The following is a 71,097-nucleotide window of genomic DNA, read 5'->3' on the forward strand; positions in this document are numbered from 1 at the left end:
TACCGAGTTCAGTTGGCCCTCTGTATCTGTGAGTTCCACATCTGTGGGTTCAACAAACTTAATTGAAAATATTTGAAAAGATAAAAACAATACAAATAAAAAGTAATACAAGTGAAAAACAATACAGTATAACAACTATTTACATAGCACTTGCACTGCATTAGGTATTGTAAGTAATCTAGAGATGATTTAAAGTACACAGGAAGGGCCAGCCCGTGGCTCACTCGGGAGAGGGTGGTGCTGACAACACCAAGTCAAGGGTTAAGATCCCCTTACCGGTCATCTTTAAAAAAAAAAAAAAAAAAGGTACACAGGAAGATGTGTGTAGATTATATGCAAAGATTACACTTTTATGTAAGGCACTTGAGCATCTGGATTTTGGTGTCTTCGGGGGAGGGAGGGACCTGGGACCACTCCCCCATGGACACCAAGAGATGACTGCATTGAACTCTTATCTGCCACGCACTGCAAAATGAATTGTGTATATTCTCACTTAATCCAATGAGATAGACACCACTGTCTTCCCCATTTTGCAGACAAAGAAACTGAGGATTAGGGAGTAAACTTTCCCCAGCATCACACAGCTGATAAGCTAGGCCTGTCTGCCTCAAAAGCCTTATTTCACATTTCAGTTGTGTTTGAGTAGTATGTGATCCAGACAATTGGAAGGTCAGTCTTGGGAATCCAGATGCCATTTTAGCAAAAGGTTGTGAGCATAAGCTTGGCTTGTTAGCAAGCAGCTAGATCCCTAAAGGTGGGCATTTAGATAGCTGCTCATAAGAACAGGGCCAGTACTGGCCTTGGGGCTTTCTTATAGCAAAGGGCCAGAGAGGAAGTGTGGAAAAGGCCAAACATTTGTTTTAACACCCCACAAACTGGCTCCACCTACATCAAGCCTGATTCACTTCAAGCTCTCTGAAATGAATATTAGCATACCTATTTTATAAAAAGATGAAATAGGCTTAAAGACGTCATGTGACTTGTTAGAAGTCACTCAATATAAACTGAGATTCAAACACTAATTTTTTCCCACAGTTATCTGTTAAAGAGCCATTTCTGGGGTGGCCTCTTACCCAAATCAGGATCTTAACTGAGCCCAAAAGAGGAGCCTCAGATTGAAATGGTTAAACAAAGGGAGGGGGTAGTGGGGAGAACCCAAGTATGGGATTGTGGAAGGCAAGTCGTCAGAGATGTAAATGCCAGGGCAGGTGGGGCTGGAAGGAGTCACCTTCACAGCCTGCAGTTCTTGCTTGCCTGGCCATGCTGGATCCCAACCTTGGCATCTCCCCCTACCCGGCCCCCCACCACGACAACCATACTCAGTGGTATTTCCTCTGGTCAGCTAGGGCCCAACTCCTGCTCTGTTTGGGGCAAAGCGGAAGTTGCCAATCTTGCCCAGGTCTACTCCATTCAGACCTCTTCTCGGGGCTCCCTGGGCAGACTAATGCAGGGGGCCCCTAGAAAAGGCTTGGTTTTTTGATCGGGAGCGCGCTGCTCTGATTGCCTGCAGATAGCGTGCGCTTAGTACCGAAGTTCACGCTAAGATGCACGGAATGGAAGGTGCTCGAAGATGCTTGGGAAGGAAGATCGAGTAGAGGTTATTTTCGAAGGTTGTTGGGATGGATGATGCCCAGCAAGGGAACCGGAATGGAGAATACTTAGGAAGTGGGCTGGAGTGCAATTAGAGCGGCAAGACAGCTGGAAGTGGAGGTTACTGGTGTGGAGGCTGAGCCGGGAAGTGGCGGGGGTGGTGAGGGGTATGCACGCTAGGGGAGCGCAGCGTGGAAGGTGGGGAGAGCGCAGCAGGGCGCCCGCCTCCTGAGCGAGGCTGAGCAGCAGCAGCGCTGCGCAGAGCGGTCCCCGCGCCAGGGCTCTGCTCAGGCAGGGCTGCGCGGCTGCGTGCGCGGGCTCCTCCGAAGCCAGGTCACGGTGCCGAGCACTCGTGGGAAGGAGCGGTGCGAGCCAGCGGGGTAAGGAGGAGCCCCTCCCATCGGGCTCCCTCTCTCCCAAACTGCAGATCGCTCTTCTTCACATCCCTGTCTTCCTCGCCCCTCGGTGGCGGTGGCTCCGCTGCTCTCTCTCGAGGGCCCACTCCGCGCAGCCTGCCTCCCAGGAAAGCCCGGGCTCCTCGGCTTTCCTCTTCCCAGCTGCGTGCTCGGGGCCCTATGGCTCCTACTGACAGAGGTGACCCCAAGGCTTGGGGTTGAGAGTGAACATTCCATGTCACACTGGAGCATTAGGGACACAGTACCCACTTCCCCCTTGACCCGAAATTTTCCGTCATCTGTGGCCCAGGTGGGGCGCATTTGGGGGCCCAACTGACACTCACTTATTGACAGCAGACACACCAGATAATCAGGGCACAATGTATCTGTCTGGATGCTGGGGCTTTTCCGCCAGCCAATCTGGGCAGGCGCTCGTTGTGCCTTTTTCCTTTCTTGGAAAGATGGAATGGGGAGCAGCCAGGAGACCTAGGTTAGAATTCCTGCTCCTGCCACTTCCTGAGTGAGCCTGGACAAGTCACTTTTCGGCTCCTTAGCAAGCAGGGCCATTCTGAGGCGCCTCGCATCCAGAAAGCGCACGAGAAATGTTTCCCTCTTCTGACTTCATAGAGAAGAGTGTGCCACTAAGGAGACCAGCTCCCGGAGGTGGGGGAGGGGTACAGCTCCTCGTTCCGGTTCTAGACTGACCTTAGAGGACTCAGGAAGGGAGTGGGGGACCTGATGTGGTGACACAGTCTCCCTCTCCACCTTCGCCGAGGGCCTCTTTCCTCCATCCTTCCCAACCCCAGACAAATAGGCAGAGCCAACAGCAGTATTCTGCAGTGCCACATGGGAGATTTTATTTGTAGACTCGAGGATTTCCCTGCCCATTCCTCGGGTTCAGCTAATTGCGCGATCTCAAGCTCTCCTCACACCACCTGTGACAAGAGACCTCAGTGTTAAGCGCGAAGACCGCCCCCAGGAGGCGCTGTCGTTTGGAGAGGGGGCGCAGGGACAAGGGTGTGGTGGTGTGTCTGTGGCAGGTTGGACATGGTGGTTTTGCTGAAGGGAAAGCCTCCCTTTAAGCTGGACCCCTGGGGCCAATCACCTCCTTACTTTCATGGGATTTCACATCTCCCATGGAGGGGCTGGAGTATTTTCTTCTTCTTTTGCTAAGGAAATTTTTGTTCAGAGTAAATCTTATGTGAAGCCATGAATAAATCAAAACTAAATGGAGAATTGGTTTCATTTAAGAGGGAATGGGATGCAGCAAAGCCCTTCTTGATTACCTTCCTCCTCCCATATTGGGTAAACCCACTTACTTAGACCTCTGGCTGTGAGATTCAGAGCCATAGCAGTTGCCACCCCTTCTGAGGTTCCCAGGTAGTGAGATGACCCACCTCAGAACTGACACTTCCAGTCCCCCTTCTTCCGCAGAGTCCCTAGTTGCATCCTCAAAGGCCTCAGCCTAGCCACTACCCTGTTCTGTGGCCTTGGCCTTGTTCTGGGCATGAAGACGGAGTCTCCCAGCACTGCCAGCTACAGCCCTCAAGACACTGGACCCTGAGCCCTCTTGCTCCAGGCCTGCATCTCATGCTGGCTGGGCAGAGACATTGTCCACCCACCTCCTATGGATGGTACTTAGGCATCTTGTAAGGACGCAGAGCAGAAGCGGGTGCAGCGACGCTTGACCCAGCGCAGGGCAGAGGTTCTGCACATCACCCGGGGTGCAGGGAGGTGGATTCGTGTTGGCAGCCCCTCAAACCACATACACTGGGCACCTACATCCAGCTGCTTTATGTTCCCCTTGGAAATTCTGTGCTGATGGTTCTTCAGGAGGATGACTTGGGGGTCCCCAGAGGATGGTTGCCTCCTCTGGGCTCCATTGTTCAGGCCATGACCCCTTGATGTCGTTGGAACCTCAGGCTCTGCCTCCTCTTCTTTCCATGGCACTGCTGCAGGTGACCCCTTTGCCTTGTAATGCATCCCTGACTCCACCTTGGGCTTCCACTCACTGGGCTCTGTCTCCCTGTATTTTCCTATGTACTCTAATTTCTTGGTTTCCAGTTTCTTCTTGGGGTACCTAGCCTCCTGGAATTCTTCATTATATTGTTTCACTTTATTGCATACATTGCTGTCCCTGGCAGGGAGAGGAAAGGCAATTAGCAGAGCAGGACTAAAGCCCTGGTCCTCTAGCCTAGCCCTGAGACAGTTGCTATACAGCCAGCCCAGGAGAGCCTGTTAAGAAAGGTAGAGAGGACCTGAAAACAAACTTCTCTACTACCCAGAGGCCTTGTGCCTCATGGCAGGGGATGTGATAAGTATTGGCGGAGGGATGTGAGAGGTTGGGAAGGTGAAATGTATGGCTAGTGGTTAGGACACCGAGGATGTATATTGTCTGCATCTGCCACTAGGTTAGGGTTCTGTCTCTCTGGACTTCAGTTGAGAGGTTGAACAGTCCAGTGTTTTTTTCCAATGGTGTTCCAAGAAACCTAGGGCTCTGAGGAGATGTCTCAAATGCCTCCCACCTTCCCTTCAACACAATTAGGCTTGGGGACAGATATTTGAAGAGAGGTTCCACTGCTTTAAAAAAGATGGAAAACTGTGGGACTAGATGATCCTGATTCTTCTGGCTCTGTATTTCCTTTTTTTTTTTTTTTTTTTTTTAAGTTTTATTTTGTCGATATACATTGTGGCTGATTATTGCTCCCCATCACCAAAACCTCCCTCCCTTCTCCATCCCCCCTCCCCCCCAACAATGTCCTTTCTGTTTGCTTGTCGTATCAACTTCAAGTAGTTGTGGTTGTTATATCTTCTTCCCCCCCACCCCCCTGGTTTGTGTGTGTGTGTGAGTGTGTGTGTGTGTGTGTGTGTGTGTGTGTGTGTGTGAATTTATATATTAATTTTTAGCTCCCACCAATAAGTGAGAACATGTGGTATTTCTCTTTCTGTGCCTGACTTGTTTCACTTAATATATATAGCTCTGTATTTCCTGATTGCCTGCATCTAGAAGGCCAAATCAGAAAGAAGAGCCCAGAGAGGTGGAGTTAACAAAGCTATTACATGCTGGAAGGAGACTTTCCCAAAGGGTGTCTGAAATAGATTGAGCCACCTGCAAAGCCCCCAGTGGCAGCACCATCCTAGCTGAGTGTGTGTGGAGAGAGATGAGCCCTCAGGTTCAAGATCATGGCGATACTGATGATGGTAATGGCCACCTCTGATTGAGTGGCCACTCTATGTCAGGCCCAGCATCCTCACAAGAGTTCTGCAAAGGAGGAGGCAGTGAAGCAGCAGAGTGGCTTGTAGAGCACAGGCTTTGGAGTCAGACAAATGGGGGTTCAGATTTTGCTTCTGCCTCTTACTATCTACGTCATTTGGCCAAGAAATTTAACCTCTCAGGTTAGTTTCCTTACCTGTGAAACTGGGATAATTCTACCTACCTTATAGGATTGTTGTGAAGAATAAACTAAATGGGAAAGTACTCATAAAGTGCTTAGCACAGTAGCCAGCATTTAGCAGGCATCTTATCAGTGTTAGATTTCTTAATATTCAGATGTGACTTACGAACCTCAGCAAGCTTAACTAATCCTTAGACTTCAGAGACCAGTCTGCAGGTGAATCTCTGGGCTGTGTTGACTTGAGAGGGCAAGAAGGAGGAGTGACCTGTCTCACTCAGTGCCTCAGGTTGTGATTAGGCCCATAATTGTATGATTATGACCATTGTTTTCACCACAGCTCTGATATCAGATAGGAATGGCTTCAAATCCTAGCTCTGCCACTTACCAGTCCAGTTAACTGAGACAATTTTCCTCACCTCTTGAGCCTCAGCCCCCCATCAGTAAAATTGGGATAACTAATACCTTTCTCACAGAGCCTTTGTGAAAATTAGACCTGGTCTCTAAATTCCTGAGCACAATCCCTGTTCCCAGTAAAGACAGCTGTTGGGTCCGTCGTGAGGGCCACGGGCAGGCCGAGCTCACCCAGAGGAGATGTGGAAGATATTTGGAACACTGAGCAATGAATTCCGATATCTTTTGGCCAGGTAGTACAGTTTTTGGATCCGGCGGTTTGAGCTCTTGAGTAGCTTCAAGAGCGACAAGTTTTTTAACACCTGCCAAGGAGAAGAAACCAGAAAAATAAAAGCTTCAGCCTTCCTGAGATAGCCTCCTACTCCCCTGGCTACCTCTGGTTCAGCTCAGCTCAGGGCTGGGCTGCTGCCTCCTTCTGGGTCAGTCAGCCTGGCAATTAGCAGAAGCACGGCCTGGGTACTCAGGTTCCTGGGCCAAAATGGGCCATCTCACCATTCTAAGTCGGTTCCACTCAATTACTTTTCTGACAGGCTGCTTTATGTTGTCCTGCAGTTCCTCATCTTGCATCTGAGGGACAGAGAGAGAGAGCTAACACAGGAGGAATCCCCCTGAACGCCTCCCATCTTGCCCCTCTGTTTAGCTGAGCGTGGTTTCACCAAACCTAAACTGGGAGTTTTGTTGCCTTAGTTTGGGGAGATTACTCTCCTGGCCTCCCTTCACCCCTCACCTTCCTCCCCCCTCTCCCCACCTCCGGCTGGAAGGCCCCTGTCCTTGGTGTGGCTGGACTCTTTGTAAGGCCCATTCTAGGGGCTTATCCCCAGGGTCCAGTTCAAAGTCTGACCTTGGAAACTTCACTATTCTTGGGCCTCTTCTTTGCTGATGGACTCATGCTGGGCTGTGAGGGCTCAAAGACAGCGAGAGCAAAAATGGTACCAAGTACCACCTGCGCCCTGCCCCTCTCAGTTCAGCCAGCAATCAGGCTTGGGATCAGATGGTACTGCTGGAGCTCTCAGGGAGGGTAGCTGTGACATCATTGAAATGTGTCACAGCAGCAGGGCTGGGTTTCCAAGGAGTATGTGTGTGGCAGGGGTGGAGGGTGAGAAGGAAACTCCTATCTGTGGAGAAACAGACAGTAGGTGACAGGCAGCAGTGTATATTGTCACAACCTCCCTGTGAGGTAAGACGATTATCCTCTCTTTTTTAATGATGAAGCCAAGGTTAAAAGAGATTAAGTAATTTACTCAAGGTCTCACAGCTGGATATGGTAGAGCTAGAAACCTAAGGTGTGACGGTCAACCCATGAAACCAGGGGTTCCCAAACAGTGCTCATCTATCCACTCATGCCTCATGTATTGACTGGGCACCTGCTACATGCCAAGTGCTTTTTCTAAGCACTGGAGTAAAAGAAAACTCTTACTCTCAAGGAGATTACTTTCTAGTGGAGGGGAAACAAAACATTGTGTACTTGTGAATGTTTAATAATTGGCTGTCTGAAACAAAGTGTATATGTGTTTATTTTAATTTTCCTTATAGAAATCTACAAATAATAATAAAATTTTACAATATTCTTTATTTTAAATTTCATTAGCCATTTACTTCTTAGAGTGTTCTGCTTTTCTTGAATTTTGCCTAACTCTTCTATCCATAACCAACCTATGGAACCATAATGGATAAACAAGTGTGGTATTTCCATTTATGCTAAAGAGTAAGAAAAAGTGAAACAACAAAGATGTTGGAATTTCACTCATTCATCAATCACCTGATTGACTTATTTGAACTGGATCATAATTTTTGAATACTGGAAGTATATTTTCTCCGTTTTTGTTTTTGTTTTTTTTTTACTATTTACAATGAAACAGCTATAGACATGACACCTGTTTACATTTAATCTGCATTATTAACATTTTCTCCACTGCTTTCTTAAAGCTAGTCCAGGGGTCAGCAAATTTCTTCTGTAAAGGGCCAGATAGTAAATATGTTAGGCTTTCCAGGCCATATAGTTGTAACTACTGAACTCTCCTGGTATAGAGTGAAAGCAACCAGAGATCAGATGTAAATGAATGGTCATGGCTGTGCTGCAGTAAAACTTCATTTACAAAAATAGTTGGTGAGCTAAATTGGTCCATGGCCAACTGCAGGTCTAGACAGTTAACAAAACAATAAATTAAAACCCAGAGCCCATTTCAAGCTACCAACTGATGTCATCAAACATGAAGTTGGGCAAAAACACACAGCTGCATGCCATTATATATTATATATTTGTGTTATACTGATAAACAAATGTAAAGAATCTCAAGAATGTAGATAATAGTGAAAGGTAGGAAAAAATTAGAAAGTGATGAATTTGAGCATTTTTTACCTTTGTTTTTAATATTATTTAATTATAAGTTTATATAATTTAATTTTTAATGATAGCTATGCTTAACAATCAGCCTACAGAGTTCTTAAAATGTAAAGATAGACTTTTGTGAGTCCTTATGAGTCAGCTCCAGTACACCACTGTTATGTCAGATTGAAATAAGTGCTTTCCATCATGGGGAGCAGGGGGCATAGACAGAGGGTTTGCTATATTGAAAACTGTGCTCTGGGAAGGATTCACCAACAAGATGAGATTTGAGTAGACACCCGAAGGAAGTGAGGGAAGGGGAAAATGCTTGTGGCAGAAGATGAGGGCAGAGAGGGAATTGTGGTGGGTTGGGGACAGATCATGGGAGGCTTTGAAGGAAGCTGGTTGCTCTGAATCCCTGGTTCCTAACTGGCTGCATCAGAATAGTCTGAAGAGCTTGTGGAAACAGCTTCTCGGGCACACCCCACTCAGTGGGCCAGTCTGATACCCAACCAAGAGTGGGACCCACTCCACACTATACCACTGCCAGGGGCGAGAGGTGTATATGTACAGGGAGTGCTTAGCTCTGCCTTTGAGGCAGGACAGACCAAGCCTAGACTGTGGAACAGCTTCTTGTGTGTAAACATCCTTTATTATTAGAGTGAAGGTGAGGTGGGGAGTTAAACTGCTGCTGTGGCCCTGGGAAGAGAGCAAGGGGGTGATTCAGGAGGGAAGACATGGAGGACACTCCCTGTGCTCTCTCTCTCCTGTCTATCCCAGTACTCCTCGGACTTTCTGCCTTCCCAGCCATCCCTCTCCTTGTTAGCACAATTTCAGCTCTTATTAACTGGATTCTACAGGACTGTGGCTGTTCTGAGTTCCTGATTACTGGCAGGCTGTATCAGAATCATCTACACCTTCCACTTAAAACTAGGCTCCAAGGGCTGAGGCACTAATGGACAGCAACATTTTGTAGGTGGAGCCTGCCTCCCTTCAAGTTCACAAGCCAAGGGGAGAGGTAGCACTAGAATGTAGGTTCCTCCAGGTCAGGGATTTTTGTCTGTTTTATTCACTGATAAACTCCCAGAGCCGAGAACGGTGACTGGTGAATAATAGATGCCCAATAAGTACTTTTTAAAATTGAAATAAATAGCATAATCTATGATAAGGGTAATCCCAAGGGCTGTGGGAGCACAGAGGAGGAGCCTCCAACTGAGCTTGAGGAGGTCTGGGAATCTTCCTAGAAATGATAAGGAATGAAAGATAAGTAGAAGTTGGCCAGGCAAAGGGGTGTGAGGTGAGCAGAACATTCTCAAAAGATAGAATTTAAAGAATACAGGCATGGAATGAAATTATGAACAATTTTATGTTGTTAGAGTAGAAAGTAGGGGCCAAGAGTGGCAGGGGTTGAAACTGGAGAAGTGAGAAAGACTTAGATTGCTAAGCACTTGGAAACCAGGCTGAGGAGCTTAGAGTTTGTCCTGAGGATCCAAAAATCTCTGGAAGGGTTCAGTCAACTGAGGCAAGATGGTTAGATTCTACTATGAGAGCCTGGCCTGTCTGCCTCTGCCATTCTGTTCTAGTCCATACTTTTTTGATTTAATGCTTATATTATTATTTTTTATTAGACTTTATTTTTTATTGGAGCAGTTTTAGTTAGGTTCACAGCAAAATTGAGCAGAAGGTACAGAGATTTCACGGATACACACTGCCCCCTGCACATGCATACCCTCTCCTATATTAGCATCTGGCAGCGAGGTGGTACATTTGTTACAGTCGATGAATCTACATTGACACATCGTTATTACCCAGAGTCCATAGTTTACTTTAGGGTTCACTTGGTGTTGTACATTCTATGGGTTTGAACAAATGTGCAATGACATGTATCCACCATTGTAGTATCATACAGGGTACTTCTATGTCCTAAAAATCCTCTGTGCTCTGCCTGTTAATTTCTTTCTCTTCCCTAACCCCTGGTAATCACAGATCTTTCTACTGTCTCCACAGTTTTTTGCCTTTTCCAGAATGTCATATACAGATGGTCCTCAACTTACAAACCCATCGTAAGTTGAAAATATTATAAGTCAAAAGTGCATTTAATACACCTAACCTACCAAACATCATAGCTTAACCTAGCTTACCTTAAACATGCCCAGACAGTTACATTAACGTACAGTTGGGCAAAATCATCTAACAAAAAGCCTGTTTTATAATAAAATGTTGAATATCTCATGTAACTTATTGAATACTTCACTGAGAGTGAAAAACAGAATGGTTGCATGGGTACTCAGAGTGCAGTTTCTACTGAATGCGTACCACTTTTGCACCATCGTTAAGTTGAAAAATCCTAAGATTAACCATTGTAAACTGGGGACCATCTGTAGTTGGAATCACGCAGTATGTAGTCTTTTCAGATTGGCTTCTTTCTTTTAGTAATATGCATTTAGGTTTCTTTATATCTTATCATGGCTTGATGCTTATTTTTTTAAATGAGCTAAAGCACGATAACATTCCACTGTCTGGATCACTAGTTTATTTATCCCATTCATCTATTGAAGGACATCTCGACTGCTTCTAAGTCTTAGCAATTATAAATAAAGCTGCTCTAAATATCTGTGTGAAAGTGTTTGTGTGGACATAAGTTTTAAACTCCTCTGGGTTAATGCCAAGGAGTATGAATGCCGGGTCATAAGTTAGTTTTGTAAAACTACCAAACTGTCTCCCAAAGTGGCTGTACGAGGCCCATGCTTTTTACCTCTCACTTGCTTCCTTCCCTTCTGAAGCTGCATCCACCCCAGCAATCCATCCCCAAGGGGGTGGGGAGTGACTGGACTTCGTACATCAGCAAAGCAATTTTCCATATTCCATCTTGTTTGATCTTCCCATTTATGCAGGAAAAACCATTCATGGGGAGAGAGACTCACCTGATGACACAAGCTGGTGAAACCCTGTGGACTAAATGCTCAGCTCTTGAGTGAGAAACCTCCACTCTCTCTTTTTTTTTAATTGTGATAAAATACACATTATGTAATACTTACCATTTGAACCATTTCCCCCAAATGGCTCTTCAGCCAACCATCTTAACCATTTTAAAGTGCACAGTTCAGTAGCATTAAGCACATTATCACTGTTGTGTAGCCGTCACCACCATCCATCTCACTGGAACTCTGTACCCGCTAAATAATAACTACTCATTCACCCCCTCCACCCAGCCCCTGGCAACCACCTTCTACTTTCTAATTTCCATGAATTTGACTACTCTACGGACCCATATAGGTGGAATCATATGGTATTTGTTTTTTTGTGAATGGCTTATTTCACTTGGCATAATGTCTTCAAGGTTCATTCATGCTGTAGCATGTGTTAGAATTTCCTTCTTTTTCAAGGCTGAATAATATTCCATTGTGTGTATATATTACATTTTGTTTATCCATTCATTCATCGGTGGACACTTGGGTTGCTTCTACCTTTTGACTACTGTGAATAATGCTGCTATGAACATGGGTGTACAAATATTTCTTCAAGAATCTGCTTTCAATTATTTTAGGTATATACCTAGAGGTGAAATTGCTGCATCATGTGGTAATTCTACTTTTAATTTTTTGAGGAACTGCTATATTGGTTTCTGAAGCAGCCATACCATTTTACATTCCCTTCAACAGTGTGCAGGGGTTCCAATTTCTCCACATCCTTGCCAACACTTGTTGTTTTCTGGTTTTTGATAGTAGCCGTTCCAGTTGATGGAAGGTTCCACTCTTTTGTTTTGTTTTGTTTCCTCATTGTTTGTACTTTAGTTTCTGTAGTCAGGCTTATTGGGGAATATTTTACATACAGTGAAATTTACCCTGTTTAGTGTACAGTTCTGTAAGTTTTGATAAATGCATACTCTTGTATAACCACCACAGTCAATATATAGGACAGTTTCATAACACTAAGTCCCCTCATGCCACCTCTTTGTAGTTAACCCCTCCTCTCACTCCCAGCCCCACAACAGCTGATATTTTTTCAGTCCCTATAGCTTTGCCTTTTCCAGAACATCATATAAATGGAATCATACAGTATGTAGCCTTTCAAATCTGTATTTCTTTCAGTTGAGATTTACACATATCTAGTGTGTCAATAGTTTGTTTCTTTTCATTGTTGAGAAGTAGTTTATTCTATAAATATGCCACTGTTTTATGTAGTCATTGGTAAAATGACATCAGGGCTAGTTTCTGGTTTTCAGTGATTATGATAAGGTTACTAAACATATTTGTGTACAGGTTTTTGTGGAATACAGGTTTTTACTTCACTTGGATACAAACCTAGGAGTAGGATTACAGATCATACGGTAATTATATGTTTAACATTATAAAAAACTACCAAACAGTTTTCCAAAGTGGCTGTATCATTTTATATTCCCACCAGCAATGTATGAGAGGTTACTGTGGGTTAAACATGTTGCCCAAAAGTTTGTGTGTTAGAAACTTGATCCCTACTGTAACAGTGTTGAGAGTAGGAAATCTGATTATGGTATTTAAAAGGTGATTGGATCATGAGGACTGTGCCCTTGTGAATGGATTAATTCATTCACGGAGTAGTGGGTTAATAGTTTAATGGGTTATCAGGTAAGTTCTGACAGCTTTATAAAGAGAGCAAGTGAGTTGTTAACTCTCTCACTCATGCCATGTTCACCATTTAATACTCTGGTCACCGAGGCACTCTATGGAGACTCCCCATCAAGAAGAAGACCAGATGTGTCCCCTAGACCTCAGGCTTCCAGCTTCCAAAACTGTAAGAAATAAATTTCATTTCTTTATAAATTACCCAGTTTCAGGTATTTTGTTATAAGCAACAGAAAACAGACTAATACGGAGGTCTCGTTGCTTGTCATCCTCGGCAGCATTTGTTTTTGTTTTTAGCTGTTCTAGTACATACTTAGTATATAGCTAGTGTATAGCTGTATCTTATAATAGTGTAAATAATTTGCATTTCCCTAATGACTAATAGTGTTGAGCATATTTTCATGTGCTTATTTGCCATCTCTCTTTCTCTCTCTCTATATATATGTATTTTGGCAGCTGACCAATATGGAGATCTGAACCCTTGACCTTGGTGTTACAAGGCTGAGCTCTAACCAACTGAGCTCATTGGACAGCCCCTGTCTATCTTTTTTGATGAAGTTTCTGTTCAAGTCCTTTGGACGTTTTTAAATTGGGTTATTTTTTATATTATTATTATTTTTTTTTTTAAAGATGACCGGTAAGGGGATCTTAATCCTTGACTTGGTGTTGTCAGCACCACGCTCACCCAGTGAGCAAACCAGCCATCCCTATATAGGGATCCAAACCCATGGCCTTGGTTTTATCAGGACCACACTCTCCCGAGTGAGCCACAGGCCGGTCCTATTTTTTATCTTATTAAGTGTTCAGAGTTCATTATAAATTTTGGATCTTTTTTTTTTAAAAAAATGATGACTGGTGAGGGTATCTTAACCCTTGACTTGGTGTTGTCAGCACCATGCTCAGTCAGTGAGTGAACCAGCCATCCCTATATAGGGATCCAAACCCATGGCCTTGGTTTTATCAGCACCACACTCTCCTGAGTGAGCCACGGGCGGGCCCTGGATCCCTTTATCAAACATATGACTTGCAAATGTTTTCTGCTTGTCTGTGGTTTATCTTTTCATGTTGTTAACTATCTCTTGAAGAACAAATTCTTAATTTTGATGAAGTGTAATTTATCACTTTTTAAAATGGACTATGCTTTTAGTGTCATATCTAAGAAATATTTGCCTAGCCCCAAGTCATGGAGACTTACTCCTGTGTTTTCTTCTATACATTTTATAGTTTTAGGTTTTTAAGTTTAGGTATATGACTCATTCTGAGTTAATTTTTATTTATAGTGTAAGGTATGGATTAAAATTCTAATTTTGGGGCTGGCCCGTGGCTCACTCGGGAGAGTGTGGTGCTGCCTGATAACACCAAGGCCGTGGGTTTAGATCCCATATAGGGATGACCAGTTAGCTCATTGGGTGAGTGTGGTGCTGACAACACCAAGTCAAAGGTTAAGATCCCCTTACCGGTAATCTTTATTTTATTTTATTTTATTTTTTAAAGATGACCGGTAAGGGGATCTTAACCCTTGATTTGGTGTTGTCAGCACCACGCTCACCAGTGAGCTAACTGGCCATCCCTATATGGGATCCGAACCCATGGCCTTGGTGTTATCAGCACCGCACTCTCCCGAGTGAGCCACGGGCCGGCCCCTACTGGTCATCTTAAAAAAAAACAAAAAAGATTCTTCTTTTGCATATGGATATCCAGTTATTTGAACACTGTTGAAAAAACTATCTTCTCTCCATTGAATGCTTTTGTACTTTTCTCAAAAGCCAATTGACCATATATATGTGGATCTAATTGTAGATTCTCTGTTCTATTCTATTGTTATATAAGTCTATCCTTTTGCCAATACCATACTCTCTTGATGTTTGTATAGTAAGTCTTATAATACCTGTCTTGATTACTGTAGCTTTATAGTAACACTTGACATCAGGTAGTGAGTTCTCCAGATTTTCTGTTCTTTTTCAAAATTGTTTCGGCTGTTGTACTTCATTTACCTTTTCTTGTAAATTTATTCTTTTTTCAGTGGCTGGCCAGTACACTGAATTGGGGAACCGAACCATTGACCCTGGTGTTACAAGGCCACACTCTAACCAAATGAGCTAACCAGCCAGCCCCCACTCATAAATATTAAAATCAAGTTGCTGATTTTTACAAAAAAATCCTACTAGGATTTTGAATCTGCCTCTTGGACTCATGTTCTTAGTGTGAGTCATCCCTTCTTTTTTGTATGCATTTGCAGTTGAGTGGTTTTTTCAACCTGCTTCCTGTGTCTCCCCCACCGAGTTTCTTCCTATGGTGACACCTTATGAAGCCAATACAATATCAAAACCAGGAAACTGACATTAATACAATACACACACTTTATTCAGATCTTACCAGTTTTACATGCACCCATTTGTATGTGTGTTCCAAAAGATCTCCCTTGTGCTGTGCATGCCCCCTGCCCCCATCCCATCTCTAATCCCTGGAAACCAATAATTTGTTCTTCATCTCAATAACTTTGTCATTTCAAAACTGTTATTTGAATGGAATCATACAGCACGTGACCTTTTGAGGTTGGCTTTTTTCATCCTAATGCTCTTGAGATCTAGACTGTTGCATGTATAAATAGTTTATTCCCTTTTTTAAACTAAAAAAATCTTATAGATTCACAGAAAGTTTCAAAGAAATATACATAGAAGTTCTGTGTACTCTTCACTCATTTTCCCACAGTGATAACATCTTGCATAATTCCAATTCAGTATTGAAACTGTGTAGGGGCTGGCCCGTGGCTCACTCAGGAGAGTGTGGTGTTGATAACACCAAGGCCATGGGTTCGGATCCTATGTAGGGATGGCCGGTTCGCTCACTGGCTGAGCGTGGTGCCGACAACACCAAGTCAAGGGTTAAGATACCCTTAACGTTCATCTTTTTTTTTTAAAAAAAGGAAACTATGTGTAGATTCATGTAACCTCTGCCACAATCAAGATATAGAACTGTCCCATCATCCCAAGGCTCCCCACTCCTATTTATAGCCACACCCACCCCTCCTTCCTCTTACCCTTAACCCCTGGCAACCTCACTCCATCTCTATAATTTTGTCATTTCAAGAATGTTGTGTAAGTGGAATCATACAGTATGTAAACTTCTAAGATTGGCTTTTTAAAATCAGAATAATGCCCTTTATGTCCATCCAAGTTGCTGTAGGTATCAATAATTTGTTCCCTTTTTGCAGAGTAGTATTCCATGGTATGGATGTGCCCATTTTTATTTATTTTTACTTTTTTTTTTATCAAAACATATCGATTATGCATATTTGTGGGGTACAGAGTTATATTTCAATACGTGTACACAATGTGTGATGATCAAATCAGGGTAATTACCATATTCATTATTACAAAACACAATCGTTTCTTTGTGATGAGGACATTCTATCTTCTGTCTTCTAGCCATTTGATATCATTGTGGGTTTTTTAAAAATATTTTTATTTTGTACAGAGGGGACTAACAAGACCAAAGCATGCGCATGTGAAAAGGCATGGTGGGGAGGGAAGCCCATAAAAACCACCTGTGTGCCTGCAGTGAGTGGAGATTCTAGTTGGTCAGTCAGGGAAGGAGAGGTAGAAAGCTTAAGGGATAAGCAGATTTGAAGGAATGTTATTTTATTTTATTTTATTTTATTTTTTTATTTTTATTTTTTTAAAAGATGACTGGTAAGGGGATCTTAACCCTTGACTTGGTGTTGTTAGCACCACGCTCAGCCAGTGAGTGAACCAGCCATCCGTATATGGGATCCGAACCCGGGGCCTTGGTGTTATCAGCACCGCACTCTCCCGAGTGAGCCACGGGCCGGCCCCTGAAGGAATGTTATTTTAAAATGGATAGACTTGAGTCTGTAAGCTGAGATGGGGGAGGTGGTGTCAGTGAACAAAAAATGAGGAAGGAATAACTGATAAAGCAAAAGTCCCTAGAACAGGGCACAATGGAATTGAATCTTAGCACAGTTAAGGAGTAAGCTTAGAAAGGAGGAAGTATATTTTTTCCATGAGACAGGTAGATGGACAATTCTTTAAAAGCTGAAGACTCGGTCTTCAAGATGGTGGTGACTGCGGCGGTTGGCACAGAGTAGCTGAGGTGGAAAAGGCGGCCACTTGGCCTTAGGCAGCTGGGAAACTTGTGGACCTTCCTTTTGCCATCTCTTAAGGGAGGACTGCTGCTGGTGGCCGGTCTTGGGGGCTGACCACCACTTTGCCCTTGGCAGGAGAGGCTGCCTCGTTTACAGGCAACAGCTTTGAAGTATGGAGCAGGAAAAGAACTGTTTCTTAGCTGCAAAAGCAAGTCTCTAAACAGGGAACACGGCGCCAGGGCTGTTGTTGATGCAGCCAGGATCCCGGAGGCCGGGGCCACACTGAAGGTGGCCAGCTGCCCTATTCAGGATTTGAGGTTTCAGGCCAGCAAAAAAGAAGATTCCTGGGAGTGCCCGAACCGTGCCGCGGGACCAACTGAGCAGCCCAAGGCGGCAGCGGCAGAGAACGGGGACGGCGACAATGCAAAGGCAGAGAGGGAGCCGCCCGACCTGGCACAGCCCTGTGAGTGACCCCCGACCAAGCCCTCCTCGGGGGGCAGATGCCCGCCCGGCTTCCGCCTGAATCACCGGGCCACTCACCGCCCCTGGGGCTGCCTCCATTTTCTCAGGTGGTGGCAGCTCCGGCCCGGCTAAGCCAAGCCTGTCCTCCTCGCCTGGCTTGGCTCCTCACTGAGCCTTCCCACTTGCTTGCCCCAGCGCAGGGCTTCCTGGGGCCTGCGGGCCGGCCTCCCTTCCCACTCCCTCTGCAGTTCTCTGGTGGGGCTGGTGGCGTGGGGCGTCCCTGGCTAGCGTAGGGAGGGCAAGGAAGTACGGGCTGGGCCGACTGTCACTCCACCGCATCCTGGGCTCTGGCCCCTGGTAAACTTCCTGTTACCGGGAGGCAGATACCATCTCTGCGGCCACCAGTTCGGAAAAACACCTAACCAATTTCTGGTTAGGAATAGTGTGGTTGGAGAGTTCCCAAGTCTGCTTGAACCTGCCGGAGAGCTGACTGTGGGTGGGCACTGGACTCAGTCCGCGCCAGGGGGATACAAAGGTGAACTGTGTGCTGCGGGCTCCTCCCCCAAGGAGCTCACGCTCTGGTGTGGGAGATAAGACAAGTACACAAATAACTGTGATACCAGGAGGAAGGTGATAAGTCCCGAGAAAGATCTACACAGTGCTACAAAGGCACCCAGAGCGACCGGTCATCTGTGCCTAGCAGAAACCTGGTAGACTTGCTGGGTGAGGCAGTGCCGAGAAGGGCCTTAAAGGCCCAGCTGATAGACGAGGGTTACAGAAGACACGTCCCAGCCGAGCCCAGTGAGCACAGAGCAGGGGGACGTCCAGCTAGGGAGGCGGAGACTCGACCGAAACCACATACCCTCTGGGGTCGCCACTGCACGATCCAACAGCCTGGGCCAGAGTGCACGGAACAGGGAGAAGTCCTGCACGGGAAGTGAAAGCTCAGCAGAGACCACACACCCTGCAGTACCGCCCCGTGATCCAGCAGCCCAGCAGAGTCCAAGCTGACTAGAGAGGTGGCTCCCCGGAGAGGCCCAAGACCCGAGGCAACCATACACACAAGGCACTAGAGGCCAACTGAGCAGTCACGGAGGTAGCCATACCAAATTGACAACCACAGCAACATCTTAGTTAGTCAATAGTCTCAAACTGGTGGACTGTGAAACCCCCTGCCACAATGAATAAACACCAAAAAAAAAGATACCAGAAATACAAAAAATCAAGAAAGTACACCACCAAAAGTTAATAAATCTCAAACTCGAGATCCTATAGAACAAGAAGCCCTTGAAATGACTGACAAGGAATTTTGAGTGATAATTCTAAGGAAACTGAATGAGATACAAGAAATCTCAGCTAGACATCATGATGAAACGAGGAAAAGTATACAGGACCTGAAAGAGGAAATGTACAAGGAAATCAATGTCCTGAAAAAAAATGAAGCAGAACTTGCTGAACTGAAGAAGTTATCCAGCGAAATAAAAAACACAATGGAGAGTTTAACCAGCAGGCTTGTGGAAGTTGAAGAGAGAACCTCTGAACTTGAAGATGGGCTGTTTGAAATAACACAAGCAGACAAAAAGGAAGAAAAAAGAATCAAAGACATTGAAGAAAATCTGAGAGATATCAGACAACCTTAAGTGCTCAAATATCCGAGTCATGGGTATTCCAGAAGGGGAGGAAAATGGAGATTGCATTGAAAACATATTCAACATAATAGTGGCAGAAAACTTCCCAGGTATAGGAAAAATCACATATCTTCAGATCCAGGAAGCTCAACGATCTCCAAATGTATTCAACCCAAAAAGGCCTTCTCCAAGACATGTCATAGTCAAATTGGCAAAACTCAGAGACAAAGAGAGAATCTTAAAAGCTGCAAGAGAGAAGCGTCAAATCACGTATAAGGGAGCCTCAATCAGGCTAACATCAGACTTTTCATCACAAACCCTAAAAGCTAGAAAGGAATGGGATGATATTTTCAGAATACTAAAAGACAAAGATTGCCAGCCAAGAATACTCTACCCTGCAAGGCTATCCTTCCGAAATGAAGGGCAAATAGTATATCTCTCAGACAAACAAAAACTGCAGGAGTTCACTACCACACGACCACCCTTACAAGAAATCCTCAAGGGAGTACTGGGTTTGGTTCCTGAAAAATAACTACCACTGCCATAAAAACCCAAGAAAAATCAATACCCACTAGTATAATAAAAATGGCATTCATGAAGAGAAAACAAGCAAAAAAACCCCCGCTATCTACAACCTAAGGAACCAACAAACACAGAAACCAAACAGTAAATCAGAAAGCAAGGAACAAAAGACACCTAAGACAACCAAACAACCAATAAAATGCTAGGAATAAATCAACACCTTTCAATAACAACTCTTAATGGAAAAGGCTTAAATTCCCCAATCAAAAGACACAGAATGGCTGACTGGATCAAAAAGGAGGACCCAACTATATGCTGCCTACAAGAGACCCACCTCACCCATAAAGATTCACACAGACTAAGCGTGAAAGGATGGAAAAAGATTTACCATGCTAACAGAAAAGAAAAACGAGCTGGAGTAGCCATTCTTATATCTGACAAAATAGACTTTAAACTAAAAACCATAAAAAGAGACAATGAGGGACACTACTTAATGATAAAAGGACTGATCCATCAAGAAGACATACCAATCATAAATATGTACGCACCCAGTGTTGGAGCAGCCAGATTTATAAAGCAAACTCTATTAGACCTAAAGAAGGAAATAGACACTAATACCATAATAGCAGGGGACCTGAACACCCCACTGTCAATATTAGACAGATCATCTAGGCAAAGAATCAGTAGAGAAACAAGATCTAAACAACACTCCAGACCAATTGGAATTGGCAGGTATCTACAGAACATTCCATCCAACAACCTCAGAATATTCATTCTTCTCATCAGCACATGGATCATTCTCCAGGATAGATCACATATTAGGTCACAAATCAAGTCTCAATAAATTTAAAAAAATTGGAATTATCCCATGTATTTTCTCAGACCACAATGGATTAAAACTAGAAATTAATAAGAAATGAAACTCTGGAAACTATACAAACACATGGAAATTAAACAGCATTGTACTTAATGACATATGGGTCCAAGAAGAAATTAAGCAGGAAATCAAAAAATTTATTGAAACTAATGAAAACAATGATACATCATACCAAAACCTGTGGGATACTGCAAAAGCAGTATTAAGGGGGAAATTTATTGCATTAAATGCTCACTTCAGAAGAATGGAAAGATGGCAAGTGAACAACCTAACACTTCACCTTAAAGAACTAGAAAAACAAGAACAATCCAAACCTAAAGTTAGCAGACGGAAAGAAATCATTAAGATCAGAGCAGAACTGAATGAAATTGAAACCCAAAAAACAATGCAAAAGATCAATGAATCAAAAAGTTGGTTTTTTGAAAAGATAAATAAAATTGACAAACCATTAGCCTGGCTAACAAAAAAAAGAAGAGAGAAGACTCAAATAACAAAAATTAGAAATGAAAAAGGCGATATTACAACTGATTCATCTGAAATACAAGGAATCATTCGAGACTACTATAAACAACTATACTCCAACAAATTTGAAAATCTGGAGGAAATGGATAAATTTCTGGACACACACAAGCTCCCAAAACTGAACCATGAAGACGTAGAAAATTTGTACAGACTAATAACAATAAAGGAGATTGAAGCTGTTATCAGAAGGCTCCCAACAAAGAAAAGCCCAGGACCAGATGGATTCACAGCAGAATTTTACCAAACATTCAAACAGGAATTGACACCGATTCTTTACAAACTATTCCAAAAGATTGAAACGGACACAAATCTCCCAAACTCATTCTATGAAGCAAACATCATCCTGATACCAAAACCAGGTAAAGATATAACCAAAAAAGAAAACTACAGGCCGATATCCTTGATGAATATAGATGCAAAAATCCTCACTAAAATACTAGCAAACAGAATACAGCAACACATACGTAAAATTATTCACCACGATCAAGTGGGATTCATCCCAGGGATGCAAGGTTGGTTCAAAATATGCAAATCAATAAATGTGATACACCATATTAATAAACTCAAACACAAGGACCATATGATCATCTCTATAGATGCTGAAAAAGCATTTGATAAAGTTCAGCACTCATTCATGACAAAGACCCTCTATAAGTTAGGTATAGAGGGAAAGTATCTCAACATAATTAAAGCCATATATGACAAACCCACTGCCAATATCATCCTGAATGGGGAAAAGCTGAAAGCTTTTCCTTTAAGAACAGGAACTAGACAAGGATGCCCACTCTCACCACTCCTATTCAACATAGTGTTGGAAGTACTAGCCAGAGCAATCAGAGAAGAGAAGGAAATAAAGGGCATCCAGATTGGAAAAGATGAAGTCAAACTGTCCCTGTTTGCAGATGACATGATCCTATATATCGAACAGCCTAAAACCTCTACAAAAAAACTGTTGGAATTGATAAATGATTTCAGCACAGTAGCAGGATACAAAATCAACACACAAAAATCAGTAGCATTTCTTTTCTCCAATAGTGAACATGCAGAACAAGAAATCAAGAAAGCCTGGCCATTTACAATAGCCACCAAAAAAATAAAATACTTAGGAATTGAGTTAACCAAGGATGTGAGAAATCTCTATCAGGAGAACTACAAACCACTGCTGAGAGAAATTAGAGAGGATACAAGAAGATGGAAAGATATCCCATGCTCTTGGATTGGAAGAATCAACATAGTGAAAATGTCCATACCACCCAAAGTGATATACAAATTCAATGCAATCCCCATCAAAATTCCAAAGACATTTTTCTCAGAAACGGAAAGAACTATCCAGACATTTATATGGAATAATAAAAGACCACGCATAGCCAAAGCAATGCTGACCAAAAATATAAAGCTGGAGGCATAACACTATCTGACTTTAAGCTATACTACAAAGCTATAATAACCAAAACAGTATGGTACTGGCATAAAAACAGACACACTGATCAATGGAATAGAATAGAGAATCCAGAAATCAACCCACACACTTACTGCCATCTGATCTTTGACAAAGGCACCAAGCCTATTCACTGGGGAAGGGACTGCCTCTTCAGCAAATGGTGCTGGGATAACTGGATATCCATATGCACGAGAATGAAACTAGATCCATACCTCTCACCATATACTAAAATCAACTCAAAATGGATTAAGAATTTAAATATACACCCTGAAACAATAAAACTTCTTAAAGAAAACATAGGAGAAACACTTCAGGGAATAGGACTGGACACAGACTTCATGAATACGACCCCAAAAGCACGGGCAACCAAAGGAAAAATAAACAAATGGGATTATATCAAACTAAAAAGCTTCTGCACAGCAAAAGAAACAATTAACAGAGTTAAAAGACAACCAACAGAGTGGGAGAAAATATTTGCAAAATATACATCTGACAAAGGATTATTATCCAGAATATATAAGGAACTCAAACAACTTTACAAGAAAAAGCAAGCAACCCAATTAAAAAATGGGCAAAAGAGCTAAGTAGGCATTTCTCTAAGGAAGATATACAAATGGCCAACAGACATATGAAAAAATGCTCAACATCACTCAGCATCCGGGAAATGCAAATGAAAACCACACTGAGATACCATCTAACCCCAGTTAGGATGGCTAAAATCCAAAAGACTCTGAACGATAAATGTTGGCAAGGTTGTGGAGAAAAAGGAACTCTCATACATTGTTGGTGGGACTGCAAAATGGTGCAGCCTCTATGGAAAATGGTATGGAGGTTTCTCAAACAATTGCAGATAGATCTCCCATACGACCCAGCTATCCCACTGTTGGGAATATACCCAGAGGAATGGAAATCATCAAGTCGAAGGTATACCTGTTCCCCAATGTTCATCGCAGCACTCTTTACAATAGCCAAGAGTTGGAACCAGCCCCAGTGTCCATCATCAGATGAGTGGATACGGAAAATGTGGTACATCTACACAATGGAATACTACTCAGCTATAAAAACGAATGAAATACTGCCATTTGCAACAACATGGATGGACCTTGAGAGAATTATATTAAGTGAAACAAGTCAGGCACAGAAAGAGAAATACCATATGTTCTCACTTATTGGTGGGAGCTAAAAATTAATATATAAATTCACACACACACACACACACACACACACACACACAAAAAAAAAAAACCGGGGGGGGGGGGCGGGGAGAAGATATAACAACCACAATTACTTGAAGTTGATACGACAAGCAAACAGAGGGGACATTGGTGGAGGGGAGGGGGGCAGGGAGGAGGGAGGGAGGTTTTGGTGATGGGGAGCAATAATCAGCCACAATGTATATCGACAAAATAAAATAAAAATCAAAAATAAAAAATAAAATAAAAGCTGAAGACTCAAAAAAAAAAAATTTTTATTTTATGGTGGCTGGCAGGTACAGGGTCACCCTTGACCTTGGTGTTATTACACCGTGCTCTAACCAACTGTGCTAACCAGCAAGCCCATAAATTATTGTTACTTATAGATGCCACAGTCTACTGTACACCAATAGAACTTATTTTTTCTATCTAGCTGTTTTTTGTCTACCCAACCTTTCACTATCCCCCCAACCTCCTCCCCTTTCCTGCTCTAGTAACCACAGGTCTGTTCTCTTCTTCTGAAAGTTCAAGTTATTATTATTATTATTGGTTATTATTTATTTATTTAAGCTCCCGCTTGTGAGTGAGAACATGCAGTATTTCTCTTTCTATGCCTGGCTCATTTCACTTAACATAATTTTCTCCAAACTCATGGATATGCCCATTTTTAAATTGGGTTGTTTCTCATATTATTAAGTGTTGAGAGTTTTTTATAAACAGCTGGTGACAGAGGCTGGAAGAAGAAATGACCAGGCTGTTCATGGGGCTGAGCAGGCACTACTGGGCTACTGGGCCCAGCTGGATCCTGATTACCAGATCTGGGGGCCCAAACTCACCCCCCCCCCCCCCCCCCCCCCCGCCATGATGAGTGTTGGCTGCTAGAAACCCACAGCAGGGGGCCCAAGGCCTGCCTCTTGCAGGACAAATGGTGGGTGACTTAGGATGCAGAGCTCCCCCTGGGCCAGCCAAGGCTGGCCTTCACCTGAGACCACACCCCTGCTCAAGGCCAGGACATTCACCCACTGAGGGACATTTATATTGTTTCCAATTTAGGGCTACTACAAATAAACTGCTATGAACATTCATGTACAGGTTTTGTCCACACACATAGTCTTCATTTTTCTGGAATAAATGCCGAGGAGTGTGTTTGCTGGATCATATGGTAAGTGTATATTTTGTTTTCTAAGAAACTACCAAAACTATTTTCTAGAGAGACCATATCATTTTACATTCCCACCAGCAATGTATGAATAATACAGTTTCTCAGCATCCTGACCTGCTTTTGGTATGGTTACTATTTATTATTTTAGCTGTTCTAAAAGTGTGTAGGATGTAATAATATTTCATCATGGTTTTAATTTGCTATTAATGGCTATTAATGTTGAGCATATTTTGTGTATATTTGCCATCTCTTTATCTTCTTTGTTCATACCTTTTGCCCATATCTGTTCATACCTTTTGCCCACTTTATTTATTTATTTATTTATTTTTAAAAAGATGACCAGTAAGGGGATCCCAAACCTTGACTTGGTGTTGTCAGCACCACGCTCACTCAGTGAGCCAACTGGCCATCCCCATATGACATCCAAACCCGTGGCCTTGGTGCTATCAGCACCGCAGTCTCCCGAGTGAGCCACGGGCTGGCCCCCTTTTTGCCCACTTTCTAATTGGACAGTTTGTTTGCTTGTTTTTTACTACTGAGTTTTGAGTTCTTCATATATTCTAGATATGAGTCCTTTGTAAGATATGTGATTTGCAAATATTTTTTCCCAAATATGTATACCTTTTATTTCCTTTTCTTGCCTTATTGTACTGGCTAGGACTTCCAGTACTATGTTGAATAATAGTGGTGGGAGCAGAAACCCTTACCTTGTTCTTGACCTTAAGGGGAAAGCACCCAATATTTACCATTAAATATGATCTTAGCCATAGGTTTTTTGTGATTGTCTTTTCAAGTTCAAAGTTATCTTCTATTCCTAGTTTGTTGAGAGTTTTTGTCATAAAAGAGTACTGAATTTTGTCTAATGATTTTTCTGTATTAATTGATATGATCATGTGATTTTTTTTTCTTGGTTCATTACTATATGGTAGATTACATTAATTGACTTCTTAATATTGAACCAGGTTTGCATCCTTAAATAACCCACTTCATTTTGGTGTATAATTTGCTTTATATGTTGCTGGATTCAATTTGTTAATATTTTGTCAAAGATTTTTGTGTCTGTTTTTTAAGGGGTATGTGTCCCTGTTTTATAGTACCTGCACTATCTTTGAAGTGGTATGGTGTTATTTGAGAGTGAACTTGAATTAGTCATAAGTATATATGGGAGATTCTGGGGCAACCATTTAAAAATTTTAGAAAAGTATATAATTACAGGCTAAGAGAGAAGAAAAAAGTAGAATCATATAAATGCTCAGCTGAAACCAGATAAGGCAGAAAAAGACAGAGAAAAAGAAAAAAGAAACAAAGAACAAGTGTAACAAATAAAAAAATTATAAACATGGTAAATATTTAAAGTGATTATATCAATAATCACTTTAAATGTGAATTGCCTAGATATACCAATTAAAAGACTGAGATTGTCAAAATATATTTAAAAAGACCCAACTATATGTTGCCTAAAAAGCCCTACTTTAAATATAAAGACAGATAACTTAAAAGCAAAAGGATGGATTCAGTGCTACTTCTTGTGGTTAAAAAAAAGTAAACGATAGGGAAAGATATATTATGTTAACACTTAGAAGAAAGCTGGAGTAGTCTGGGCAGTTAGCTCAGTTAGAGCACAGTATTATAACACCAAAGTCAAGGGTTCTGACCCCTGTACCCACCAGCTGCCAAAAAAAAAAAAAAAAAAAAAAGCAAAAGCAAGGTGGGAGTAGCTACATTAATGTCAGACAAAGCAAACTTCAGAACAAAGAACATCATCAGGGACAAAGAAAGGCATTAAATAACAATAAAGGGGTCCATTCTCCAAGAAGATGCAACAATCTTTAATGTGAATGCTGCTAATAATAGAGTGCCAAAATATGTGAGGCAAAAACTGGTAGAACACCAAGGAGAAATAACAATCCTATTATAGTTAGAGCCTTCAACAGCTCTCTTTCAATAATTGGTAAATGAAGCAAGCAGAAAATCAGTAAGGATATAGTTGATCTGAACACCACTATCAGTCAACTTGATCTGTCATTCATAGAATGCTTTGTCCAAAACAGCAGAATACACATCATATCAAGCTCACATGGAATATTCGAGATACAGCACATTCTGGGACATAAAACACACCTGAACAAATAAATGTAAAAGAATAGAAATCAGAAGACTTCCAACAAAAATGGCAGAATAGACGGTACCCAGCATCACCTTCTCCCACAATCAACCAATTTACAACTATTAAACAGCAATGACTGCCAAGCTGGGACCACTAGAGCTCAGGGGAAGAGAAGGAGAGACCTATGGAGTTCATGAAGGCAGGAGAACCTGTGATGAGAGACAGAAAGGACCACTCCGACCATTTCGACCCCCGGCCACTTCAAGGCTGGCCCTAGTAAGCGTACGGAGCAAAAGCTATAGCTGTGTCTTTCGTATGAAGTTGCTTGGAGGCTGCAGGGGAGAAGAGGGCCTTGGTGGCCTCCAGGCCAGCTAGCCCAATAACAGGGTTCCATGGACCCACATTGGAGTGAGGGGCCACAGACAACTGAAAAAAGGAGCCACTCAGAGGCCAGTGAATCACTGCAAGGGACCAGCACATAGTCCATCCTATGGGAAGTGTTTGGAGAGTGGGGGGTGGGGGAGACGGGCCCACTGGGGGAACACTGGGGCACAGCATGGATAGCTGATCTGTCCTCCAGTCAGCACAGGACCACTCAGTGGAGACTGGTCAGGAATATAGAACTGCAGGAGGTGCAGTTTGCTGAAAAATCTCAGGCCCAGACCAGAGTTTCCATACAACCCAGGTGTACAAGACCTTACAAGACCCAGAACTGCTTACAGGGTCAACAATTAAAACCTGAGCTGAACAAAAAGCCTTCCCCAGAGAATCAGCAGCAAAGCAGCAATTTAGCTCAACCACAGGACTCAAGTGCTGGTCCCCACAGGAAGTTCCCCCATTTGAGAAGTAACCAAACGACAACAAATTAGTTCCAGTGCAGAGTTTAAGTGGTGGGAATAGTGAATAATCCAACACAGAACTGAAAGAAAAAACAAAAAACCCACAGGTCAGAGACAAAATTCTGATATTAACCAGTAAATGTCTAATACCACCAAAGAACACCTATAAAACCTAGAAGGACTAGAAGCCTCTAAGCCTCCCAAGACTGGGTGGGGAGGGGGCTGCGGGCCTCAGCCATGTTCCCCCAACATCTTCATCCAGCCCAGTGACGACCACCAGGCCACCACCAGAAGTGTCCCAGGTTCCCGAAATGGGTAGGGTGGGGGGGCCAAGGGCCTCAGCCACACCCCCACAATGTCCGCATCCAGCCCAGCCTCCACTGAGCCACCGCCAGAGGCCCCCCTGGGCTCCTCTGCCGGAATGAAGGGGGTGACACAAGCCTCGACCACGTGCCCCTCCCCCTGCCTTGGCCTCCCACCCCCTCCCCCTCCCCCTTCTCCTCTTCCCCTCCACCACAACTACTCCACAACAACATCTTAGAGTGTAAAAAATAATTAATTAATTTTTAAAAAAGAATAGAAATCATACACTGTATGTTCTCAAACCACAATGAAATTAAGCTAGAAACCAATAACAGAAAGCTGGAAAATCCCAAGATATTTACAAATTAAACAACATGCTATTAAATAACACATGGATCATAGAAGTCTCAAGAGAAATTTAAAAATATTTTGAACTAAATGAAAATTAAAATACTGCTTTATCAGATTTGTGGGATGCAGCAAACACTATGCTTAGAGAAAAACTTAGAGCTTTAAATGCATATATTAGAAAAGAAGAAAGATCTAAAGTCAATTTAAGCTTTTACCTTATGAAACGAGAAAAAAGAGCAATTCAAACCTAAAGCAAGTTGAAGAAAAATAATTAAAAATTAGAGCAGAAATCAATAAAATTGAAAACAGGAAGACAATGGAGAAAATCAGTGAAACCAAAAGCTGGTTCTTTGAGAGATAAATAAAATTAACATACCTCTAGGCAGTCTTAAACAAGAAGAAAAGAAAGAAGCCACAAATTACCACTATTAGAAATGAAAGAGGGAAGTCATCACTACTAATCCCATGGATATCAAAAGGGTAATAAAGGAATATTGTAAACAACTCTATGCTCTCAAATTTGGTACCTTAGATGAAATGTGTCTACTGTATTTTGGTTTCTTTTGTACTGTCTTTGTCTGGTTCTCGTGTCAAGGTGATACTGGCCTCATAAAATAAGTTGGAAGTGTTTCCTCCTCTTCCATTTTCTGAAAGAGATTGTACAGAACTAGTGTTCATTCTTCTATAAATGTTGGGTAGAATTCTCCAATCTGGGCCTGGAAGTTTCTTTTTTCTTTCTTTCTTTTTTTTTTTTTTTTTGTGACTGGCTGGTAGAGATTTTTTTAAAGAAATTTGTTTTTAACCACAAATTCCATTTATTTAATAGGTAAGGGCTTTTAAAGTCATCTATTTCATATTGGGCGAGTTTTGGCAGTTTGTGCTTTTCAAGGAATTGGTCCTTTTCATCACAGTTGTCAAGTTTATGTGTGTAAAACAGTTCCGAGTAGGTAGTTCCTTATTATCTTTTTAAAGTCTGTGGAGTCTGTAGGGGTATACTGTGTTGCATTCCTGATATTGATAGTTTAGGTCTCTCTTTTTTCTTTGTCAATATTTTTTAACAATAAATTTTATTGTTTACAACATGTTTTATGGGATACATGTAGATAGTAAAATGGTTACTATAGTGAAACAAATTAACATTCATTTTCTCATATACTTACTTTTTTTGTGTATGACTACAGCAGCTAAAATCTACTTTTTAAATTTTTTTCTTTTTAAAACCCAGTGAGCTAACCGGCCATCCCTATATGGGATCCGAACCCATGGCCTTGGTGTTATCAGCACCACACTCTCCCAAGTGAGCCACAGGCCAGCACAAAATCTACTTTTTTTAAACAAAAACCCCTAATACAATTTATTAACCATAGCACTCGTTGTATATTAGATCTCTAGACTTGTTCATCCTACATGTCTACTACTTTGTATCTTTTGAACATCTCGCTATTTCCTCCCCACCCTCCTTCCCACTCCTGGTAGCCACTGTTTTATTCTCTATCTCCATATATTTCACTTTTTTTTTTTTTTTAGATTCCACATATAAGTGAGATTATGTAATAGTTTTCTTTGTGTCTTGTTTATGTTAATCTTGTCAGAGGTTTATAAATGTTATTGATCTTTTCAGAGAAATAGCTTTTTGTTTCATTGATTTTTCTTTATTGTTTCCTTGTTTTCATTTGCATTAATTTTTACTTTGGGGAGGATTATTTTGCTCTTTTGCTTCTAGTTTCTTAAGGTGGGATCTTAGAGTATTGATTGGAGGCCTTCTTTTTAATGTAAACATTTAGTGCTATAAATTTCCCTCTCAACCCAATTGTAGCTGTGTCCCACAAATTTTGATATATTTTTGTTCAGTTAAATGTATTTTTAAAATTTTCCTTGATACTTTCACTTTGACTCATGTATTATTTAGAGGTGTTGTGTTTAATTTCCCATGTGTTTGGAGATTTTCCTGTTTTCTCTCTGTTACTGATTTCTAGTTTGATTTCATTGTGGTCAGGGAACACATGCTGTATGATTTTGAATTTTTAAAATGTCTCAGGGTTTACTTTATGACTTAGGATATGGTCTACCTTGGTGAATGTTCCATAGGCATTTGAAAATAATGTGAATCTTGCTGTTGTTGGGTTAAGTAGTCTCTAAATGTCAACTAGATCCTTTTGATTGATGGTCTTTTAAAGTTCTTATATATCCTTGCTGCTTTTCTGTTTAGTATTTCTGTCAATTGTTGAGAGAGATGTGTTGAAGTTTCCAATTCTAATAGTGTATTTTGAAGGTCTTTAGTTTGGTTCATACACATTTATGATTGCTATTTCTTCTTGTGTTTTGACCCTGTTGTCATTATATAATGTCCCTTTTTCCCCTCTACGAACGAGAGGCCAGTATCAATCTCCCCAGCTTTGACAATTAAAAATGTCTCCAGATACTGCCAAATGTCCACAAATGTCATTCAATCAAGAACTGCTGGTTTAGTTTATCTCTCTCCTCCTGCATTTTACTATAAGCAGCAAGAAGAAACCAGGTGACACCTTCAACACTTTGCTTGGAAATATCCTTAGCAAGATGACCCATTTTATTAGGCACATTTTCTATTTTTCTGATTTACTGCAGGCAACAAAGTTGCTAAACTTTGTGCCACAGCATAGTTTCCGATAGTATTTACCTCACTTTCCTGCATGCCTTTACTGCAGCCTTATCAAAGACCTAAGGCTTCTGTTCAGTGTCTTCAAGGCACTTTAGGTTTTCACTACACTCAAAGCCCACTGCCCAGTTCTAATGCCATGCTTATATTCTAAAGTGCTGCTGTACCCTAGTACAAAAATCTCTATATCTATTGCTGCATAACAAAATGTCCCCAAATTTAGCGGCTTAAAATAAGAAGTGTTTATTATTTCAAAGTATTTGAGCATCAGCAATCTAGAAGTGATTTGACTGAGTGGTTCTGCCTTAGCATCTCTCACAAGGTTTTGGTCAAGTGGCTAGCCAGAGCTATAATCATCTCAAGGTTCTACTAGGACTGGTCAGTGTTTACATACTCACTCACGTGATTGCTGATAGGCTTCAGTTGTTCACTGGCTGTTGGCTGGAATCTTGAGTTCCTTGCCACATGGTCCTCGCTACAGGGCTGTTGACAATATGGCAGCGTGCTTCCCTAGAGTAAGTAATCCAAACAATAGAGTATGCACCCAAGACAGAAGCTGCACTCTTTTTTTTTTTTTTTTTTTTAGTCTATATTTTGGAAAGCACACACCATCATTTCTGCCATAGCCTAATGGTCAGATACAGTAACCTAGACACAGTATAGGAGAGGACTGCACAGGGTTTGAATAATAGAAGGCAAGGAACATTTGGATCTGTTTTGGTGGCTGACTGCTACATTTCAATTTTATTCAATTCAAGACATTTTTCTAATTTTCTTTTGAACTTCCTCTTTAACTTATGTTCTATTTCCAAGTATTGGGGTTGTTTTTCAGATATCTTTCTGTTATTCTTTCTATTTTAGTCATAAAACATTTTATATTATTTAAATTATCCTAAATTTGTTGAAGTTTGTTTTTATGACCCAGAATACAGTATGTGTATCTTGCAAAATGTTGTATGTGCTGTGAAAAGAATGTTTATTCTGCTCTTGCTGGATAAAGTGTTATAAAAATGTCAATTAGGACAAGTTAATGATAGTGTTAATATTTTCTACATCCTTACTTTTTTTTGTTTACTTGTTTTATTAATTACTGAGAGAGAAGTATTGAATTCCCTAAGCATAATATAGATTTTTCTGTTTCTGATTTCAGGTGTATTGATTTTGACTTTATGTATTTTTAAAGCTCCATTATTAGGTGTATTTACACTTATGATTGTTAAGTTTTCTTGGTGAATTAACTTTTTATCATTACGTAATGTCCCTCTTCATCCCTGGTAATAGTCCTTCTGAAGTCTACTGTGTCCAATATTAATATTGCTACTCCGACTTGCTTTGATTAGTGGTTGTATGGTACATCTTATTCCATCCATTTACTTTTAACCCATAATTTCTTTATCTTTAAAATAGGTCTTGTAGACAACATATTATTGCCTCTTGCTTTCCCCCCAGTCTGCTAATTTGTTTTTTAATTGGCTGTCTTTTTATTGATACACTTGGATTAAAACCTTCCATCTTGCCATCTGTTTTCTATTTTTCCATCTGCACTTTTTCCCCTTCCTTTTTTTAGATTAATTGATTATGTTTTGTCAGGGAAAATTCCCAACCTTATGGGTGCTGAAAGTAGACAATGAGATTTATTGCATCAGATTGAGATAGTTTATTAGCGTATTAGTCCGTTTCTGTTGCTTATAACAAAATACCTGGAACTGGGTAATTTGTAAGAAAATGAAATTTATTGCTTACAGTTTCTAAGGCTGGGAAGTCCAAAGTCTAGGGAACACATCTCGTGAAGGTTTTCCTTGGTGGTAGCTTCAGCGACACATTGCCAGATGGTGGAAGCAGAGAGACGCTCTCACATGCTCTCTTTTTAAAGCCCTCAGAACCATGCCTGTGACCACTATTATTAATCCATTCATTAGGTCATGGTCCTGAGACTCTAATCACCTCTTCAAGGCCCCATCTTTCAATTACCATAATAGGATTTCTACTCTCAACAGTTACAGTGGAGATTAAGCTTCAGTACATGGACTTTGGGGGACATAATTCAATTTATCCACAGCAATTACTCATAGCACAATAGACAACATGAACATCAGCATAATTGTGTTGGTTCCCCTGGCCCTACATCCAACAGATGATTCAGTGGGCCCAGATGCATGGTGTACACACACTGGGTTTGCATCCCAGCTGAGGAATTCAGGCCCAGCTTTTTTTTTTTTTTTTTTCTTGGTGGCTGACTGGTATGGGGATCTGAACCCATGACCTTGGGGTTATAAGGCTGCCTCTAATCAACTGAGCTGACTGGCCAGCTAAGGCCCAGCTCTTTTTATAGCAAGCAGTAAGCAAGCCTGCCTTGGTCTGAGGAAGACATTATCTCAGCTCTTAAAATTTCCAGTCATATTAATAATCTTCAGCAAGGGACCAGGTGAAAGAGATGTCAGGGCCTTGCAGTCTTGACATATTCAGCAAGACATGTTGAACACAGAGGCCCGGAAGGATACCTCCCAACATTTAAAGAAAATTATATTTTTTAGTTCAATGGTCATTTATTTTTTTAAAATAAATTTTATTGTGCATATTGAAGATATACAACATGAACATAGTAAAGATAGTAAAATAGATGCTATGGTTAAAAGCACATGAACATATCCATCATCTCACATAGTTACCCATTCTAACATTTTTATGATTCCATTTTATCTTCATTATTGGCTTGTTACTTATACTTTAAAAATTGGTTTTTTTAGTGGTTGCCCTTGAATTTACAATATTTATCTTTAATTAATCACGGACTATCTTCAAAATAATATCAATTCTCTTCTTATATAGAATAAGGACTCTTTAACAGCATATTTCCACTCCCTCCCATCATTTTTACTATTGTTATTGTCATACATTTTACTTCTATACATGCTATAAACCCACAATGCATTGCTACTCTTTTGCTTTAGACAAGTGATTATCTTTTAAGATGACTAAAAATGGGGGAAATGTCTCATATTTACCTTTACTCTATCCATTTCCAGAGATCTTCATTTCTTTATGTCTATCCAAGTTTCTCTCTGGTACCATATGCCCTCTTGCTACAGAACTTCATTTACCATTTCTTTTTTTTCTTTTTCTTTTTTCCTTTTTTTTGGCGACTGGCTGGTATGGGGATCTGAACTCTCGACCTTGGCGTTATTACCACACTCTCTCACATGAGTTACTTTATCATTTTTTGTAGTGCTGATCTGCTAGTCATAAACTTTCTCAGTGTTTATCTGAAAAAGTGTTTGTATCTCCTTCATGTTAAAAGATATTTTTGGTAGGTATAGAATTCTGGGTTGACAGTTTTTTTTCTTTCAGCATTTTAATATATCACTCTATTATCTTCTGGTCATATGATTTGATAAGAAATCTACTGTAACTCTTTTCTTTCTTCCTCCATAGGTAGTGTGTCTTTTTCTTTCAGAGGCCTTCAAGATTTTCTCTTTATCTTTAGTTTTCAACAATTTGAATATGATATATTTATATTTGTTGTGTTTGCCAGTGCTTATTTATTGTATGTGTTGCATATTGGTATTTAATCTTTTTCAGATTCTGTGAGTTTCTTGCCTCTGTGGTTTGATATCTTTTATTATTTTGGGAAAATTATTGGCTATTATATTTACAAATATATATATATTTTTTCTGTCTCTTCTTGGATTCAAATTACTCATGTTAGCTCTTGGATGTTTTGTTCTGTTTTCTGTTTGTTTTACTCTTTTTTCTCTTTCTGTTTCAACTTGAGTAGTCTCTGTTAACCTATCTTCAAGTTCACTGATTATTTCCTTAGCTGTGTTGAGTTTACTGATGAGCCTGTCAAAGGCATTCTTCAAATCTCTATGTGTTTTTTTTTTAATTTCTAGCATTTTCATAATTCTTTTTACAGCCTCCACTTCTCCACTGAAATTTCCTCTCTGTGCATTCATGTTGTTTATATTTTCCACAAGAGCTTTTCACATTTTAGTTAGGTTGTCTTAAATTCTCTGTCAGATAACTACAACATCTGGGTGTTACACCTGGTTCTGCTGATTGCGTTGTCTCTTGACAGCAGGATTTTTTTTTTTTTTTCTGTATGTGTATGTATGTGTTATTATTTTTTATTGATTTCTGGATAATAGTGTGTAAAATAGTAAGGACTGAGTTCAATAATATTTATGCCTAGAAATTGTCATATTTCTTCTTCTGTTAGGCAGTTAGTGTGGGGGACTGAGTCAATCTTGTCAGGAGTTGAATTAGGTTTGGGTTTTGTTGTTTCTATGATTACATCAGTGTCTGTGGCTCCCACAGATTCTATACTCTTATGCTAGCCACACTGGGCCTTTTGAAATTCAATAAAAAATTTAGCTGAACTCTTCTTACCCACTTGCAATGGAGACCTCATTTTCCTTCTGCTTCACAAGTGAGCCAGTGCCTGCATCCCATGTCTTCTTTGAGGCCTCTGTACTTCTTTGGAATTCAGGTTAATTGGCTGCTTTGCAGCCTCAGCTCTTTGACGGGTTTGACAAAAATTATGACTTTGTAGATTACCAACAATTACTAAAAATTGTCATTAGTGAGGTAATGATGCTTTTCCCAGCTTTTTGCATGCTAGATGGAAGCCAGAAATCTCAAGCCATCTACTTTTTCACTGTTCTCTTCAACTCCTTTGGCCATCCACTCCTGACCTGCTGCCTGGGTCTTTCTCTTGGATAACACCCTTCCAGCTTAACCTTCTGAATTATTTTCAGCTTGGATATTCTCTCCTCCCCTCTTATGGCAAATATTTGGCAAAGAGAAGGGACAGAGGCTCCTGATCTTTTGTCATCTTGAGCTTAAAATAATCCATGGAGTCCTGTTCCCAAGATAAATCTGAAAAGTGGGGAGGTGACTTTGGAAGCTGAGCTCTGATCCACTGTACTCCTGACTTGGCCTCTTTCTTTTGTGCTAGACAATGGGACCAAGTATTAATGGAGTCATCCATTAATGAGATAAAAGAATCAAACTGACTTAAATATTTCTTGGAAGATGAGAACTACAACATGATAAAAGGGGAACAGGCTGGGAGTAGTGGTTACAAGCACAGTCTCTGGAGGCAGCCTACCTGGTTCAAATTCCAGCTCCATCGCTTACTGCTGTAGGGCCTTGGACAAGTTCCTTCACCTTTTTATTTCAGTTTCTGTGTCTGTAAAATTGAAATTATAACAGTACATACGTCATAAGATTGTTAAGAGGATTTAAAGAGTTCATATATATAAAGCACTTATAATAGTGACTGGCACATAATAAACTGTGCAAATGTCAACAAGTAGGGCTTACTTTCTATACTTTCAGGAATTGGTGGAAGAGAACAGTTCTCTCCCTTTCTTAGAACCCATTACAATCAAAACAGCTAATGTTTATTGACCATCTCCAAAGTGCCCAAGTCCTGTTCAAAGCATTTTATATTTATTATCTCACAAGAGGTAGGGATTAATTATTCCTACTTAATAGGCAAGGAAATCAAGCATCAGAGAAGTTACCCTGCTGCTAGAGGCCACAGTAGACTTGCAGCCCAAGAGGGTCTGGCTACAATGCCTGTGATCTTAACCACGGCACTGCTGCCTCCCAAAAACTAGTTTCCACACTTGTTAACAGGTGGGAAAGCTGCCTTGCTGTATTTATCTCACAGGATTGTTTTGAGATCCCAATAATATGCTAGAAGAGGCAGTGCTTTGATATTTGTACAGTGCTGGTCCCCTGACGGGGAAACCTGAATGTGTCATGACTTTCACACTTCCATCCTTTTGCACGTGCCCCTCGTCTTCTTCTCTGCTTGTTGAACTGATTTCTAAGACTCAGCTCAGATATCAGCGCCTGGATTTTATTCTAACAATGGAGAGATTTGAGCAGGGGGTGGTACGTCAGACTTGTGTTCTGAAACGACAACTGACTGCTGTGTGGGGAATGGAGTGTATTCGGGACAGAGTGAGTTCAGGAGAACCAAATAGAAGGCAACCACAGTAAGATCCCAAGCGAGAGATGGTGGTGGAAACGGAGAGGAATGGTGGATTAGAGAGAGATTTAGGAAAGAGACTCGACAGGAATGGAGGTGTATTTTAATGTGGGCGGCGCGGGAGAGCAAAGTGCCAAGGACGTCCCCTGGCTGCTCGCGGATGCTTGTTGAATAAATGATCAAGTGACCCCTCGGCAGGAGCATCTCCGACGGATACCCCCTCCCCACCGCCCGGGTCGTCCCCACGCTGTTTTTGGAGCTAAGACCACAAGGGGATGGATGGGAAGGGAAGAGGAAGAGAATGGCCACGGAGTTTTGGCCAGGGGCTGCTAAACTGGAATTCTGGAATTGGTCTGAGCCAGGAGACGCTAGGAAGGGGGCAAGCGTTTCCGCTCTCGGCCCGCAGTTTCCGCCTCGTCCCTCCACCCACGCCATGCCGGACGTGCAGCGCCCCTCTTAGCACCGTGGAGGTGTTGGCTGCTTGCCGGCGTCTACGGGTGCGGCGCAGCGGCCCGCCCCTCCAGCCCCGACCCGCCCGGTCCTGGCGCCCACCCCGCCCAGTGCGCTGGGTGGTTGGGCGGCGGCTCTGTCTGGTCTTGGAGCCAGGAATCAGGGGCAGCCGGCTGAGTCCCAGGGTTGGGGGTCCTCCGCCGCAATGCACCTGCCCAACTGGGCAGCACCGGGTCAGTGCCCCTCCTCCCTCCGGCGGGTCCCTACCCTTTCTTCACCAGAGTGCGCCTTTTCGAGAAGTGCGCGCGTAAGCGTGGCAAGTGTGGCCGAGGGTGCCGGGAGTCAGGGTGTGGGTGTGGAGTCTTCGCGTGGGCGCTGCCCAGGTTCGGAGAACAGCAAGTGTGCGTGGGCAGAGAGCCGGCGCGTGTGCCCGCAGCGGGTCCGCGCTGGGCGGGGGCGCAGCAAGTGCATTCGAACGCGCGGACTCCAGCGCACCGGCATCGGCGGCGAGGGTGGAGTGCGGAGGAGTCCGGCTGGTCAGAGGGAGGAAAGATGCGTCTGGGTAACTTTTTGCCCGCCCTGGAAGAACGAGTCGTCACGCTCGAAGGGGCTACCTTAGGCTGCCGGGCGAGAGGCGGGTGAGTGTGCCCGCCGCCCCTCCCCCACTTCCGCCTCCCGCCTCTTCCTCGTTCCCGGCTCCCAGGGCCCGGCGGTCCCGGGGGAGACCCGGAGGCGCAGCCCCACCCCGGCCGGCGCGGCTCACTCTCACGCCCCCGCCTCGCCGGGGAAGGCAGACTGAGTCAGCTGGGACGCCGGGCGCTGTAGGTAGGGGCTCCTGCGGCGGTGGGCGCAGGTGCTGCGGGGGACAGCCGAGGGGATGGGAGCACGAGTGGAACGGCCTGGGGCGGGGGAGCGCCCTGCCTGCCTCCTCCCTTCCCCCACTGACGCGGCGTGTCCCTTTTTAGGGAATTCTTTCCTTCTCGCTTATTCCGATGCGGGTGGGGCTGAGACAGAGAGGGAGTTCTCCATTTCGCTGGCTCCTACCCAGGCCCCTGGCAGCCTCCTGCCCCCAAATCTCTTCACCCCCTCCCCAGCACCTATAGTCGCGTAAACAACTCCCTTCCTTTCTCCAGCTGTAGGTTCCGGGGACCCCCGGAGGGCAGCTCCTTCGATCTCAGGAGACCGGTGGGGTTAGGGGTTGGGGGAAAAGAGAGGGGGCGTCCCAGAGCCCCAGGTCCTCGTCCGTTCCCCCACCCTCGGTCTCTCCCTCCCCCGCCCCAGTGCAGACGGCCCCAGGGGCCCTGGGTATTTTTAGCGTTGTGACCTGGGCGGCAGCTCTGAGAGCCTTTCCCAAGAATCAGCGTCAGCGCCTCGCTCCTCTGCGGCCAGACTGAGGCCACACGGTCTTCCCACACTTCCTTGGCCCTGCCTTGCCCACTCGGGTTTGGGTCCCTACCGGCATGCCTCAGCCCCTGCGGAGCTGGCCAGGCTCTGGGATACCATGAGTCCAGAAGAGGTGGGAAAGGCAGTCTGTAGAGGATGCCAGTCTGGTCCTCAAGCTAGAAACTCCTGTCTCTGGTGATGGGCTCAGATCAGAATGTCAGGAATGAGACTGAGCAAATGGGAGTGAATGCAGATGCCTGGGCTGGCCCAGAGCTTTGTTGTTCTGGAAAGCTCTCAGCCCTGGGGGTCAGGAGGCCTGGTCTGAATTGGACTCAGGATCCACCTTCCAATTGCTTACTCACTAGTTGGGAGATAAGACAGTGAGATGTGTCAGAGGAGGGGAACAAGTAAAAAGCTGCTGGAGTTCACAGAAAAGATGGTCGTCCCCTAAATAGCTCACCGTCACAAGCAGTGCTTTGTATTGAGGCAGGTAGGTCTATTACACCATTTCAGATCGGGAGACTGAGCTAGAAAGATTTCTGTAGGGCAGATCTAGGTATGGAGGTCAGGTTTGTGACTTCAGAGCAAGGGTTTGGAGAGGATGGTGGTAATGGGGGGGTGTATGTGTGCGCGCGCGCGTTTGCGTGTGTGCATGTGCAGAAAGAGGGCGGGGGAGGTGTTACTTTAGCTTTTGTCTGGGTTTTGAAGGATGGACAAGAACCAGAGTTGCAGCACTGGAGCAAATGGACCCAACACGCCAAGATCCCTATCTTGTTCTCCTCCCTGGCCTTCTGAGGGGAGCCGGATCTATTAAGTAGAGAAAGTGCCTCCTCCATTTGTGCTGGACCAGCCCCTCCAATCCTTCTCAGAAGGGAATGATACTGAGACTTGGTCATTGGCTGCGTTCCCTGAATACAGAGGATCTCTTTTGCTGTGCCTGGAACTGGCATCCCCTTTGTGGAGTTAGGGCCAGCCCTGCCTCTGCATAAGACTTGAAGTTTGTGGGATGAACTTGGTTTCAGGGAAGGGGAAAGAGGTAACCAAGGACAGAGGTGCCTAGGCTGGAATTAGAGGTCCCGCTGCTGGGATGCTGGCTGCAGTGGGGCTCCCCAAGCCCAGGCCCCACTGTCTTCTCTGTCAAGTTCACAGCTGTACTTGTCTTGCTCATCCAAACTCCAGCTCTAATGGACCCAAATCCTCGGGCAGCCCTGGAGCGCCAGCAGCTCCGCCTTCGGGAGCGGCAGAAATTCTTTGAGGACATTTTACAGCCAGAGACAGAGTTTGTCTTCCCTCTGTCCCACCTGCATCTTGAATCACAGAGACGTAAGTTCCAAGTCCTGAGGATAGGGACTGGGGTGGGGTAGGGAGGATGTCTTGTGGGTCCTGAATCTTGGGGAACCCCTCCCCTCTTGTTTTCTTGGCCCTCTAAACTTCTGTCTCAAGACCTCACAGGTATCTCTGTCAGCCTCTGTTGACAGGTATCTCTGACTGTGTCTATTGGCTCCAGCCTTAGTCCTCCTGATTTGCCCCCTTCTTAATCAACAGCCCCCATAGGTAGTATCTCATCCATGGAAGTGAATGTGGACACGCTGGAGCAAGTAGAACTTATTGACCTTGGGGATCAGGACGGAGCAGATGTGTTCTTGCCTTGCGAAGATCCTCCACCAACCCCCCAGACATCTGGTATGTCCCTCTGCTTTGGGGACTTGGGCAACAGTAAGCCAGAGCCAGATATTAGGGCTCTGAAGTAAGGCTGTAAAGCTGGGCTGGGGAAGTATACAAGTGGGGGCTGGAAGTGAGTGTTTCCACCAATGAAACCACTGTCTGTTCTGATTTTAGGGAAGTTAACCCTGAGGGGAACTGGGTTGTAGATCCCCAATCCAAAATTCTAGGAATGGCCAATCTTCTCAGATTTTGTTAATTTTACATTTGTTAAAATAATGTAATTAATTACTGTAATTAAAATAATGTAATAATCTAATTTTTTCATTAGACAAGTTAAGCAATATTAGTTATCATAATAATATTAACATTTATTGAACACTTTACCAGGTTCCTAATGCTGTGCTAAAGTACTTAACACATGTTATCTCAATCCTTACAATGTCCTATCAGGTAGTATTATCCCCATTTTATAAAGAAGGAAATTAGGCTTAGAGAAGTTAAGTCACATAGCCAGGAAGTGAAAAAGCTGGGATTCAAACCTGGTCTGCCTGACTTCAAAGCCCATACACTTAACTTGTATGATATTATTTAACACTGCTACTATTTATTGGTGACCTACTATGCCAGACATTTTATAAGCATTCTTAGATTTTATCATCAAAACCTTTCAGGAATGTAGGTATCCCTTTTTTTGTTACAGAGGAAGAGCAGAGTCCTTGAAAGAGAAAGTAGCCCAAAGCTACTCAGTAGCAAGTAAATGATGTAGGTATAACTTGAATTCTTGCACTGATTGACCAGACTCAAGAGCCCACACATGGTGTAGTGACATGGAAAGACTTGGGAGCCAAGAGATGGAGGTCTTAATCCTGGCTCTTTGCTGGACTGATGAAGTGACTTTGGACAAGTCCCTAACCCTCTCTGGGCTTCAATTACTCCTGGCCAGATAATCTCTAAGTGTCCTCTGAAGCCCTATTTGTGGCCCTGACCAGCTCCTCTCTCTGGGCAGGGGTGGATGACTATCCAGAGGATCTGAGCCTGCCAGTGCCCACGTCAGACAGGACCACGTCCAGGACCTCCTCCTCATCCTCTGACTCTTCCACCAACCTGCACAGCCCAAATCCAAGTGATGATGGAGCAGATACGCCCTTGGCACAGTCCGATGAGGAGGAGGATGGGGGTGATGGAGGGGCAGAGCCTGAAGCCTGCAGCTAGCAGTGGGCCCCTACCTACAGACTGACCGAGCTGGCTATTCACCAGGTGATATCCTAGGCCCAGCCAGAGCCCTCTGGGAGAAGACCAGACTCTTTACTTGCAGTAGGCACCAGAGAGAAGGAAGGATGGTGGCGTGGTGTATCTCTCTGAGAATTAACCCTCTCCTGCTTTACTGCTAACCTTTTCCTGCTGCAACCCTCCCACCAGTTTTTGGCTTACTTCTGAGGTAGGACTTGCAAGTGAGGAGATGGAAGATGAGGTAGGACAAGATGCCACTGCTTTTCTTAGCATTCCTTCTCCCAAACCATCCTGTAGTCTTCAAATAGAGTCTCTTAAATCGATGTCTCTAAATGGACATGACTCCTTAGCACTCCAAGTGAGCCATCCTGCCTCCTTTACATCCTTTCTGGAACAGGGCACGGTATAAGTAATAAATAAATAATAATATACCAACCATCCCACTTCATTTTTCACATCACAGATATATCAGACCCACTGTATGTCTTTAGCTGTCTAACCAACACCATATTCCCATCATTCATTTACTCCCTTTATTCAAGAAATATTTATTGAACACCTGTGCTAGGCATATGGAATACACTTTTGAGCAAGACAGGCTGTATCCCTTCTTTATGGACTTTACTATCTATGGAGGAGAAAATCAAGTAAATACTACACTTCACAGTAATAAGCAGCATGATGAGGAACTACTCAGGTACCAGCAAACAGGAGAATCTTAACCTAGTTCGTATGGTCATTGAAGAACTGATTTTTAAGCTGAGGTCTGGAGGATGATTAGGAGTTAGCCAGGCAAGGGCCCATAATCCAGTTAGAAAAAAACAGCTTGAGAAGAAATTGAGTGGATAGAAGATAGCCTTGAGGTACTGGAAAACATTCATTTGGCTGAAGTGTTGGATTTGAAGGGAGACTTAAAATTGACAAAGGTCAAGTTGTAAAATACTTTGAAGCCTGTATCAGGTTTCAGTTTGACTGCTAGTAAAAGATGATGACTTAAGATATTAAATAAATTTATTTGCACATATAAAAAAATGTCCAAGCCAGAGAAGACATGGGGGATGGGCAAAGAGGACACAGCCAGATATCTATTCCTACTTTAAGAAGAAGCATTTTTGGAAGTTCTAATCAATACATCCACTTTCATCTCATTGGTCAGAACTTCATAATATGGGAAATGTTTCATGTGTAGATGCTTTATAGACATAGGGACAGCATTGTTTAGAAGAAAGAAAATTCTGGCCTTTGGGAAGACAATAACTCTTTCAAATCACTGAATTACCAATGTATCTGACTTCTGTACCACCTGTCAGACCTCTCAGAAGCACCCTGGCTATTGAGGAGGCTGGGATAGTCCTTTAGTAGGGCACACTGCTGTCTTGATAGAATCAGGGTTTTGTTACTAAGGAACAGGAGGACATTAGTCATTGGTTAGGTAACTATCAGTTTACATGTTAGAGGCCACATTAAAGAGTTTGAATTTTATTGGGAGTAATGAAGGGATTACAAGTGGTTGGACTTCCTTGTTAAAAAGCTAATTCTGGTTGCAATGTAGAGAATATACTGGAGGAAGATAGGCTCAAGACAGACAAATAACATAGTAATCCATGCAAGATAGAACAGTGGCCCAGAAGATGATGATTAACTTAATTGGGTTGAGGCAGGGTATAAACAAATAAATGACATTATTCAGTAAATATTAAATGGGGTTGGCCAGTTAGCTCAGATGGTTAGAGTGCAGTGATAACACTGAGGTCAAGGGTTTGATCCCCTTACCGGCCAGCCGTCAAAAAATATAAAATAAAAAAATATTAAATGTAGGTATTTAACCTGTGCATGACACTGAGCATGGCCTTGTGGATGTAGTAGTGGCAAAAAATGACACAGTCCCTACTCTCATGGAGTCGTGTTATTATGACTAGTGTTAGAATGGAGTTAGCCTATTCATAGAGGTCATGGGGGTGTCTCCCTTGAGGAAGTGGCATTTGAGCTAAGATCTGAATGATGAGTAGGGGCACACAAGGGGAAGGACAACTGGAAGGGCTCCTTGTGGAGTACTATGTGGAGGAGATCAGAGTGGATGCCTGGAAACCAGATGACTGCAGCCATCTAGATAAGAGATAATGGATTTGGTGGAAGTCGTGGGGATAGAGGAAAGTGGAAGGAATGAAGAGATTTAGGAAGCAAATTCCAAAAGATTTAATGGATGGGTGTGAGAGAGGAAGGGGTCAAGGGTTTTTTCTTCCTGCACCAGGGTGATTTGGAGGGCTTTCACCCATATGGGAATTTAGGAGAAAACCAGGTTTAGGAAGAGGTCATAAATTTGGTTTTGGGCATGTTGAGTTGAGGTGACTGAGATATCCAAGAGCACATGTTGAGTAGGCACTTGGACCCATGAGTGTGGAATTTAGATGAGAGGACTGTGCTGGAAAAATAAACAGATGACTTATCAGTGTGTAGGTGGTAAGTGAAGCCATAAGTGTGAATGAGCTTTCAAAGGGAAAGAATATTGAATGAAAGGAGAGATTATAGGACCCAGCCTTAAGGAATACCAACTCATTTCTCACACTTAAAAAAATATTATTTAACCTCTCTTCATACATCAAACACCACCCATGTGATCAGTGACCTTCAGCCTAAATCTTAAAGCTCTTTGTGCCCCCTAGACTGAGTGATAGGGCCACAGTCTTCCTATAGTCCTGTCCTGCTTTCACCCCTGCAGTAGGCCATTGTAAGTGACTGTTCCTAAGTGCTTTTCCTAACTCTAGTGAGAAACCTGTGAGAGTTCCAGGGAAGTAGAAGTGTCCCTCAACCTTTTCCTGTCTCCAGAAAGCATGTGGAGTGAATACCTTTTGTACAAAAGCCTCTGGATCCAAGTTGAGATCACTTATTAAGCTGGGCCAGGGCCCAGTTTCATGTTAACCTTTGGAATTTTCTGTGTTGCTTATGAGTTTGCTGCACACAGAAGGTATGGTCTCTAGCCTCTTGTGCCTTCTACCTTTCCTTTAGAGTAGCAAGGCTCTACCTCCTGACTGGCGAGCCTTCTCTTGGGCTGCAGCCCATGACCCCCACAGCTCTGCTATGCAGGGTTTCTCAGCTCCTGGGATCACCCTGCTTCCCTCCAGGATGAATGATGGAAAGCTAGACTGGCTTGGTTGCTGTTAATATGTCAATAAATCTCTTAGTACCCAGGCACACAGTGCTAAAATTGTGGAGTTTGGGACAGGGAGCTACAGCCCTCTCAAGAAATAGAATTAATTGTAAGCCTAATTGTAAGCCTATGAGGAGCCTTCAGTTCAGAAGGTATGAGTTCCAGCCCTGCCTGGAAAAGTCTAGGATCAGCTGAGGCCCCAGAGCCACTTCCTGGTAAGGACAATGACCTCTTCTCCTGCCAAATCTCAGGGGCTTGGCTGGCCTTCAGGGCCACCATCTCTAACTGACTTTTTTGGGGCCACACAGTGCCCTTGGAGATGGATGATTTGGAGCTAATTATGAGTCAAGGAGCCCAGGTTTTAGTCTCCAAGGTACACTGTGGCTTCTGTCATAGAATAGACATCCTGACAGACTCTGGAAATGAGGGAAAAAGACAAACATCCTTGTAAAACCCTATGCTGTGAAGGAAATCGGAGGAACCACAGCTCAGGAGATTCCCTAGAAGGCTCACACTGTAGCAGTGCCCAGGAGTGCACAGAGCTCGACACTGAACAGCATGGCAGTGTATGGGGACAACATAAAATTGTACTATGATGTTGTGTTGTTCATTTGTTCATTCATTCAGGAATTACTGAGCACCTTCTATGTGCTTAGCCACCTTGCTCAGGCAACAGAAATACTAAGGTGACCAAGAGCTCTTTCAGGAGCAAACATGACCACAGATAATATAGGAAATATAATGTGATAAGGGCTGTAGCAGAAATGCACAAAGGACTGTAGCCCACTAGAGAAGGTAAGCCTTCACTAGAGGTGGCTGGGTCTTGAATGATGGGAAGGCAATTTCTAAAGGAAACAGCATAAAGGTACGAAATAATCATAATCATAATCATGGCAGCTACCTTTTAAAAAAATTATTATTTTGAGGTTGACAGTGTAGACCGTAGTCCTGGCTTCATCACTCACTATGATCTTAAGAAATTATCTCAGTTTCTGTAATTCTGTTTTTTCATTTGCAAATGTAGATAATAGTATCTACCTAATAGGGTTGAGTAAATGTTACTAAGCACTTACCACATCCAGATCCTACATGTACATAATTTCTAATCTTAACAACAAGGCTGACAGTACGTTTCTCCATTTTACAGATAAGGAAAAGTGGCACTTTGGTTGCTCTTGCTCATATGGATTAAAGGTTAGCATGGGGATTTGAACCTATGTCTGTAGGACATCTAAGCTCATGGCCTTTCTACTGTTCCATGTCTAATGTAGGTAAAATGACGGCATAATGAGATAGACATTTTTTGACAACTTCCTTTCTTGTTGAATGGGGTATATCATGGCAGACCTGCCTGTAACCAAATTTGGCTCTTCATAGAAGTATGGTTGTAGTTTTACCAAGGGACTGGTCACCTAGTCGTTCATGAATGTGTTCCCCATAGGGTAGGTGGAAAAATCAAAACCAAACCAATTTAACATTGGAACTCCTACAACTCAATAATAAAAGGGCAAATAAGCCAGCTAAAAAAAGTTTGGGGAGGGGGGGAGGTGGGCTGCAAAAGAGTTAACAGACCTTTCACAAAAGAAAATATATGTATGGCTAATAAGCATGTGAACAGGTGCTCAATATTATTAGTTACCAGGAAAATGCAAATTAAAACCATAGTGAGGGGCTGGCCCAGGGCTCACTTGGGAGAGTGCGGTGCTGATAACACCAAGACCACGGGTTCGGATCCCTATATAGGGATGGCCGGTTAGCTCACTTGGGAGAGCGTGGTGCTGGCAACACCAAGTCAAGGGTTAAGATCCCCTTACCGGTCATTTTTAAAAAACAAACAAACAACAACAAAAAACCGTAGCAAGGTACGGCTACATACAAACCCAAGTAGCTAAAACTAAAAAATCCAAAAAGTAAAACACCAAATGTTGACCAGGATGTGGAGCAACTGATACTCATGCATTGTTGATGGAAGCATAAAATGATACATTTTGGAGAAAGGTCTGACAGTTTCTTATAAAATTAAACATACACCTACTCTTGGACCCAGCAATTCCACTCCTAAATATTTGCCCAAGAGAGGTGATAAATATGTCTACAAAGTAACTTGCACAGACAACAGCCTTGTTCGTATTCAAAAAACTTCAAAGAGCTCAGGTACCCATCAACAGGAGGGGAGCTGGCTAGACTTAGGACCGAGCAAATGGATTCCATAGAAGCTAAGGAGGCACGAGCCAGGCTGTGCGATCTCGCAAAAATAATTGACTTTTTTCAGTCTGTTGTCTCAACTACCAAATCGGTAAAATGGCAGTGGTGGCGATCTGTATTAAACACTTTCTGGTGTGTAGAAACACCTCGAAGTGGGTGAACCCTCAAACCAGCTCCCTGCCCTGCCAGACGCCTACTCCCTTTCGTATCCGCTCGGCTCCCCCCTACACCCACCGGCCCTGAAGAGAATTGCCACGGCGGGTCCAGACGGTCCCTCCGGTAACTGCACCCCGGCTTCCGGGGCGGCACCGGAAGTCACTTTTCACACGCTCTTCCTATTGGATGCCGGCCTTTCGTGGGGGCGGGCGCCGCCGGGAGGCGGAAGCAGCCACGGGCATGGCGGCACCTGTGCACCTCGCTGTACTGTTGCTGGTACTCCTGGGGCCAGGCAGCTGGGGCCATGCGGAACCCCCACGCGACAGCCTGAGGGAGGAGCTCGTCATCACCCCGCTTCCTTCTGGGGACGTAGCCGCCACATTCCAGTTCCGCACGCGTTGGGATTCGGAGCTGCAAAGAGAAGGAGGTGAGAAGGCGAGATCTGACCGGAGAATAATTTCTGTGGCACCTGCCGGGGTTGGGGTGGAGGCAAGCCTTAGGGGCGGGGCCTGATACCCTGATGAGATTCTGGACCCTGGGTGTGGGTCCCGAAGAGGTGGGGATTATTACTCACCTGTTTCCTCTTCCCCAGTGTCTCATTACAGGCTCTTCCCCAAAGCCCTGGGGCAGTTGATCTCCAAGTATTCTCTGCGGGAACTGCATCTGTCATTCACGCAAGGTTTTTGGAGGACCCGATACTGGGGGCCACCCTTCTTGCAGGCCCCATCGGGTGCAGAGCTCTGGGTCTGGTTCCAAGACACTGTCACTGAGTGAGTGCCCACCTTGGGTCCTGCTGCAGGCCATGGAGGGAGTGTGGCAGGGGAAGGTGTTTCATCTGGCCACTGACCTTGGGGTGAGCATTTCCAGGAGGCAGCGATTTTACGGGGTTACAGCTGGCGTTGGAAGTAAGAAATATTGCCACAGAGTGGCATTCTTTACTTTCCTGAATAAACTTCCTTCTCCTTATACTTCCAGACCTGAAGTAGCACATGCATATCCCTACAGAGGGGAATAACAAATGATTGACGCTTATTTAGATGTAAAGTAATAGAAAGCTGGCAAACTGGATAACTTTTTAAAAGGCATTCATTCATATTTAAAATAAATAAATACTGTGAAGTCCAAACAAAACATATCTGTGGGCTAGAATTGGCCTACAGTATGCTAGATCTCTGTATTAAAGGAATTGGTTTTGTTTGGGAGAAGGACAGATCTAGTTACTGCTCTTGGACGACAAAAAACTATTTCCCAGTGGCTTCTGTGGCTATCCTATTTAGAGTAGAACCTTTCTATGCAATGGTTGCAAACTTAAGTTTATGTGGGCCACACAGGTAACATCAATGAGTAAAGATGTAAAAACATTAATAGAGGTACAGGAATGAGAACTATATCTAATTTTTCTCTTAATTCCACTATAAGAAATCAATAGTGAAAGTATGATAACAAATTTCAGGGCAGTAATAGGGAGTGGTAGGGACTGTGACAGACTAGAGAGCTTGTGTGACAATCTAGAGGACAGCTGTCACTCAGCATGGATAATCCACTCAGCTTGTATGGATTATTGCCATGTGAGAATTGAGGCCTAATGTGGTCAGACTCCCATTTTTCAAGAATACCAGAAATTTGGAATTTAATGTGGAAATTGACAAGTTTAAATATAAGCAAGTAACTTAAAAATGTTTTAAATGCTATGTGAGTCAGTGTTGTGCACATCAAATAAAGCACAGTTATGGTTTGGGTAGAGCTTTCTTTCTTTCTTTTTTTTTTTTTTTTTTTTTTTTAAAAAAAGATGACTGGTAAGCTGATCTTAACCCTTGACTTGGTGTTGTCAGCACCATGCTCTCCGAAGTAAGCTAACCGGCTATCCTTATATAGGGATCTGAACCCATGGCCTTGGTGTTATCAGCACCACACTCTCCGGAGTGAGCCGTGGGTCGGCCCTTTTGGGTAGAGCTTTCAAGCCTCGAGTTTGCGACCTTTATTTGAGGCTTAAAGATTGGAGCAACTGAAAAGCTGTGAACAGAGGATTATCAAAACTGCAGGACAACACTAAGGTGGTATCAAATGAGGAGCAAGCAGTGACTCCCCAAACATGCCAAGGCTTTTTCCCTTGCCTGAACTCTGGCTCCCTTGCCTTTTTTCTTTCTGCTCTACTGTCACTGCCTCCTTTCAGCCCCTAATTGTCTATAATATGGAGCCGATGTTAAGAATTCTAGGGATTATTAGGTTTTAAGCTTTTTGCTATTAATATAGAGAGCAAATCTCTTAATATTTCTGTCAGAAAAGAACACATAGTTTAATTTGCTGTTTTTGTGAGGTACTAGTATGGATGTTTTTCCTTGTTCAGTTTGCTTTTTTGAATATAATACTTCCTGCCTTGAGGGTAAAACCAGGACTTACCTTCATGCCCAGGGTATTCACAAGATAGAGAGTGTTGCTTTGCCCAGCTGAGCAAATTCAGGAAGGATCAATGTGCTGATCTCAGCTCCAAGGTATGGGGTACTTTCCATGGTGTTGTGGGAAGTACATAGATGACCCAGACTTAGTCCTTGTCCTCAAGTTGTTCACAGCCTAGTTGGGGAGAAAAGGTGCTTAGGACAAGATGCTGCCACCACTTAGCCATCTCCCAGGAGATCCTACGGAAGGGGTTGGATAGTCAGAACAGCAGCACAGAGGAGGCTGTGATTGAGGAAGGCAGGAAAGGTTTCCTGGAGGTGGGGACCAGGACTGGGGCTGGACCTTGAAGGTGGGCAGAGAGGAGTGAGCAGGGCATTCCCAGGCAAGAAGACTTACCTGAGCAAAAACCTATGGGGATACAGGGATGTCCAGAGGAGAGTGTTAAAGAAGGGCCTACGTAGGGTGAGACCCAGGAAGGGGCTGAATAGGGGCAGTGATGTCATTCCAACTCCATCAACTGGCCTTTCTAATGGTTAAGAATATAGCTTCCTCCTATCATGGGTTTGGCAGCTAGCTGTGGGCTTCGAGGGAGGGAGCAGAGGCGGCCCCAAGGTAGTAAGTGGGTTTGTGTCTCCATCCAGTGTGGATAAATCTTGGAAGGAGCTCAGTAACGTCCTCTCAGGGATCTTCTGTGCCTCTCTCAACTTCATCGACTCCACCAACACGGTCACTCCCACTGCCTCCTTCAAACCCTTGGGGCTGGCCAATGGTGAGATAGTCCCTGTGGCCCTTTCCTTCTTTCTGTTACCTCCTGCCCAAACCTTTGCCTCCTTTCCTCCTTCCTCAGCCTGGGCTAGATTCTAGGTCCCCTGGGTGTACAGGCCCCCAGAGACTGTGCTGCTTCTGCATTGTCTTCTCCCAAGGGGAAGAGGGAGTCCCAACCCCAGCTGGGACAGTTAGGGCGGTTGTGCTAGAGAGTGGTGTGGGGAGCAGAAGGGGTCATCCTCATCTCTGGAGTGTGAGTCCTGAGGGGTGGGGCCCCAAGGCCCACCCCAGACAGACATCTGTCTCCTTAGACACTGATCACTACTTCCTGCGCTATGCTGTGCTGCCGCGGGAAGTTGTCTGCACTGAGAACCTCACCCCATGGAAGAAGCTCTTGCCCTGTAGTTCCAAGGTGAGGCTGGAGTGGTCTGAGAGTGGGTGGGCGCACCAGAGAGGGGACATAGTTGGCGGATGCTTCTTCACAGCCTGGCAACCAGGGTACGTTTACAGAGAACCTGTGCCCTATGTCAGGTGCTCCATGCAGGGCACTGACCTTTCATCTCTTCCCACCTCCTCTAGGCAGGCCTCTCTGTGCTGCTGAAAGCAGATCGCTTGTTCCACACCAGCTACCACTCCCAGGCAGTGCATATCCGCCCTGTTTGCGGAGTAAGTCATGCGGATTAGGAGTGGGTGCCATGCAGGGGCCCTGAGAGAAGATGCAGGTGAAGCACGTAGCTCATTGTCTGGCACAGGCCGAGTGAGTACTAAGTGAAAGATGTGGAAGATGATTATTCAGGGCATTGGCCGTGCATCAAGGAAGCTGAGTGTAGTTGCCTGGCAAGTGCTCAATAAATTTTTGTCGTGGAACATAGTGGTTAAGAACAATAGCTCTGTGGGTGGAACTGCTAGCTCAGTTGCTGGCCAGCTGGCATGACCTTGAGTGAATCATTTAATTTCCCTGCACCTGGTTTCCTCATATGTCATATGAGAATAATAGTAGAATCAGCTCCTAAGGTGGTTGTGATGGTTCATCAAACTGATGCATGTAAAGCTGTCAGCACAATGTCTGGCACAGGGCCAAGTGCTCAGTAGTGAGTGGTAGCAAATCGATGGTTATGATGATATATAGATGAGGGATTGAGTCCAAGTAGGAGTCCTTCAGGCTGTGTGCTGGGGATGCCCCCTCACTGCTGACTTCTGGCCCTTGTGGTAGAATGCCCACTGTACCAGCATCTCCTGGGAGCTGAGGCAGACCCTTTCTGTTGTATTTGATGCCTTCATCACAGGGCAAGGGAAGAAAGGTAAGCTACCTCGGCAACTCATCTCTACCCTCCCACCCAACCCCCTGATCTGTGTGGACCAGGCCTAACCCTGGCACCTGCTCAACCCTGCTCTCTGCTCCTCAGACTGGTCCCTCTTCCGGATGTTCTCCCGAACCCTCACAGAGCCCTGCCCCCTGGCTTCAGAGAGCCGAGTCTATGTGGACATCACCAACTACAACCAGGTACCAAAGTCACACACCACACACACACACACACACACACACACACACACACACACACACACACACACACACACACACACACACACACAAAGTCACACACCACACACACACAAAGTCACACACCACACACACACACACACACACACACACACACACACACACACACACACACACACACACACACACACACACACACACACACACACACACACACACACACACACACACACACACACACACAAAGTCACACACCACACACACACAAAGTCACACACCACACACACACACACACACACACACACACACACACACACACACACACACACACACACACACACACACACACACACACACACACACACACACACACACACACACACACACACACACACACACACACACACACACACACACACACACACACACCCCTGTTCCCCAAGGCCAGCCTACCCCTCTGCTTGCTTCTCAGCCCTGCCCTTGTGTCCCCAGGACAATGAGACATTGGAGGTGAACCCACCCCCTACCACCACATATCAGGACATCATTCTGGGCACCCGGAAGACCTATGCTGTCTATGATTTGCTTGACACAGCCATGATAAACAACTCCCGCAACCTCAACCTCCAGCTGAAGTGGAAGAGACCCCCAGAGAATGGTGAGTGGGTGAATGAGCAGACTGCCAGGGTCTCAACAGGTTACAGAGATTTCTACTCTTGGCGGGGCACCAACAGTCCATGTTCTCACTGAAGGATCATAGCGTGTGTTTAGACCCAGATCTCTGGAGTCACACGTTCCTGGTTCTGAATCAACCTCTTCCAAGCTCTGTGACTTTAGGCAGGTTCCTAACCCCTCTGAGCCTTAGTGTTCACATCTGAAAAGCAGGGACAGTAATACCTAGTGGATTGGATGAGAGAATTAATGTAAACAATGGAGTTTGTTCATGCATGCATTTAGTCAACAAATGTTTTTGAATTCGTACTTTGTGCCATGCATAGAGTGGTGAAAAGACAGAGGATGTTGCATTCAGGAAATGCAGTGTCTACTAGTTGAGGCAAGTATCAGTTAATGAATTAGTATTGTGTTTGTTGTTACTAAGGGAGAAGGCAGAATATCCTAAGAGTACCTGGTTTGGGTTGGAAAGAGGCACGTTGTTCTGTGCATAAAGCACTTAGTAAGTAATAGTAATGCTATTATCATCATTTCTTGTGGGCTGGAGAAGACACAGATGATTCCAGGGCCCAGGTTTCTCAGTCCTAATGGCAAGACTTTTCCCCATCTACTCATTAGCTTGGGACTCTGAACATGGGCTGGGGAGTTGGGGTGGGGAGTGACTCTTGCCTTTAGGAACTATTAACTGTTGACTTTCCTCTACACAGAAGCCCCACCAGTGCCCTTCCTACACTCCCAGCGGTACGTGAGTGGCTATGGGCTGCAGAAAGGGGAGCTGAGCACGCTGCTGTACAATACCCACCCGTACCGGGCCTTCCCCGTGCTGCTGCTGGACACCGTGCCCTGGTACCTGCGGCTATATGTGCACACCCTCACCATCACCTCCAAGGGCAAGGAAAACAAACCAAGTGAGGAGCCAAGTCCCAAACCAGGCCCCTCCAGCCCACGCTGGCTCATTCTCTCTGGGTTCCCCAAACTCTCATTTGCTAGGGTAATTCCAGAAGTACTTCTGAAAAACAACACAAACATAAAGGGTTAGGAATAGTGTGAAAAATGGAACAGAGAGCCTCACTGTTCTAGTTTTAGTAATAATTTATAACGCAAAAGAAAATCAAAATATAATACTGAGGACAGTGGCTTCCTTATCCCTTTCACTTACTTTCTTTCTCAGGAACCTTGTGGAACCTTGTGTTTTATGATGATTCATTGACTCTTTAAGGTAGAGAAAGAGCTGATACGAGAAACAGGGTTTTGGAAGCTAAGAAGGTAGCAGAGCTGGGGTAGATGGCTCTTTGCTTCCTCGGTAGGGGTAAAAGTATATAGTTTTTTTATTTTGGGGGGCGTTTTTGCTTTTTATTTCTTTTTTTAATTCTTGTTTTTGTTTTTGTTTTTTAAAGTATATAGTTTTTAAGATTTCTTTCTTTCTTTTTTTTTTTTTTTTTAAGGTGACCGGTAAGGGGATGTTAACCCTTGACTTGGTATTGTCAGCACCACGCTCTCCCAAGTGAGCTAACCGGCCATCCCTATTTGTATTATTTTTCTAAGGAGAAGTTAATACTTACTGAGTGCTTTCTCTTAGGTGCCAGGCATAGCACTGAAGCACTTGTTTTTCTTTGGTGTGGGGACAGACTAATAACAAAGGAAAAGACTTCTTCGAAAAAGGTTATGTTACATCTCAAACAGACAAACTTAATCTTCTTTAAATACCTCTGTTGTTTCCCATATTTTCAAACCTATAGTTATAGTTTTACTTATTTTCAGCACCATTATTTCTACCACCTTCAAAATCTGTTTCAAACACCCTACCAAAAAAAAAAAGGTGGTGGGAGAGGGCTAGCCAGTTAGGTTAGTTCACATGGTGAGAGCACAGTACTATAACACCAAGATCAAGGGTTGGATCCCCGTACCAGCCTGCCACTGAAAGAAAAAACAAAACAATATCGTACCTATGTATTCTGTAGGCTTATCTTTTTTGGGAGCAAGGGCTAGCTGGTACCGTTGGTATTATAATACCATATTCTCTAGGTTTTTCTGTTTTGTTTTGGATACTTGCCTTTTTGGAAAATTTTATACACATCAACAAATGGAATAGTACAACAGACTCCCATATAACCATCACGCAGCTCCAGTAGTCACCAACTTCTTGTCATTTTTGTTCATCTCCCTCTCTTTAATTGGTTATTTTTCTGCTGGAGTATGTTAAAGCAAATCTTAGACATTGTATCACTTCACATTTATGTACTTTAATGTATGTTTCTAACAGAAAAAGGACTTAAAAAATATATAACCATATCATTATTATTCCTGTTTCCTCCATGGTCTTAAAAATAACTTTTTGTAATTGGTTTGTTTGAATTGGGATCTAAACAGAGTCCTCACAAATAGACTTTATTTTTCAGAGCAGTTTTAGGTCTACAGAAAAATTGAGCAAAAAGTATAGAGTTTCTATGTACTCACTCACCGTGCTGCCCACTTTCTCTTATTTATAAACATCTTGCATTTGGTGTGGTACTCTTAAGTCTTTTAATCCATAACAGTTCCCATGCTTTTCTTTATAAACGTGCTGTTTGGAGAAACTGGGTCATTTATCATATAGGACATTCTGCATTCTGTATTTGTCCTTGTGCTGTGTTTAACATGTTCCTCCATCCCCTATATTTCTTGTGTATGGATGGTTAGATTTAGAAACTTGATTAGATTCATGTCCCATATTTTGGCAAGAAAAATTCCCAGGTGGTTCTGTGAACTTCCTCCTGCATCACACCAGGCACTTGGTGTCTAATGCTCCAGTTTTAGTGATGCGAAGATTAATTAGTGGTCTGCAGCACTCTTGACAGCCCCTCTCTCTCTTTTCTTTTTTTTAAAAAAAAAGATGACCGGTAGGGCCGGCCCATGGCTCACTGGCTGAGCGTGGTGCTGACAACACCAAGCCAAGGGTTAAGATCCCCTTACCGGTCATCTTTTAAAAAAAAAAAAAAAAAAAAAGATGCTTCCTTCCCTATCCTGCCTGGCTTCTGTGACTTGAGACTTCACATTCTAGGCACCCAGATTGAGGCCCCAGGAAAGAGGTAGGGACAGGAGATGTAGGTAGTCTGACCACAGAAAAGAGGCATGGTGACCCTTGCCTGTCTCCAGGTTACATCCACTACCAGCCTGCCCAGGACCGGCTGCAGCCCCACCTCCTGGAGATGCTGATTCAGCTGCCGGCCAGTTCGGTCACCAAGGTCTCCATCCAGTTTGAGCGGGCACTGCTCAGGTGGACTGAGTACACCCCGGACCCCAACCACGGTTTTTATGTCAGGTGGGCTCCAATCCTATAGGCTGCCCCCCCACCCTCCCACCAACCCTCTCTGCCACTTTCCCATGGAGGTGGAGCCAGTTAGGAACAGGAGTCGTCTGTCTGCTTCTCTGCAGCCCGTCTGTCCTCAGTGCCCTGGTACCTAGCATGGTAGCAGCCAAACCAGTGGATTGGGAAGAGACCCCCCTCTTCAACACCCTGTAAGTGTGACCACACCCTTCCAGTATTACATCCTCAGCTGCCTGCTGGGCATTCACTCAGATGATCAGGCTCCTGCAGGGTAGGTTGGGGTAGATGTTAACTCAATGTGTAGATTTAACTCAATCCTAATAAAAATCCTAGTGGTCTGTGATATTTGTAAAGACTTTATAAAATTATTCTAAAGTGCTTCTAGAAGAACAAATAGATGAGAATAACACTACTTATAACCTACATTTATTCATTGATTCTCTTAACAAATATTTAATTCAGCAGTCATCTAATGGCAGGTTCTTCAGAGAGCACCAGATGTACAACAGTAAACAAAACAGACTTGTTCCTGCCCTCGCTATGCTTACAGTCTAGAGGGGAGATTCTGTTCTAGAGAGTAATGGGATGGTGGTAGTGGTAGGCGTAATCTAGTGGGATATCTAGGAAAGCTTCTTTGAGGAGGTGGCATTTAGCTGAGACGGAGCTAAGAAAGAGGCAGCTACGCAAAGACAGGGTCCCTTTCCTTCACTTTAACACGAGGCCGCTCTCCTTTTATCAGGTGTGTGTATTGTACTTTTTCATATAAGTTGCCTTCTGTTGAAAGGTTTTGAGGCTAAGAAAACTTCGAAGACCCTCACTGTGTAGCACTGGCCTAGTGCAGCCCAAGAATGAGGACAGGGGTAAGTAGGGGAGGAGCAGCCAGCCAGCCCTGTTTCACCACTCCTTCTCTAATTCCCAGGTTCCCAGTCTCCGATGGCTCTAGCTACTTTGTGCGACTCTACACAGAGCCGCTGCTGGTGAACCTGCCGACACCAGACTTCAGCATGCCCTACAATGTCATCTGCCTCACGTGCACTGTGGTGGCTGTGTGCTATGGCTCCTTCTACAATCTCCTCACCCGAACCTTCCACATCGAGGAGCCCCGCACAGGTGGCCTGGCCAGGCGGTTTGGCCAAGTGGCTGGCTAACCTTATCCAGCGTCCCCATGGGGTCCCTCCGCTCTGATACTCGTCTTCTTCAGCAGCAGCAGCTGCAGCTGCTATTTCTCTCTGGGGAGGGGTGGTGGTGACCCCAAGGGTGCTTTCTGCCACTTGTTCTCCCCAGAGTTGGTTTTTGAACCAAACTGCCCCTGGACCAGGCCAGGGCTTAGAGCTGTGCTGTCTAGTACAGCAGTCATGAGCCAAATGTGGCATTTGAATTTAAATTAATTTAAATTAACAATTCATTTCCTCAGCTGTAGTAACCCATTTGAAGTCTCAATAACCAAAAGTGTATATACTGTATTTGGACAGCTCAGCAAAATGCTTCCATCATTGCAGAAAGTTCTGTTGGATAGCATTGGCCTAGGGAACAGGGAGTGCTGAAGAGTTTGTGTCACTGTGTGGTAGATGGAATTTACTGTTGTGGAATAAAAAATGGCTGCTTCCTTCATTCTTTGCCTCCTGTCTTTGAGGCCTGGGAAAAGTTGGGGACTTGAGCTTATTTGCTGGGTGCCTTAATACAATCTCCCCTGCAGAAAAACTGCCCCTGCCTCCTCCCATCCCTGCCAGAAATCCCTTCTCCTTATCTCCTCCTCCCCTCCTCCCCCATTTTCATCTGATTGTAATTCCCAGAACTCCCTGGGATTGGCTGGGAGTGTTTGTGTAAGCATAATCCAAGACCATGAAAATGAATCATCCTGCCTTTTGGGGGCTCTGGGTACCATTCCCCATCACCAAGGGTAGAGTGGAGAGGCAGAGCTCCATGTTCTCTAACCACAGTGTGCCTTAGAATCCCTGGGCGATTGTGAAAATAATACAGATTCCTGGGATCCTGATCCTACTAATTCAGTTGGTCTATGTCTAGCCCAGCCCAGGACCCTCAGGAGCTTGTGCTGCAAGTGGTTCTTACACCACCCACAGGTTTGAAGCCAGGCCCATTGGACTAAAGCTCGCTTCTGCCCACCTCCGCTTGTTGTATAAACCTGCATTCCTGTAAAGAAAGTCCTTAGGCAGATGCCTCCCCCACCGCTATCTTCTGTCTTTTCCTCTGGCACACTTGTCATCAATTATGTAAGTTACTTGAAGTTCTCCTCCACCCCCCACCCCACTCAGTTCTCCTGTCACTGGTTTGGCCTAGAATGCAACCCGTCAACTGCCTGGTTCACTCTTACTTACAAAACCAGATGTGAGCACGGTGTTAACACCAAAGTCAAGGGTTTTGATCCCCTTGCCAGCCAGCTGCTCCCCCCCAAAAAACACATGTTGCTTCCTCCAGGAAGTTTCCCCTGACAAGCCAGGCTGCTATAGGTGCCCCTCCCCTCTGTTCCCACAGCTCTTTGGATTTACCTTTACGTGTTCCATATCACCTGTCTGCAGTTTTCCTTTTACTTCTGTTAGATTATGTGCTTTCCTGGAGGCACAGGGGCTGTCTTTTATTGGGACCTGACCCAGTTTAGGACAGATTGTAAGTGTTCAATCAGCAGATGGTAAATGTGTGAATGGGTATGGGCTATTCTGGCTTGGGATTTGGGATCCAGGGTACGGATGGGGCAAGGAGCACTGTAGAAGCTCCACAAGTATGAGCACAGCACAGCAGTCTAACACGGTAGTATTGGTGGTGTCTGTACAGCCAACGTAGATGGGCTGTTTAGGATGCCTCAGAGGGTTTCCAAGTCCCTAGAACATACAAGTGATGCGTATGCATTTGTGTGTGTATAAGGAAGGAAATGTGGTGGGCTAATCAAGACCATGGGCAAAAAGCAACTTGGTTAAGATGCTTTTACTTGAGTTTACTTCCAAAGCAGTAAATAAGCAGGCTTTAAATAAGTAAGAATGCAGGTAGGTGAATATCCAAAGTTAAGTGGTCTTGGTCTTGTCAGCCTGCATAGAGTGGGATGTCTGCCAAGTCAAAAGAGCACCAAGTGTGGCCTGGCTGTCTTTTGTACCCCCAGCCAAGACAGTTTCTAGAAACGACCTATGTAATCCATGTGCTGATGACACCTGCATATCTCTAGTCTAGACGTCCTCTCTGGATTCTGGATTCATTTAGCCAACTGCCTACTTGCCATCCCCACTTGGATGTCTAAAGGCATCTCAGTTTTAACATCTCCAAAATTGAGCTTCTGGTATTCTCCACCCCCACCCCAAACAGGCTCATTCAAGTCACCTCATCTCTGTTAATGGCAGCTCATATCTTTCTAGTTGCCCAGGCCAAAAACCATTGAGTCATTTTTGGTTCTTCTCTCCCACACCTTGTATGCACCCCACCATCAAATCCCACACCCTGTTTGCACTCTATCCTCTAAATAAATGCAGAATCTGACCCCCATTCCCACCCCCACTATCAAGTTATCAACAAGGTCTCCCCTGGCCATGTCGTATTTCAAATCGCCACCCTAGCCACAAGCTAGTGCCTTTCCTGTTTTGTTTTCGTCTATAGCTCCTACTACCATCTAACATACTGTGTGTTTTACTTACTAATTACTCCACCTCACTAAAATATAAGCTCCACGAGGGCAAGGGTTTTTGTCTTTTGTAGCTGCAGTGTCTAGAACAGTGCCTTGTGTGTAGTTTGCATTCCAATAATTGGTGAATGAATAAGTGAAGAAGTGTACAAATACAACGCAGTAATTTTGCTGCTAAGCAAGCCAGGTCACCCAAACATCTAGGTTCTGAGCTTTGAAGTTGTTGCTGTGCCAGCACTAGGACAACCTTCCCTTATCTCTGCACGCAGGGCTAGGGCGTTTCATTTATGCTTGTTTAGGCCTTCTCAAGATGTAAGCCTGGCTATGGCCTTCTTCAGAAGGATTGGCACAAGGCATTGCCTCTGGAAAAAAAGGGCCAAAGTTACTGAAGGTCAAGTCGGTCAGCCCCGGTGGGCATTGTGGGGGTGGGCTCTCCACTCACACGGCTGTAACTGTCCCCAGCTACTGGCTAGACCAAGAGGAATGGATAGAAACTTCCTGAGTTAGGAGGCTTATCCTGTCTGAAGGAGGTGTAGTGGATTGAATAATGTCCCCCCAAAACTCATTGAAGCTTGAATTGTGCTCCCAAGTTTTATGTATTAGAAACTTAGCCCCCACTGTGACTGTTAAGAGGGTGGGAAATCCTATTATGGTAACTGAAAGGTGGAGCCAAGGGCAGCCTGTGGTTCACTTTGGAGAGTATGGTGCTGATAACACCATAGGTCAAGGGTTCAGGACCCTATGTAGGGATGGCCAGTTAGCTCATTTGGGAGAGTGTGGTGCTGACAACACCAAGTCAAGGGTTAAGATCCCCTTACCAGTTATCTTTTTTTTAAAAAAAAGGAAAGGTGGAGCCTTAAAGTGGTGATTAGATTGTAGGACCATGCGTAGCAAATGGATTAAAAATGGTGGTCAGGGGCGTGGTTCTGAGGGCTTTAAAAGAAGAGGAGAGTCTGTCTCTTTCTCTCTCTGCTTCCACCATCTTGTAATGTGAGACCCCTGGGTCACTGTCACTACCACCAGATGGACTTTGGGCTTCCCAGCCTCAGAAACCATAAGCAATAAATTTCGTTTTCTTTATAAATCACCCAGTTCTGTGTATTCTGTTATAAGCAACACAGATGGACTAATACAGGAGCCTTGGAGAGAGTACTGGCTTGAGGGTCAGGCAGGCTTGGCAACAGCTGCCCCCTGGGGGTGCTCTTAGACAGAAGGCTCAGGGGGCAGTAGCAGAGCACCCAGAGCCTGACCCTTTCCCACACTCAATAAACAGGATCTGGGGAGGTGGCCTGGCCTCATACTTCTCCACCTGTGTGGGACACGGATGGTTGCCGAGGCACTGAGGACTGCGTGGAGAGGTGGAGCCCCTGCCTTGAGCAAGGAGCCTGGGGGAGGGAGGAACGGGCGGGGCCTCCTCACAGCAGATTGCCCTGCGCTTTCCAGCTTCCCTGCCTCAGCTTGTTGTGTTCCCTTTAATGCCTCTGTGATTTTGTCCCTGAGCTAGATCTCCTTCCATGAAGCCTTTTCTGACCATTCCCACTTCTACAGTGGTCATATCTTCATCTCAGCTTGTACAGTCACTCAGTAATTTGTTTATCTATTCACTTATCCTCTGGCCTGTCTTTCTGTCATTCTTATCTATTATTTACCCATCTATCCACTCATTTAACAAATATTTATCTAGTGTCTACCATATGCCAAGCACTATTCTAGGACTTGAGACCCAGCAGTGAATAAGAAAGGAAATCCCTACCTCATGATGTAACAGTTTAGCAGGGGAGACAGACAATAAGCACATAGGTTCATTAATAAATACATTGTGTAATTTCAAGTAGTGCTATGTTCTTGAAGGAAAGTAAAGCAGGGTAAACATGAGAGGGATGATCATGAAAGACCTCCGAGGAGGTGACAAACGATCAGGGACCTGAATAAAGTGAAAGAGAAAATCACATGAAATCTGAGGGAAGAGCATTGCAGTCAGAGGGAAGAGACCCTGCGCAGGGGAATACTAAGTGTACATACAAAACAAGAAAGTCTGTGTAAGTGGAGCTGAGGGAGGGAGGGAGGGGAAGAGAGGTAGGAGGTGAGCTTAGACAAGTCGGCGGGGGCTAGGCGGAGGAGGGCCTGGAGGCAGGGACTCTAGCTTTTATTCTATGTGTGATGGGAAGCTAAGGAGTAATGCAAATTGATTTTTGTTTATATAATTTTTATTGGACATCTGATGCATGAAATTGGGTTAATAATTCTTGCTTTATGGTATACTGTCCTCATTGGTTCATGCATGGCAGTCTTTTATGTATTATGAGGGTACTTCAAAAAGTTCGTAAGAAGTAGAAGATAATATGAATCTTTTCATTGTTGTATTTACATATTAATGTACATATTTCAATGCAGTAAGCACCAAAGAACCTACCATCCAACAGAAAACTGGCACCTTGACAATAACTGATTTGATTTGCAAATGGTTACTCCGGCAGCTGTGTGGAGGACAGACTGTAGGAGGTAAGAACGGACACTGGAAAGTCAACGAGGAGGTGACAGGTTCATCAAGAAGAGGACACTGGGGAGGTAACAGTGGAGGTGGTGAGAGGTCCATTGGGTTTGGGATCAATTTTGGAGGTAGAAGCCACAGAACTGACTACTGGATTCTATTAATCCATGCATTCATTCATTCATTCATTCATTCATTTTATTTATTTATTTATTTTAAAAGATGACCGGTAAGGGGATCTTAACCCTTGACTTGGTGTTGTCAGCACCATGCTCTCCCAAGTGAGCAAACTGCCCATCCCTATATAGGGATCCGAACCTGTGGCCTTGGTGTTATCTGCACCACACTCTCCTGAGTGAGCCACGGGCCGGCCCTAATCCATGCATTTAAAGATTAATTTACTAATTATTCATACAGCACACCCTGCTAAGTACTTACTATATAAGTTCTTTGCCAAAGATACATTCACCATGGTCCCTGCCCCACTCACAACCTAGAAGCAGAAGTGGATAAACACATACCTAAAACATGCTGGATTAAGTGCGGTGATCCAGTGAACCCAGGGGAAGGGTTCATTCATTCTTTTGGGAGAGAAGAAAGGATGGTTAGCTATGACTCAGCTCATAGCAGGTACTGAGTTCTTGCCCCACCTCTTAAATCTATCTGAGCTTCCAATTAAACTGTTTATTGGTATTAATAATCTTATGGGACTACCATTGTATATGTGGTCCATCATTGACCAAAACATCAGTATGTGGTGCATGACTGTATATGTATATGTCCATCTAATTTAAGCATTTCAAAGTTTGGATAAAGCCCCAGGTGTATGTTCCATTCACTTCGGATTCCCACTTTAAGCATAGGGCATTGTTGGCTACTCAGCATTTTCTTCCTGGTGTAACTTCACATGATCTAGATTGGCCACTGGCCAACTACGGGGTATGTCAGGGCATCTGAAGGCTTTAGGGGTGGGGAGGGCACCCTAAGGACACCAATGACACCACCAGGGACAGGGGTGTCATGGAAATGACACAGTTTGGGAGTCTGGTTCTGGCTTCTAGAATTGCTGTTTGATCTTGGGCAGCAGTTTCCCTTTCAGTAAGGGGAAGTGGTTGGACTAGATGCAGGATGAGAGGAGAGGGTTATGGGGGAAGATGGGTACAGTGGTCAGAGCAGACCCCTCTGGACTTCAAAAACTTATATAACAATGGCATATTATTCAGCCTTAAAAAGGAATGAAATTCTGACACATGTTACAATTTGGATGAACCGTGAAGACATTATGCTGAGTGAAGTAAGCCGGTCACAAAAAGACAAATACTGTATGATTCCATTTATACAAGATACCTAGAGGTGTCAAACTCAGAAAGTAGAATGATTTCCAGAGGCTGGGAGAGGGGGGATTGTGAAGTCATCCTTTAATGGGTAGAGTTTCCATTTGGGAAGATGAAAAAGTTCTGAATGTACTTAATGCCACAGAACTGTACACTTAAAATTAGTTAAATTGGTAAATTTTGTTATGTATATTTTACAGCAATAAAGAAAATTATAAAATCCTCATTCTTCCAGGCTCACTCTGGGTGGGGAGGAGAGCCCCAACCTGGCCAAGTAGGATCCTCTTAACTTCTGCCGCTCCCTCTGCACACTCCATCAAGATATGGTAGGAAAGAGCAGCAGGCCAGGCTTGGGGACAGACATACAACTTCCTGGATTTAAGTTCACCCTGGCTTCTGCAAGGACCTCTGGAGACAGGGGAGCATGTGTCCTTTGTTCTCATCTTTATTCTGGGGGCACAGATGATGAAGGCCTGAAGGAGGAAGGGGGGAGGAAGAGGCCGGTCTGATCACCCATTTCTTGCCCTTGAGAGCAGAGGTAGCTGGAACAAGTTCCCAGGACAGGCCTGGGGGCCCTTGTGGGAAGGCTTCGGGCACATCAGCTTTGAATGCTTTATTGAGTCGGTTCCGGAGGGTTTCAGGGTCGGTTCAGAACAGGGCTTCGTGGGGGAATGGTGGCAGAGCCAGGTTTCAGTCAAGGTCTAGGACTGTGCAGGCACCATCTTCTGCTGCTCTTTACATGGTCTCTGTAATGGGGGGGACAGTCAGCTCTCTTCTTGGCTGGCCTGTTGGTGGCCTGGAGCCAGAGCCATCAAGCTGGATTGTTCACCCACCCCCTTGAACACCTACCATCCCACGGGCCTCCTCGCCTCTGCCTCCTCCCACTGTGACCACTTTCATCTTCTTTGTCCACATGACCATCCTCCGTGAAGGCAATATTGCTATCTTCACTGCCACCACCACCGCCGCCACCACCACCACATATTTTAAAAGGTCTGACTAGAGTAACAGATATTACTTTCGTCTTGACTTGCACACCACAACCAACCACATCATTATTACCCACACCTTCAGCAACCTCATTACCACCATCACCACTGCCTCTTGGTACCATACTGTCATCACCAAATCCCATGGTAACACCATCACTACGTGACTCCCTCCATCCTCACCAACGCTCTCCCTTCACACGTCCAACATCCCGTCGCCACCGTTATTCTTTCTGTTTCTATAAGAGCGCTCACGGGGGCAGGGGGTTGCAGACCCTCCAGCGGATGGATCTCTGTGGTCTCCAAATGGCTGGCATTGTCCTGACAACCACTATAGATAAAGTGTTCACACTCATTGGATATTGAGTTGTAGAAATAGCGGTGGAAGCAGCCTTTGCAGGGGCCCCTCACTGTGGAGAACTGGCACAGGGCAGGGACTGTTTGGAACATCTCCAAGCAACATCTCTGCTTGCTTGAGTTTGGCTTCAGGGTAAGGTAGAACAAGGTTTGGCATTTATGTGTTCTTTTTATTAACGAATTAGTATTTTTTCCAAGCACCTCTTCTTCCCAAGCACTGTCCAGAGTATTTGCCATACTTTGCGTTATTTAAACAACCCTGTGGAGAGTGTATTGCTGTTCCCACTACACAAAATGAGAAACTGAGGCTCAAGGGGTTTGGTAATTTTTCAAAAATCATAAAACGTGTAAGTTGGTGCCTGGGATTTAAATCCCAAGCTCTGCATCCTACTGCCTTTCGTAACCTAAATCAGGACTTTTGTTGTAGCCCCGTTTACAATTGCAAAAATATGAAAAAATGTAAATGTTCACCAACAGGAAATTGATAGGTTACTGTGCAGTCATTAAAATGCATAGTGTTGATCTATATGCATCAACGTGAAGAGCTGTCCATGGATTTTGTTAAATAAAAAATCAAATTACAAAAAAGGAGATGTAATATGGTCCTATTGATGTAAAATATATATATAAACCCATAGAATAATGGCTTAAAGATTGTCCCCCAATATATTTAGATTAGTTATCTCTGGGTGGTAAAATTTCAGGGGCTTTTTATTTTCAAAAAATTATTTTTAGTATTATTTGAATAACAATGAACATGTATTTTTATAACAATAAAAAAGCTATTTACATTTCAAAATCTTTAATATTCATGGGTAATCAGCAAATAAACAGATCTCTTTCACTGAATTACTTATTTTAAGTCCTTTGCATCTGCATGTGGTTATTACACCAAGTGATTTATTAAACATGCGTGCACACATGCACACCCGTCAACCATTAGCCTTGGACTCTCAGGAGCCCAGTGTAACCCTTCATGGGATGGAACAAACACCATTTTGGTATGTAGATCTTCCTTGATAAGGACAGCATCCCTCAAACAAATAAGCACATGGGTCAACACAACTCCACCTTACCATTCTGTGAATTCTCAATGCTATGACCCTGGCCATGCTGAAAATACTGGGAGAACCCTAATCCTAGAAGAGGGCAGAGGCCACTTTAGAAAGGGAATTGGAAGCTTTCCATCAGAATTGTTTTCTGGAAGCAATACTCAACCTTGGTGGCATACTAGAATCACCTAGGGAATTTAAAATGTTCTGACACTAGCTTCACCCCAGACCAATTAAATCAGAATCACTGAGGGTGGTATCCACAGGTCCCCAGATGACTCCAACATGTAGCCAAAGTTGAGAACTTGGTCTCTTTTTTTGTGGCTGGCCCATACAGGGATCTGAACCTGTGACCTTGGGGTTATAAGGCTGCACTCTAACCAACTGAGCTAACCAGTCAGCCCCTCATTTTTAAAGGAGTGTGGACATCTATTTTCTCTCATGAGCATTCTAACAACAAATTCCTCTGGGCAGTAGAATTGTTGAGGCTGTGCAAAAGAGGGGACTCACTTTTTAACTTCACACAATTATGTATTGTTTGTCTTTTTAAAACAAAAACATGTATTGTGTTTATAAGAAAAATTAGTGGATGGTGACCACAGGTGAGCCCCTTTCCATATCTGAGGCTTGGGCTCCTCCTGAGGTGGAAGTGACTAGGTGGCCTGTTGCAGCCAGACCCCTTCCCTTAAGCTATGGGTGTCAGGGTTCCTCTTCTCCATCCCTTCAGTTCACCTGGGGTCTTTTCCGAGCTGGCCATGCCCACCATGAAGATGGAGAGACAGAGGGCAAGGAAGTTGCAGAACTCCATGCTGCCAATGGCTCAGAGTTCTGGGCTAGGGGTGGAAGGCTGGAAGTTACATTTGCAGCTGAAGGAGAAGGGGCTGGATTTCCCTGGGCTGAGTGAAGTATCTTGCTTTTTATTTCTTGGCAGAGGAAGCTCCCTGTCAAGGGATACAAGCCCAGAGGAACTGAACTCCTTGTCTGGAGGTGGTTCCACTTGTTCTGGAGGGGCTCATGGGGGCTACTGAGCAAGCACACTAAGTTAGTTCTTGAGTCTCATCTGGAATGCCAGTCTTCAGCCTCATCTACTGCAGACCTAAGTTTATGAGACCTTAGACTGTTAAGCGACCCTTGGGGCCTCTCAGGGTCCCTGTCATTATAACAAGTGGGTTGGCCAACATGGTCCCCAGGGGAGAACAGCTATTCTCCATTCTATTATTATTGGTTCCTGTCCAGAGCCTCCCAGCTAGTTGTCTCAGCATTGCAGGAGAGAAAACATAGCTCTTTGTCCATTGGTTTATTTATTTAATTTTAGAATAATGAGTTTATTGTTTTACATGAATAGTCATACTTATTTTAAAAGATTAAGCTATACTGAATAGTACAAACAAGAAGCAAAATCTCTCCCCAAATTCTATCATGGTGCTATGCAACAGAAATACAATGCAAGCCTAAATTTTCTAGTAGCTACATTTTAAAAAGCAAAAGGAAACAGGTAAAATTAATTTAGTAGTAGTTTCTTTAACGCAGTATATCCACAGTATTATCATTTCAACATGTCATCAACATGTAATAAAAAATTGATCAGATATTTTACTTTTCTTTGTATTAAGTCTTTGAAATCTGGTGTGTTTTAACACAGCGCATCACAAGTCATATTAGCTATATTTCATGTGCTTAATAGCCACATGTGGCTAATGGCTGCAATACAATATGGGATCGTGAAGTTCCACCACATGAAATAACTATCAGTAACTTCAGGATAAAATCATTAACATTTTGTTAGATAGATAAACAAAAACAATTCTACAAAAAAAACCCCAAAACAGTTTACGAATATTGTTTTCCCTGAATTTTTGCATATTGCTTTTACACTTGAAGGACAATTTGACATGGTAAAAAATCCTGAGTCATATTTTCTTTTCCCCAGAACAGCTGTGAACTTGACTCTACTGAATTCTGCCAGTGAGTGTTGCTATGAAGCAGCCTGAATATTTTTTTCCCTTAGAGGTGACTTTTTTCCTAAAGAAATGCCTAAAAATGTCTAAAAGCTCAGTTCCCAGGAACAGGTCAAGGGTCAACCCTGAACACAGGCCTTTCTTGGGAACTACAGGGTTTGACCAACACAGGCCTGCTGAGTTAACCCTTTCTCGAATACTACCTTATAGAATTATTGTCTTCATTAAGGTAGTTAATATATGTAAAATGCTTAAATTAATGTCAATAATTAGTATCTGACACATGATAAACTAATATTTTTAAAATTAATCTTGACTTTTTGGCCACTGTTATTTACTATCTCCAAACTTTCTTCTATGCTGATAATTTGATTTTTAGCTTTGATTCATTTCTTCCTTGATATTTTTAATTTATTTGCTAGTCCTTTAGTGGTGGTGCTTAGATCTTCAATTTGTTTCCTGAACGCTCATTTTTAATATCTTGTTTTATTAAAGTTTTTGTTTGTTTTTTAAGCTCAAGCCCTCCTGGGAATTTTTCCTCTTCTTGAATTAATTGTCTTCCTAGTTGAGTTCTTTCCGTCTGTTTCTTTTCTTTGATAGTCTTTCCTTTTACATTTTTTTCCTTATTTCCTTCCAAACGTAGTGTGGTGCACAGCTACTCTGTGATTTCCTTTCGTCTTGCTCATGCTCAGTGTGGGCAGCTCTGCCCTGTCCTACACTTATTCCAATTGGTGTTCTCTTTGATTTCTTTCTCACCACATCTGAGATTTGACATGTAGGAAGCTGACATGTAGGAAGTCTAACTATCCTAAGGCCACCATGCTCTGAGAAAGCCAAACTGCATGGAGAGGTTATGTGTAGATGCTCCTGGCAAAGGGCCTTCCAAGCATCTTAAGGGCATGTTTTGTAGACCCTTCCTATTAAATAGCAAGGCTTTAAGAGTCTTGTGTCCCTCTGCAGAGTCACAGAGGGCCCAAAGTAGAGAGGGGCCTGTCTCAGAGATGTGTGGTTGTGGCTTTTGCCTAATGGAATGAATACCAATATGATACACAGAAAACTCACAAAGTTTTTAAGAAGAACTGTACTCATGAAAGCATTGTCAACTTGGACTAAAGGCAACAGAGACAATACAAAATGAAAAGAAGCCTTTAGGCCCCTAATAAATAATAGGCAGGAAGCAGGACAAGAAGGCTACTCAGTTGCAAACACAAGCCATTTCTTAGAGAAAAGAAAGGATGAATCAGAGGGTGGAGCCAAGAGCCCCAGGCAATAGGACTGAACCTCTGGCAACGCGTGCACAATTCACTTTCAGAATTGCTATGGCTCAGTGACTGCTCTGAGCTTTCTGTTTCCCCTTTTTAAAAAGGAGCCTCTATAAATTACTGTATAACTTCAAGTAGCTAGTGGAGAGGATGTTAAATGTTCCCAACATAAAGAGGTGACAAATGTCTGAGATGATGGATATGCTAAACACCCTGTGATATGATCATTGCACAAAGTATGAATGCACCCAAGTATCATATTGTACTTCATAAATATATACAATTATTATGGGTCAATTAAGAAAAAATAAATTAAAATGAAAAAAAAAAAATCAGAGACAGAAACAAATTAGAGGTTACCAGAAACAGGGAGAGGAGGGAAGGAATAATGAGAGGTTATTGCTTAACGAATACAGAGTTTATGTTTAGGATACTAGAAACATTTTGGAAATAGAGGTAGTGGTTACACAGAATTGTGAATTTAATTAATTCCACACAATTGTATGTTTAAAAATGCTTAAAATAGCATGTTATTATGTTTTACTACAATAAAGAAACAAAAACAAAAAACAGAAGCACGTATAGTACTATCCTGTGCCCATCCCACTGCCACTGCAGGGTGGGAGCATGTGAGGCAGAAAACTTGTCTCTTTAGTTCACAGGTCTTCAGATGGAGAGGAACTCTACCTATGGAACAGAACCCATGGAGTCTATCTGCGTCTGGACTTGATATAGATGAGGTGACCCTGGACTCGCAGCCTAAGTCTGATGCCAAAATAGGAATTTTTTTATTTTTTTGAGTGAGAAGGGGGTGGGAAGCTCTTGGAAAGAAATTACTATATTTTGCATATAGGAAAATTTTAACTAATCTGCTGCATTTAAAAACATTTTTGCAAATTCTTTGACTCTCATTCTATTGAGAATTGGATTAAGTCCCCTCCCCTTGCATCTGGGCTGGCCTTGCTGACTCAATCACAATCAATAGAAAAGATGCCACGTGATTTCTGAGGCTAGGTCAGAAAAGGCCGTGTTGCTTCCATCTGGTTCTTTTGGAATGCTTGCCCTGGGGAATGCTGATTGCCATGTAAGATGTCAGACTACCCTGAGGCCACTCTGCTGGTAAGGACACACACACTGGACACTCTGGCCAACAGTCCCAGCTGAGTTTAGCCTTTTAGCCATCTTGCCAAGGCTCCTAGACACGTGAGTGAAGCCATCCTGGGCCCTTCAGCCCAGCCCAGCCACCAGATGGGTACCAGTGGGTGAACTCAGACAATGCCATGAGGAGCAAACGAATTGACCAGCTGTGCCCTACCTGCACCCCTGACCTGCAGAATCCATGAGCATAATAAAATTGTTGTCTTATGCCACTAAGTTTGGATCATGTTAGGCAACCAACTGGAACAACAATTCTCAGGATTTTTATATTATTTCCTCTTTCCTGCACCTCTTCTGGGAACAGAGCAGTTAGAGTCAGAACCCATGCAGAAATACTAAGAATATTCCATCTTTCTGTTTTGCTGCTGCTTGTTGAAGTTTATGGAATGAGATTCTACTATTCTCTTTGGTGGTTTGCTGCTGGTAATTAATTTTTTTTTTTTTTTTTTTTTTTTTTTTTGTCTTTTTCCCTCCTACCCAGTTCAATAAGAATTGGTGAAAAATATTCTATGGTGAGACTCTCGTACCCAGAAATCTATGTGTTTTGTTTTGTTTTTGGTAGCTGGCCCGTACAGGGATCAGACACTGGACCTTGGTGTTATCAACACCATGCTCTAACCAGCTGCACTAACCAGCCAGCCTTCTGTTTGTTTTTAATTTTTCTAAAGAAAAGTTAATTTTATAAAGTACAAAATTATTTTAAAGTTTTTCAGTTTCTTCATCATAAAAAGCACATAAGAGATTAATAAGCTGTAGTAAAAGAAGGGAAAAAAAATCATATTCTTACTACACTAATACAGTACCTATTAACATTTTGTCTTTCTTTTCCCAACATATTTTTGTTTTTTGGTTCTTTATTGAATTCCCCCAAAGTATTTTTTGAAATTAAACCAAATGACAAATAAGTATTATTTATGTTAGATGTTGTTATTTATGCATGTGCTAAAGATACAATTGTGAATGACTCAGATATCTCCCCAGCCCCCTGATTTAGAGTCTAGCTAGGGAGAAGGTCATTTTTCAAATAATGATACATAAGCATTAAATACAAATTGTGATGTTACAAGATAAGGGTACTCAGAAATAATGGGGGTACACTTTCACTTGGAACTTGAAGACACCC

At 43.5% G+C, this 71,097-nt stretch overlaps 3 protein-coding genes and 1 long non-coding RNA gene across 8 annotated transcripts; 2 read left to right on the forward strand and 2 right to left on the reverse strand.

The window, feature by feature from the left end:
* Positions 1–2,834: 2,834 nt before the first annotated feature.
* Positions 2,835–6,680, reverse strand: TP53TG5 (TP53 target 5). The gene is made up of 5 exons (XM_063089941.1): positions 6,633–6,680; positions 6,284–6,358; positions 5,963–6,093; positions 3,608–4,122; positions 2,835–2,920 (listed from the first exon to the last, which is right to left on the reverse strand). Exons 1-4 carry the CDS (start codon positions 6,678–6,680, stop codon positions 3,624–3,626), a joined length of 753 nt encoding a protein of 250 aa, XP_062946011.1. The 3' UTR covers positions 2,835–2,920; positions 3,608–3,623.
* Positions 6,681–31,272: 24,592 nt separating this feature from the next.
* Positions 31,273–37,999, reverse strand: LOC134372485 (uncharacterized). The gene is made up of 3 exons (XR_010022911.1): positions 37,587–37,999; positions 35,979–36,059; positions 31,273–31,381 (listed from the first exon to the last, which is right to left on the reverse strand). It is a non-coding gene; the product is annotated as an uncharacterized LOC134372485 (long non-coding RNA).
* DBNDD2 (dysbindin domain containing 2) lies at positions 37,471–42,035 on the forward strand. 5 transcript variants are annotated; one of them, XM_063089948.1, is made up of 4 exons: positions 37,471–37,552; positions 39,882–40,025; positions 40,248–40,385; positions 41,374–42,035. In XM_063089948.1, exons 1-4 carry the CDS (start codon positions 37,525–37,527, stop codon positions 41,577–41,579), a joined length of 516 nt encoding a protein of 171 aa, XP_062946018.1. In that variant the 5' UTR covers positions 37,471–37,524; the 3' UTR covers positions 41,580–42,035. The 5 variants fall into 5 exon arrangements, with proteins under 5 accessions (XP_062946018.1, XP_062946032.1, XP_062946022.1 ...); XM_063089962.1 differs by lacking the exon at positions 37,471–37,552 and adding an exon at positions 37,638–37,957; XM_063089952.1 differs by lacking the exon at positions 37,471–37,552 and adding an exon at positions 38,036–38,144.
* Positions 42,036–47,329: 5,294 nt separating this feature from the next.
* On the forward strand, positions 47,330–57,359 carry PIGT (phosphatidylinositol glycan anchor biosynthesis class T). Its single transcript, XM_063095355.1, has 12 exons — positions 47,330–47,533; positions 47,699–47,876; positions 50,145–50,272; positions 50,580–50,680; positions 50,848–50,934; positions 51,482–51,569; positions 51,675–51,772; positions 52,262–52,427; positions 53,149–53,349; positions 55,577–55,742; positions 55,856–55,939; positions 56,668–57,359. The coding sequence occupies exons 1-12, from the start codon at positions 47,347–47,349 to the stop codon at positions 56,894–56,896; spliced, it is 1,713 nt and encodes a 570-aa protein (XP_062951425.1). The 5' UTR covers positions 47,330–47,346; the 3' UTR covers positions 56,897–57,359.
* The last annotated feature ends 13,738 nt before the right edge of the window (positions 57,360–71,097 follow it).

The sequence above is a fragment of the Cynocephalus volans genome, chromosome 1 (assembly GCF_027409185.1).
Source record: "Cynocephalus volans isolate mCynVol1 chromosome 1, mCynVol1.pri, whole genome shotgun sequence".
Classification (NCBI taxonomy): domain Eukaryota; kingdom Metazoa; phylum Chordata; class Mammalia; order Dermoptera; family Cynocephalidae; genus Cynocephalus; species Cynocephalus volans.

Excerpts from the sequence above, each read along its gene's own strand:
- TP53TG5 (XM_063089941.1), bottom strand. The coding sequence starts at position 6,680 with ATGAGTCCATCAGCAAAGAAGAGGCCCAAGAATAGTGAAGTTTCCAAG. Across the intron at positions 6,094-6,283 it reads AGTGGAACCGACTTAGAATG|GTGTTAAAAAACTTGTCGCT; the intron begins GTGAGATGGCCC and ends TCTCCTTGGCAG. Across the intron at positions 4,123-5,962 it reads ATCTTCCACATCTCCTCTGG|GGACAGCAATGTATGCAATA; the intron begins GTGAGCTCGGCC and ends TCTCCCTGCCAG.
- DBNDD2 (XM_063089948.1), top strand. The coding sequence starts at position 37,525 with ATGCACCTGCCCAACTGGGCAGCACCGG. Across the intron at positions 37,553-39,881 it reads GCCCAACTGGGCAGCACCGG|CTCTAATGGACCCAAATCCT; the intron begins GTCAGTGCCCCT and ends TCCAAACTCCAG. Across the intron at positions 40,026-40,247 it reads GCATCTTGAATCACAGAGAC|CCCCCATAGGTAGTATCTCA; the intron begins GTAAGTTCCAAG and ends CTTAATCAACAG.
- PIGT (XM_063095355.1), top strand. The coding sequence starts at position 47,347 with ATGGCGGCACCTGTGCACCTCGCTGTACTGTTGCTGGTACTCCTGGGG. Across the intron at positions 50,935-51,481 it reads ATATCCGCCCTGTTTGCGGA|AATGCCCACTGTACCAGCAT; the intron begins GTAAGTCATGCG and ends CCCTTGTGGTAG. Across the intron at positions 55,743-55,855 it reads AACCACGGTTTTTATGTCAG|CCCGTCTGTCCTCAGTGCCC; the intron begins GTGGGCTCCAAT and ends GCTTCTCTGCAG.